This window comes from Rhincodon typus, chromosome 9 (genome assembly GCF_021869965.1).
Source record: "Rhincodon typus isolate 14 chromosome 9, sRhiTyp1.1, whole genome shotgun sequence".
In the NCBI taxonomy this organism is placed as follows: domain Eukaryota; kingdom Metazoa; phylum Chordata; class Chondrichthyes; order Orectolobiformes; family Rhincodontidae; genus Rhincodon; species Rhincodon typus.
This window is the reverse complement of record NC_063340.1, coordinates 1129578-1201666: the sequence shown is the minus strand read 5'-3', so window position 1 is coordinate 1201666 and position 72089 is coordinate 1129578. Positions and strand designations below refer to the sequence as shown.

Here is a 72089-nt window from a genome sequence, read left to right as displayed (position 1 = left end):
TGTGAAATGGCATCTTTCTTTTTTGAGATTAAATAAAACTTTTATTTGTAGATATAATTTGTCTGAAGTTTCAGTCCTTGTAAAAAAAAAAAACACTCCTCTGGAGTAGAGGTGAGTAGTCTTGAAGGGCCTAAAAGTGAATTGTCTCCTTGAATGGTTTCACCTTGTAATTATGATGCAAGCCTGTGCTGTGCTCAGTTTTCACTTTTTTTTTCCCTCCAAACAGAATTTCATGTTGCAGCCAGTCTGTGAAATACCTGCCCAGAGGAAGGGAGGGATTTTAAAACAACACAACCATCAGTGCAGCCTTTATACCACACCTAGTTCAGGAGTAGCAGCAAAGCAGGGGGTGAGGGGAGCAAGATGAAAATATGAATTTTTGCCTCCTTCCTGTGGAAGTGCCAATGCTGTGTACTTTTCCTAAACTGAATAGGCAGTAGTCAATCTGCTCCCAGGCTGAGTAGCAGAGCTGCTTTGACCTAGACTCTTTCAATTCAGTTTACCTAATCTCTAATTACATGGAAAACTAGTTTTGAGGAATTTCTGCCATAGAACCAGCACTCTTTGCTGTCTATAATACAAACAAAGAACAGTACAGTACAGGAGCAGGCCCTTCAGCCCACCAACATTATGCTGACACATGATGCCTTTCTAAAATAAGTCATTTGTCTTGACATGATTTGTATCCCTCTCTTCCCTGTCTATATGTATATGTCAAGATGACTCAAATGTTGTTGTTGTATCTGCCTGTAACACCTCTTCCGCTAGTGGATTCCAGGCACATATCACTTTTTTTAAAAGAAGATAAGCCTGCTTCTTGTCTTTAAACTTACCCCCTTTTACCTTAAACCTATGTCCCCTAACAATTGACAGTTCTACTGTGGAAGACTTTGACTATCCAATCTATCCATGTACCTCATAATTTTGAGTTTCTAGCAGATAGCCCTCCCAACCCTTCAATGTTCAAGTGAAACAATCCGAGTTTGTTCTATTTCTCCTCGTGGTTAACACCCTCCAAACTAGGTAACATCCTGGTAAACTTACTGTATCCTGTCCAAAGCCTCCATATCTGCCTTGTGTGGCAACCAGAACTATATGCAATATTCATATGATCTACTATAGTTCATACAGCTGCAACATGACTTGCCAATTTTTATACTCTATGCACCAACAAATTTGAAGGCAAATGTGCCATATGCTGCCTTGACCATCTTATCTACTTGTGTTGCTGCTTTCAGGGAGCTATGGAACTGTACACCTAGATCACTGATGTTACTAAGGGTTCTGCCATTTACTGGAAAGTTTCCTCCTGCATTAGGTCTTCCAAAATGCATCACCTTGCATTTGTCTGGATTAAACTCCACCTGCCATTTCTCTGCCTAAGTTGCCAGTCTATACCCTGCTGTATCTTCTGGCAATCCTCCTCACTGTCTGTAGATCTGCCAGACTTTGTTGTTCACAACCTTACGAATCAGGCAACCTACAGTCTCCTTTTAAATGTTTTAAATTTATTATAAGCAACAGTGGTCCCAGCACTCATCCCTGCAGAGTAACACTGGTCACCGATCTCCAGTCAGAAAATATACTTCCGTTGCTACCCTGTCTCCTATCAGTCAGTCGATCTGTATCCATTTTACCAGGTCACCATGGATTCCATGAGACTTCACCTTTTTTGTGTCAGCCTGCCATGAGGGACCTTGTCAAAGGCATTGCTAAAGTCCACAGACAACATTTACCACCCTACCGTCAATCATCTTGTCACTTCATCAAAAAAACTCTCTCTCAAATTTGAGACATTACCTTCCTTGCACAAAGCTATGCTGCCAATCGCTAATACGTACATCGTTTTCCAAATGTGTGCAAATTCTATCCCCAAGAATATTCTCCAATAACTTTCCCTGTCGCTGATGTAAGGCTCGCTGGCCTGTAACTTCCTGGATTATCCCTGTTGCCCTTAAGCAAAGGAACAACATTGGCAATTCTCCAGTCTTCTGGGACCTCTCCTGTGACTAAAAAGGATTCAAAGATATTGGACAAGGGCCCCAGCAATTTCCTCACTTGCCTCCCTCAGTATTCTGGGATAGAACCTGTCAGGTACTGGTGACATGTCTACCTTATTGCTCCTTTTTCTTTTTTTAAAAAAAAACTAACACTGCCTTTTTTTATATTGACTATATACACTTCCTGAGACTCACCACCCCCATGTCCTTCTCCTTTGTGAATACCCATGCAAAGTATTCATTAAGGATCTTACCCACATATATGCACACGCGTGCGTGTGCTCTCTCTCTCTCTCCTTTGTTAATGAGTTGGTCTGCGCTTTGCTTGACTCCCCTCTTGCTCCTAACACCTTGGGATTTTCCTTAATCCTGTTTGCCAAGGACTTTTCATGGCCCCTTTTGAGCCTTCCTGCTATCTTTGTATTCTTCAAGGCCTCTGTCTATCTTCGATTTCCTAAGCGTTAGACATAGGGCTCCTTTTTTTTTTACTTTTTCACTAAGTACAAGAATTTGCTGCTTCATTGTATTACCCAATTTTGTAATACAAGTGTTCTGTTTTTATCAGCTTGGAGAATAGGTCCACATTATGGGAGTGTAAACAGTTCCCATTGGTCTTCCTTTGCATGCTTCCACTAGGTGTTGTAGCTATAAACAAACACTGGGTAAGTTGATCTCATCGAGGAGCATTCCTTTTGTGTTGAGTGTAGAACTTTTTTCTCTCCAAATTGTCAATGCATATGTTTTTCCTTCACTGGCTGCAAGCCACAAAATGAGAAATGAATTTGCCATCAAAGTTGCGTCTTACCTCAGTTATACTTTGTATTTAGCACAATCTATGTATTTTGCAAAAAATGTATTTCACACTAGTGCAGAACTATATCATGTAAATAATTAATTTTAATTTTTCAAAATATAAATTAGCCTGGCAATGATTCAAAGTAATAAATACCTTATTCAGATGCTGAAATGTGACACCACCAAAAAACATTGCTGTAATTTGTCTGGATTCTAATTGTGTTTTCCCTTCTGCATGCTCAAAGCTTCAGCAAAAGTTATTTAAAGTTTATACACTTTTTTTGTATTAATTTGCCATCGTACCCCCAAAGGGGACAGAACACATTACTGTGAGTGGCTGCTAATAGTTTTTAATTGACTTAGTTTTAATGGTTTATAGAAAAGTTGTGAAAACATTAAGCTTGAAAAATGTCATTTAATATCTTGCATTTAAATTGTTTAATGTAGTTCACCTCCCAAATGAAATTAACACTGTTCAATAAAAAGACAAGTTTGTATTTGGCATATCCATTTGATATCTAATACAATAATCAGTTGGGAACTGCAACTAAAATGTTTGTGCTGCTTTTTGCGTTGAATACTTTGGAACATATTCCTGGTCTCATTCTCCTATCCTTCCTAATCTCAAACTGTCAATGTTCTCCCTCTGGCCATAATTTTCTCTCTCCCCATTTTTTTTTCTTGAAGTTTTGATTCACAGTGCAGAGACAATGGGCCAATTAGTGGCCTCCCACACTCTAACAGTTGATGTTTATTCTGCTTATTTTATCTCTCTCATTATGAGCACAGTGGACACTGTCTCCTCCCTTCACCGACTATCTATGAAACTGGTTTGTCTCGGCTCTGTGAGACAATTAGTCACCATAAGCATCTGCATTTGTCCTGTGCCCATTGGCAGGTTGTCATCCAAATCAACACCAATAGTTTGATTTGATCAGCTGAGCTCACATCAGGGGTGCTTCTGTGGTCCTGGGACTCCCTTGCTGGGTCCCTTTCCCCCTCGTTAGCTGCAGTATCTCTTTGCCCTGCTCTATCCTCATTGTCAGCTGGGAAAAACATTGCGTTTATCAAGGAAATACTGGTGACGACTCAGTAACACTGCCTGTGACTACTTGTTACTCAATCTCATAGGGAAGGTGACTTGGTTAGAGAGATAGTAGGAACTGCAGATGCTGGAGAATCTGAGATAACAAGGTGTACAGCTGGATGAACACAGCAGGATCAGAGGAGCAGGAAGGCTGATGTTTTGGGCCTAGACCCTTCTTGGTTAATGCCCTAGGATAAAGCCAGTCCCTGTGATTTTATCTCTCAATGAGTCATCAGAGGAAGTAGGAGAGTTATAAATCTTCTCATGAATACTTAAACAAATGGCTTTGTGGGTGGGAAATTGTGTCATTAATGAGTTTTTTTTGAAGTGACAAAGGAGGATTGATGAAGGTAGTGGTGGACGTTGTCTCTATGGACTTCAGCAAGGTGGTAGATTGGTTAGCAAGGTTAGATCACGAATCCAGGAAAAGCTAACCATTTGGATACAAAATAGGATTGAAGGTAGGAGACAGTGGTGGTGGAGGATTGGTCTTTGGACTGGAGGCTTGTGACCTGTGGTGTGCCACAAGGATTGGTGCTGGGTCCAATGCATTTTGTCATTTATATAAATGGTTTGGATGTGAATATAGGATGGATGGTTAATAAGTATGCAAATGACACCAAACTTGGTGGTGTAGTGGCTAGTGAAGAAAGTTGAGTACAATGGGATCTTGATCAGATGGAGTTTAATTTAGATAAATGTGAGGTGTTGCATTTTGGAGAGGCAACTCAAGCTAGGACTTATAAACTTAATGTAGGGTCCTGGGGAATGTTGCTGAACAAATGAACCTTGGGGTGCAGGTTCATAGTTCCTTGAAGGTGGAGTCCCAGGTAGACTGGATAGTGAAGGCAGCATTTGCTACACTTGCCTTTATTGGTCAGTGCACTGAGTACAGGAGTTGAGACGTCATGTTGCGGCTGTACAGGACATTAGTTAGGCCACTTCTGGAATACTGCATTCAATTCTGGTCTCCCTGCTAATAGGAAGGATGTTGTGAAACTTGAAAGGGGTCAGAAAAGATTTACTAGGAGGTTAGAGCCAAAGGGAGAGGCTGAATAGGCTGGGGTTATTATCCCTGGAGCATCAGAGGCTCAGGGTTGACCTCAACAGTTTATAAAATCATGAGGCATAGATAGGGTAAATAGCCAAAGTATTTTTCCGGGGTTATGGAATCTAAAACCAGAGGGCATTGGTTTAAGGTAAGAGGGAAAAATTTAAAGGGGATATCCAGGCAACTTTTTCATGTAGAAAGTGGTGTTTGTATGGAATGAGCTGCCAGAGGAAGTGGTGGAGGCTGGTACAATTACAATATTTAAAAGGCATCTGTAAAAGTACATGAATGGGAAGGGTTTGGAGGGAGTTGGCCCAAATGCTGGCAAATGTGATTAATTTGGGATATCTGGTTGGCATGGATGAGTTGAACCAAAGGGCCTGTTTCCATGCTGTACAGCGCTGAATCTAAATATTCAGCAAATACTTGGGGGGGGAAAAAATAGCCTGTGATAAGGCCGGGGGTAGCCAGTATACCCCGAATCCAATGGTGTTTATCTAAATATACTTAAACTTCTATTACAAATCTGCCATGTGGGAGTGCAAATGTCATCTAACATTTTTATACTTGTGGGGTCAGTTAGCTTAGTTGGCTGGTTTGTGATGCAAAGTGATGTCAATACCATGGGTTCCATTCCAACACCAGCTAAGGTTACCATCATCTCATGGGAGTCTAATATTGGACAGCATAATCTCAGAATAAGGTGACACATAGGAGGAATTTCTTCTCTGAGGGCAGTGAATCAGTGGAATTAGTTACTGCAGAGAGAACTGTGCAGGCTAGGTCATTAAGTATATTCAAAGCTGGTATAGGGGAAATCAAATGATATGGGGTTGAGTTGTGGTTTATCAGATTATCCATGGCCTCATTGAATGGTGGAACAGACCTATGGGCTGAATGGTCTACATATGCTCCTATGTCTTTGTGAAATAACCTTTTATGTGGCACCTTATCAAAAACTTTCTGGAAATCCAAATGCACTACGTTGACTGGGTTCCCCTTTATCAACTCTGCTTGTTATATCCTCAAAAACCTGAGCAATTTTGACAAACATGATTTTCACAAAACTGCATTGACTCTGATTGTATTCAGCTTTTTAAAATATCCTGCTATTGCTCCCTTATTAATGGATTCTATCATTTTTCAAAAAAAAAAAGAGGTTAGGCTAACAGGCCTGGAGTTGCCTACTTTCTGTCTCCCTCCTTTCTTGAACAAGGGCATCATATTAGTGGTTTTCTAATCCATTGGAACCCTCCCAGAATGCAATGAATTCTGGAATATTTTGACCAATGCCTTCAATATGTCAGCAGCAACATCCCTTAAAATCCCTGGATACAGGCCATCTGGTCCTGGCGACATGTCTGCCTTCAGTCCCATTAGTTTGTCAAAATCAACAAACCTTTTATTAACCGGGACCAGGAGTATGCTGGTTGATCAGATATTCTGGTTGATCAAGAGGTTCACATAATCAATGTAAAAACACACACACTAAGTAATAGAAATGTAATGCGGGGGTATACATAATCACTGGTATACTTTATTTACAGCATAAATCACTTTAATAATAATGCAATTTTGCCTTGACTAAAACTAACCGGCAGAGAGCCTTCTCGCTCACACCCTCACGTGAGTACTTGGACATTGCAGAGATTGCGGTAATACAATAAACTTCCAGTATTTCAGGCATATATTTTTGTCAGTTTAGCTGGTTAATAATGTGCCAGTTAAAATGGAGTTTGATGTACTTGTGACAGAGACTGTTGCAAGATCTTTCCTCCCATTAGCACTTTGCTTATCTGTTATCATTGCAATGTTTATAATATCCTCCACCATGAAAACAAGTGCAAAATATTGGTTTAAATTATCCACTATTTCCCCATTCCCTGTTTTTAATTCCTCAGTCACAAACTCCAAGGTTCCCATACTTACTTTAGGTACCCACTTTTTATATAGCCATAGAAGCTCCTGTTGTTTGTTTTTATAGTTCTTGCCAACTTACTTTCTGAATCAAATTTCTTCCTTTTTATTAACTCTTTTGTCATTTGTCATTGGCTCCAAAAGAAAATCCCAATTCTCTGGCCTAGCGTTTGTTTTAGCCAGAGTTTTGATTAGATACTCCAATGGTCACCTTTGTTTAAAAATTGATGGTTCATCCTGCTCATCAAGTTCTTCTTTTTGACTGGAATAAATTTTATGAAATATCTGCTGAAATGTTTGCCATTGCTCTTCCAGCATCCTTCTCTGTGTTCTGTTTTCCAAGTTTGCCTTAGACAATTCTTTCTTCAAACCTCTCCAATTGACCTTTATTTATGTTGAGGACAGTTATCTGAGACCCAAGTTCCTCTCTCTCAAACTCAGTTTGAAATTCTAATCTGTTGTGAGTGTTACCCCCTACAGGATCCATAACAATGAGATCCCTTATTAATGCTACTTCATCATACATTAGTAGATCTAAAATTGCCTCCCAGTTGGGGTCTGCAACATACTGCTCTAGTGACTGTACATCAGAAACCAACAGCTCAGTAGAATGTTTCACTCAAAACTCTATAAGATGTTTGAGTATCCCAACCAGCTTTCAAATATTATTGAGCAACATATGAGAGAAAATCCTCATAGATTTCAAAGAAAATTTACTGAAACCAACGGAAAGCAAATACACCACTTGAGATTATGTCAGTGCCCAACACCTCTTTGTGACTGAGAAATTAGATGAAACTGCTGATTTCACAGGTTTAGAGGAATTATTCAATTGGGAGGGTGGTCTCTGGGTGAGAGGGGGAATGGGAGGGTGGATACCTGCTAAAAAATTTGTCTTCCATGTTTACTTTGCCTAGATTTTTTGTTTTGATCAATGTGCAATTCTGGTTAAAATCACATATGACAATTGTAGTGCCTTTCTTATGCACCACCATTATTTCCTGATATATACTTTGTTCGATCGTGAGGCTTATAGGCAACTCTCACCCATGACATCACTCTCTTATTTCCACACAGGCTGATCCAAATCATGATCTACTGCACCTGTATCACTATTCATCACTGCATTGACACCTTTCTTAATTAACAGTGCTCCTCTAGCTACCTCTCCTTTTGTCTATTTTTCTGGACATCAAATGCCCTTGAATATTGAGTTTCCAGTCCTGGTCACCCTGTAACTATATCTCCATAGTAGCTATCAAGTCATCAATTTCATTTAGTTTTATTTGTGCAGCCAGCTCCTCTATCTGAATTCATGCAGCATTTGTAACAAAATAAAGAGCCTTAAGTTTTGACTTTTCACTAATTGACTATTGTTTTGACTTTGACTGTTATTTATTCTGGGTCTAATTTCTGTTGCCCTCTTCTGCTTGTATTTTTCTCCTGTGACTGTGACAGTTTGTCATTCGCCTGTTCATGACCTTGCACATCTGCTCACTTGTTTCTTTTTAAACTTCCCTTCAATCAAACTCTCCCTGTCCCACTCATTGGTTTAAAAAGAGTATTTCCTAACTGCACTCTCTTCAGTTGTAACATCTCCTGAATTAAACCATTTGGCCAAATGTGAGACATGGCAGAAATTCCCAAAATCCCCTCTGTCTTCCTGTGATGTCAGACAAGTAGAAACAGGTTAAAGGGTTTTAATTTACCACTGTTTGTCCGACCCAGAGACCGCCCTCCCATTCCCCGTCCCACCCAGAGACCACCCTCCCAATTGAATAATTCCTCTAAACCTGTGAAACCAGCAGTTTCGTCTAATTTCTCAGTCACAACGAGGTGTTGGGCACCAACATACTCTCAAGTGGTGTATTTGCTTTCTCTTGGGTCCAGTGAATGTTCTTATGAAGTTATGAACTTATGAAGTTTTCCTCTCATATGTTGCTCAATAATATTTGAAAGCTGGTTGGGATACTTCAACATCCTGTAGAATTTTCAGTGAAACATTCCACTGAACTGTTGGTTTCTGATGTACAGACAGCCTCTGTTCCTTTGGGGCAATGGTGAATTCTACTTTCTCAAGATGCCATATTGGAAGATGTTATAATGAATGAATTTGGGTTTTCTTCCAAAGATGATTGTTGTAAGGTGTTAATCTTGCAAATTAGCATTATTATTGTTTCAACAGTACTTTTTGACTTTTTGACTTTTTTTCCCTTGTTATTTAGTTGAAAGCCGTTTACAGGAATTTTATTTTTGTCAATGTAACTGCTTTCACAGTTCAGTGTTTTAAGTTCTTTGATCACATCAATTGTATTAAATGTTGAATCTCAAGTTTTCTAAGTATTGTAATTTTCATTACAGGATAATGAATTATGAATAAAGCTTTATTCTCAAGCATTTCGTTTTTGAAGTTATTTTTTAATTTGCTAATTTTGTCAGAAATTTTCCTTAACTTCTGTTGGTTCCAAACTTTTGAAATGTTTCTAAATTAACCTCCTATTTTATAAATTGTTCCTGTTTAAATATCAATTAAATTATTTAAAATGAAGAAATACTGATATTTTCTCCCATGATGAAGGAAAGACTGCTACTTTGCATCATTTTTGTTCTCTTGCCACGCTCAGCTCTTTCTCCCAACTGCTGCTCAACATAGTCATAGAGTCATACAGCATGGAAACAGACCCTTCAGTCCAACCTGTCTATGCCAATCAGGTTTCCCAAACTAAACAAGTCCCAATTTGTCTTCATTTAGCCCATATCCCTCTAAAACTTTCCCATTCATGTACCTGTTCAAATGTCTTTTAAATGTTATAACTGCACATGCATCAACCATTTCCTCTGGTTAACATGGAGGAGTATTGACTCAGCAGCAGCTGAGGGTGGAGGTTTAGTCGGTCGTAATAAACAGATTTTCTGTTCCTTGTTTGACCTGAGACCATCAGACTTCATAGGGGTTTAGACTTCATGTTAAGGGTTTTTCATCTTGCACTCTTCAGGACACATCCCAAGAGGTGCAATTCAAGGATGAAAATCAAAAATGTATACTGTATGAGGAGAGTGCTGATTGTTTGGTTGAAAGTAGGTTCTGATAGGTAGAGGCTTCACCATAGAGAATGCACCAATTAGATGATGATTGACTGTTGACTGTTAACTGCTAAGCTTTGTTTAAATTTTAAACCACAACCCTGAGAAATGAAACAAAAAAAATGGCTGCCACCTATTTTGTTACATTGAAACAGGTGCAGTGCATGTACAGCAGGCCAAGCCGCTTCAGAGGAGCAGGAAAGCTGACGTGTCGGGTCTAGATTTTCTGAAGAAGGGTCTAGATCCGAAACGTCAGCTTTCCTGCACCTCTGAAGCTGCTTGGCCTTTTGTGTTCATCCAGCTCTACACCTTGTTATCTCAGATTCTCCAGCATCGGCAGTTCCTACTATCCCAGTGAATGTACATGTTCTTCCTGTCTACAAAATTCAAGGCCCTGTGCACTGGTACATCTCAATACACCCCTGTATGCCACACAGTGACCCCAACTGTCAATCCCAATTTGGTTGCCAGTTTAATCACAGAGCAAACATGACAACATTTGTTGGATCATCCTGAGGTGTGTAAAGAATTATGCTGACAATAATTTAGCATTGTCAGACAAGCTCACAGTGTGGTATATTTGGACATATAGTAATACAAAAGGTTCTTTGCATACAGAACAAACAGATACATAGAACATGAACACACTAAATCCGTTTCACCTCAATAAAACGGGTGATAGCTGTTTATCAGGTCAATGCCTTGACCAATTTGAGCCAACTTGCCTGGTGTAAAATTTAAACAAAGCTTGGCGGTTAACTGTCAATCATCATCTAACTGGTGCATTGATCAAGGCAATACCTTTACCAATCACGGTCCTCTCGCCAACCAATCAGCACTAGGCTCTCATACAATTGTTGTTTTCCTTTGACATTGATCTTTCATGCATCAGGAGAAATGCACAAGAAAGACACAAATTGTGTAATCGTTTTGGCAACGCTCATGTTCTGTAGGACCAAATGATTACATGAATCTTTAAATTCTTACTGGGTGATCACTGTTATTTCTTTTAAATATATATGTGTGTAGCATTGTTTGGGTCTCTCCACGCATATATATGGGGTTTACATGGAAACCTCAATGTGGAGGTTGGCTGCACAAGGCCCTGGTTTCTCCTGAACCTGGTTAGTAAGGACCACTCTTGTTGCAGTAACTGAAAAGTTTACCATTCAAAGACTGGGGGGGGGGGCTGAAGAAATTTGTTTGTAGATTACCAGGTTTCCCATTCCATGACTCAAAGGATGTTTGTTGCATCGTTAACAGTGCTATCAAGCAACACTTGAAAAGGAATAGCCCTTGTTCACTAATGCCCAGTTCAAGTTCTGCCAGAGACATTCAACCCCTGAACTCATTACAATTTTGGTTCAAACATTGAAAAATGAGCTAAATTCCTGAGGTGAGGTGAGGTGGGAGTGTCTGCCCTTGATATCATGGCAGCATTTGATTGGGTGTGGCATCAAGTAAATTGTAGCAAAACTGCTTTCAATGGGAATCGGGGGAATCTGCTGGTTGGAATCACATCTTGTGCAAAGGAAGACGATTGTGGATTATTGGAGATCAGTCACCTGAGTTCCAGGACATCTCTGCAGGAGTTCCTCAGGATAGGCTCCTAGGCAGTCTTTGGCTGCTTCATCAATGACAATTCATCCATCATAAAGTCAGAAGTGGGATGTTTGCTGATGATTGTACAACGTTCAGCACAATTTGTGATTCCTCAGACACTGAACCAGTCACTTACATATCCAACAAGATTTGGACAACATCCAGGCTTGGGCTGGAAAATAGCAAGCAATAAGTGCCATTACAAATAACCATCTTCAACAAGAATAAGGAGGTGGAGGTATAGTAGTAATGTATAGTAGTAACAGCTTAATAAGCCAGAAACCAGGCTAATGTTCTAAGCACAGGGGTTCAAATCCCAACATGGCTAATGGTGAAATTTGAATTCAATAATTTAAAAAAAACTTCTAACAGTGACCATAAAGCTATTGTTGATTTTTGTAAAAACGCATCTGATTCATTAACATCCTTTAGGGAAGGAAATCTATCTTCCTTACCCGGCCTGGTTCCATACTGACTCCTAACCTACAGTACTGTGGTTGACTCTGATTAGTCTCTGGGCATCTAGGGATAGGCAATAAATTCTGGCCAAGCAGCAAAACCTATATCCCATGAACAAATAAAAAGAGGAGAATCTCCACTTAATGTTCAATGGCACTCATATCACTAAATTCCTTATTATCAACAACCTGGGGGTCTTACCATTGACCAGAAAATGAACTAGGCTAGCCATACAAATACTGTGACCACAAATACAGTTCAGAGGCTAGGAATACTGCAGCGAGTAACTCACCTCCTGACTCCCCAAACCTTGCCCATCATCTACAAAGCACAAGTCAGGATTATGATGGAATATCTTCCATTTGCATGAATGGGTACAGCTTCAACAAACATTCAAGAAGCTTGACGTCTACCCAGAAAAATCAGCCCATGCTTGCCTGAAACCCCATCCATCACCTTCAACCTTGACTCCCTTCACCACTGATGTACAGATGCACTGCAGTAACTGACCAAGGTTCCCCCAATACTACAAGGACAAGGGCAATAAATTCATGGAGTACCACTACCTAAAAGATCCCCTCCATGCCACTTCCCATCCTGACTTGGAAATATATTGCTGTTCCTTCAGTGTCATTGGGCTATAATCCTGGAACTCCCTTCCTCAACAGCACTATGGATGTCCCTTCACCCCAGAAAGCACACCTCCCATTAATGATCAAACAAAAAGTTCAACACAAACTCTCATAGCTTGGAGACTTGTAAAACTATGGCACCAAAGTGAAACTATTCTCCTGAAATGAAACCTGATTCTGAGTTGAAGATCAACTAGTAGCCCCTGATCTGTTTTCTGTGTCATAAATGTTCATCTTCACAAACAGTTCAGCAGTTAACAGGTATTCTACCAGATACTCAACTCAACTACCTTCTTGGAAGCAATTTATTTCATTCACTATTCCAGATAATTTTCTGACCTTTTCTACTTTAAAACAAATTATGTTCACAGTTACATTCCCTGTAAGTTTACCTGCCAGTGCACAGATCTCTGAGGACCCAGTCTATGTGTTGCCATACCGATCGAGTAATTAGAGGGAATATTGCTTCACAGAATTGAAACAACACATCGATTTTACCTCTGCTTTAAATTCCACCTTCCCAAATGATGAGATAATATATCATTCACCTTTATCACTCAATAAATGAATCAATTATGGGCTTTGCGTTTACCTTTGCTTTCCCCTTGTTGCTTCTGAATGCCAAATTTCTGACACTCAGAGTGCCTCTAGAAAAAGATGTAAAAGCAAAATACTGCGGGTACTGTATATCTGAAATACAAACAGGAAGTGCTGGAGAAGCTCAGCAGGTCTGGCAGATGCTGTGGAGTGAGAAACAGAGTTAACATTTCAAGTCCACTTCTAAAAAACAGACCAATTCTGAAAGAAGAGCCATATCAGATTTGAAATGTTAACTTCGTTTCTCTCTCTCTCTTCCACAGATGCTGCCAGACCTACTGATGAAAGGTCGTCCAATAAAGCCTAACTACATTCCTTTCTCATTGCAGGAAATGCTTGACCTGTTGAATACTTCCAACATTTCCTTTTTTTTGTTTTAGGATTGCAGTGCATGAATCATTTTTGTTTTGTGTTGCTGTCTTTGCTACTGCTTTATTCAGATTACTTGGATCAAGAAGCATGAGTATTCATCAGAATTGGGGGAGGGGAAGGGGTTTCTGAAATAAATAGGGAGAGAGTGGGAGGCGGATAGAAGAGGGATAGAGGAGAGGATAGGTGGAGAGGAAACAGACAGGTCGAAGAGGCGGGGATGGAGCCAGTAAAGGTGAGTGTAGGTAGGGAGTTAGGAAGGGGATAGGTCAGTCCAGGGAGGACGGACAGGTCAAGGGGGCGGGATGAGGTTAGTAGGTAGGAAATGGGGGTGCGGCTTGAGGTGGGAGGAGGGGATAGGTGGGAGGAAGAACAGGTTAGGGAGGCAGGGACGAGCTGGGCTGGTTTTGGGATGCACTAGGGGGAGGGGAGATTTTGAAGCTTGTGAAATCCACATTGATACCATTGGGCTGCAGGGTTCCCAAGCAGAATATGAGGTGCTGTTCCTGCAACCTTCAGGTAGCATCGTCGTGGCACTGCAGGAAGGCCAGGATGGACATGTCGTCTGAGGAATGGGAGGGGGAGTTGAAATGGTCCGAAACATCAGCCTTCCTGCTCGGCCTGCTGTGTTCATCCAGCTCTACACCTTGTTATCTCAGATTTTCCAGCATCTGCAGTTCCTACTATCCATGAGTATTCATCAGCTTGGTTTGAAAAGTCAACCTACTTAAAGGGCTCATTAATTCTTGTATCCATGCTGAATGATTCTTTAAATTTAATTCTGCTTGAAGTTTACTTTTCAGGACAAGATTTGACTACAAGTGGCCAACCATCTGACACCATATTCCTCAGGCAAATGACCAAGAGTTTGTGACAAATCACTATATTCAGTGAGTTCTGTAGTTCAGGTTTCTATTTCCCTGACTGTGGCCAACAATCACTTGACAACCACATTCCTTGAACTGAATGAAGACAACAATGAAACAACACATTATTTTCCTCAGTTCTCTACTTCACTGTCATCAAGGGTTTGTAAGTACTACATGGTAAGCTTTCACTTTAATATAAGTGCTGAGTTACTTTCTCCTCAGCGCAAGGTTTTGACATTATTTGACCACTACATGCATAAAAAACTGTATTCATAATTGATTCCATTGGCATCTGGGGAATTTGCTTCTGACACTGATTATAACTTGCACTGAGAACTGGCTGTGTCCCCAACTATTTACCCAGGTGGAGAAAAGCTGCAGAATCTAGAAATCCAAATCAATTCTTATGATTTCATAGGTGTAACTGTCACCTTTTTGTCTGATTTCTCAATTTTGGTACCTCTGTTTTGACAGGACCATATTCTCTTCCTCGAAGATTTTTGAACTATAGCTACAAAGCACATCTGCTGGTTTTCTGTGACTGATCTTATCTTTGATGATTTTGTCAATGGCCAAAGTATCCCACCTTGATTGACATTAATTTCCTCAAGCGAAGCTTTGGTAGGTTTGAACCATCAAACTATTGCTGCCCTTGGTCACTGTTCTGGGCCAAATAAGACTGTTCACAACCTGTTGCACCTTGTGTAGAGTTTTGAATCCACATCATCTTCATTACACAGACTACCTATTTCACACTGACTCCTACTTCCCTCCCGTTTCATCTGCATTAAACCCTCATCATTTTTGTTTAGCACCTTCAGACTCTGTGGTCCCCCACCCACCACTATCCATCAGAATTAGAATTAGGTTTTATTGTCATGTGTACTCAAGTACAGGGATACAGGAGTACAGTGAAAAGTTTACAATGTCGCCATTCCCAGTACCAACTAAGTACAAAGATACCTAGGTACAACATCTTAGGAACAAAGTACAAAAATGAAGAGATAAGTTAAAAGTTAGACATTACAGTTCTTCTTAGTATAAAAAGTCGACAAAATAAAGAATTACAGTCCTTCTTTAGCCGTGGGCCTGCAGACCTTCCACGCTGGGCTTCCCCACAAAGGCTCGATCTTATCCGTACTGTGCTCGTTCTCCCTCCTCTGTGATGCTGTTTCACCACTAGAGTCCAGTCCTGCTCTCCAGACATCATGCTGCTAACCACCATCTGGGCTCACCAGCTGCCTTGCCACAGATTGCCAGAATCAAAGTAAACTTATTCCAAATCCTGCTGTGCAAAATCTATCCAACTTTGTCACAGTTCAGTGGGAAGTTGGGTATCATGGATGAGATGAGTTTTGATACAACAAGAGATAATATTTTTATCCAGGTGTATTTTGATATTCTGGGCACACAGAGCTTCAGTGAAATTAAGACAGATTTTATTTTCTCGCGTCACAGTTTTCATCAAGGCTGTGCGTAAAGACTTTTTGTACTAATTCTCCCTTTAAAGTCCCAGAAAATTCTTTGTAACTGACATTAGAAATCAAAACTGGAAACAATGCTAACCAAATAGTCCAAAATAGAATGCTCTTTTATGCCTCAATACCATACTCATCACATTAAAGTGCAAAATGCATTTCGTCTCAAACTAACAGCTACACATGTGATTTCTGAAGAAGGGTCCAGACCCGAAATGTCAGCTTTCCTGCTCCTCTGATGCTGCTTGGCCTGCTGTGTTCATCCAGCTCTACACCTTGTCATCTCAGCTACACATGTGAACTGTCTTTAAGGCGCGGGTGGCTCTGAGGTGGCAAACTTGGCAATGGACGCCCACAATGCTGTCAGGCCAGTGCATCAACCTCCTCTCAGAGTAAGGTCAGTGTCAATATGTGATCAGCCATCCTAGTACAACCTGAAGGGGTAAACTGTTAAAAGTAGCGATGGTTCCAGATTCCTCTGTATAACATCATACTGATAGTTAAGGTGGTTCTAGTTTGAGGCTTGTCTGCACTCTGATGTCATGCTGTGTAATTTTAACAGGTTAAACATCAGCAGTATGCCTGTGCAGTAAACAGTGGCCGATCGATAACATTCCCAACTTCTGAGCAGAATATTATAGGTTTGAGCATACTTCAGGTAATCATATGAGCTGACACATTTATGTCAATACTGGCTCAGTTGGTACACAGCACTAAGCAGTACAGGTCAGAAAAGTTAATGGTTTGATCCTTGCTCAGCGTGGATTTAGGACATCTTAAGCAGGATGGCAGTAGGTCAGCACAATTATCCCAGAATCCCTGAACGAGGGAAGGGGGAAATTAGTTTTGGGTTCTGTTCCTTATTGCTCTCTGCATCGGTCAGCATCCCCACACCTGAGCAATGTCCAGAGGTGACTTCTGCAAATTGTGCATACCTGTGTTCACCTTTCAGCCATCACAACCCATGATGAATTACATATGCAAAACATTACATCTCAGCTCTTCTCAGTACAGATGCTCACTAACATATTGTGAAAGTCTTATGTTTCTAATTTCCAACATTTACACAGTTTTCTTATGACACAGTATTTATTATGGGTGTTATACTTTAATATTTTGCAAGTTATATAGTAGAGTACATTCAAATCCATCATTGGTTCGTACAAGACATTTCTACCATACCTTTATATGAAGACTTGACATGTCACACAATAACATTAAACAAGTTTGATAATATCACAGGCACTGGGATATTAACTGAGAGTTTCAAAAATAGCAGTCACATTGAAAGGATACTCATTGAAGTCCTTCATCTATGTTATGACTATATCTGAAATATATATATAAATACGCCGGTGTTTAAAAATTTGGAATAGATGGAACTAAATGAACAGAAAAACTTTGAGAAATGAACTAATTTTGATCTTATGCAGATTTTTTGCATCAATTTATGCATTTTAAACTCAAATCCTCTTAACATACAAAGCAAAGAAAAATGCTATGCATGAAGGATTATACACCACTGATTGATGCTAGATTAATCCCTCATACAGGCCATCATCAGTTTTGACAGAAGCCATGAGTGAAGTGGACAAAAACAGTTCTTGTAGATAAAGCGTGTATTTTGTGTTTAAAGTCAAGGCATTGCTACAAACAGCTTATTCTCAAAATGCAATGAGAATTTTGCTGTATTAAAGAAAAGGCATCTTTTTCAAAATAACCTGAATTTAAATTCAACAGAAAAGAATAGTGGTATTTCTAATGACAACCTTGTTTGGAATCACTGCATAAAGAAAATAGTTAAAACAAAGATAGACAGGTTGGGAAGGGGACAGAAGGGCTATGCAAAAACATATAGGCGGATTAAACGAGTAGGTAAAATCTTGACAGATGACGTTGTATAATTTGGGAAAATATGAACTTGTTCATTCAGGCAGGAAGAATAGAAAAGCAGCATATTATTTAAATGGAGAAGGATTGCTGAACTCTTATGCACAGAGGGATCTGGGTGCCCGGTACAGGAATCAGAAAAAGTTGGTGTGCAAGGGCAGCATGTGATCAGGAAGGCAAATGGAATGTTGTCATCATTACAAGAAGAATGGAACATACAAGTAGGGACATTTTGTTACAGTTGTATAGGACATTGGTGAAACCACAGCTGGAGCACCTTGTATAAATAAGAACCTGAGAGGACTTAACAGGATAGATGCTGTAAGGATGTTTCCCTTTATGGGAGAGATTAGAACTAGTAGACACAGTTTTCTCTTTGATGGTAGTTTGGCTATGGAATTTTCTTCCCCAGACAGTGGTGGAGACTGGATCACATTGAATATTTTTAAGACTGAGTTAGACAGATTCTAGATTAACAAGGGAGTCAAAGCAGGAAAGTTGAGTTGAGGTCACGATCAGATCTGCCATGGTCTTATTGAATGGTGCAGCAGGCATGAGGGGCTGAATGGCCAACTCCTGCTCCTAATTTGTATGTACAAAATGTTATTATTATGGACAAATAAGATAAATGGATAATGAAAGGGTATAAATTCCTTGACATTTGAAGTCACAACGTAATAAATTCTGTCCATTATGAACTTTGCTCCTATTATAAACAATGAGCTACAAGAACATTTACAATTTTCTGGTTATGTGAATCCAAATCTTATGGTTCTTTTTTGTGGCTATAGAGAGAATTTACTGAATGAAGTGTAAGTAATTCAACTGTAGCAGCATAATGAAATAACTTTTACCTTATACAAGAATATATTAAAAAATTCATCATCTAAAGAAGTGTATCAAATAGGCCTACCTGTTATCAATATGACTGTAGAACAGAAGCAATGGAAGGTTAAGAGTAAAAGATTTATTCACTTTTTTTGAACTGTTGCAACATTTTCTGCATTACCTGGGTTTTATGATAATATTTAGACAAACATAATGGTAATTAAGTGGTATTACACTTTGTCTACCATGCAATTTAGAAACCAAAATTGCATTTCACACTAGACCAAAGTGTATCACTTTCAGAGTGCTGTTGTTTTCAAGTTCCTGCAAAGGAAGAACACATTTTAAATAATTGTAAAAATGGCAAAATAACTGATTAATATTAATGTGCAACTAAATTACATAAATTGCTACCTTAATAAATGTTAATATGAGAAGTTTCCAAATAATCCACACTGTTCATTTGCACCAAATCTAATAAAAATGGTCATGTTGCTTCAAATATTTGAAGGGATCAGTCTTATCCAGTGTCTGTGTGATTGCTGTGTACACTTAGAAGAACAGAGTAACAGAATTATATTTAGCACTGAGATGGTGCATATGAAGCTGAATACATTTGAAGAACTCCATTCGCAGCATGGTCAATTGCCAATATTAGGAGTGGCTCCTACTTGCATTAGAATAATTTCTAAAACATGGTTTCACATGAGCCTGAAATTTCACTGCAGTCAGTGGGATCTCAGACTAGTGTAAAATGACATGGGTGGGGGTTTCCAATATTGGATTTGTTATGCTTGGGATTCGGATCAGTAATGAATCAAGAGACACTGCCACTATTGTTCCAACGCGCACCCAAAAGAGCTTCACATTGAAGTGAAAGTGACATAATTATTGCATTCTATAAATGTACCATGCTCATTTTGGGTCTGAAAGAGATTTTAAACACTATTTTTTGATACAATCCATCAGTTCAACTATGTCAATGCAGGTTCTTCTGCATCTTGCCATTCTTCCAAAATAGATTTCAAATGTAAATGGAACAGAGACAGATGGAAATTAACTTCAGACATAATTTTTCCAAACAAATATGTTTTAGGAATCATATATCTGACAATAATCTGCAAAAAAAGCAAACACATTTAACTCAGGAAACAAAACATTCAATTAACTCTATTAGTTCTGATCTAAACAAATGAAACAAATGATTACTTTCCGGTTTTATGGGAGAAAGAGTAGACTATTGAGCCTATTCAGTGTGTAGATGTGTGCACAAATTAGGGAAAGTAAGATTAGGGTGGCATGGTGGTTCAGTGGTTAGTATTGCTGCTTTACAGTGGCAGGGACCCGGGTTTGATTCCACCCTCAGGTGACTGTCTGCATGGAGTTTGCACATTCTCCCCATGTGCATGGGTTTACTCCAGGAACTCTGGTTTCCTCCCACAGTCCAAAGATTTGCAGGTTAGGTCGATTGGCCATGCTAACTTGCCCTGCAGTGTCCAGGGATGTGCAGGCTAGGTGGATTAACCATGTGGAATGCAGGGTTATGGGGAAGGGGAGGGCATTGAGTCTGGGTGGAATGCTATTCGGAGGGTCGGTGTTGGCATGACGGCCAAATGGCCGGTTTCCACTGTAGGGAATCTATAATTTAGTGTGATCTCATATTTAAGCAAAAAGTGGATAGACTGCATAATGCAAATTTTTAAGCTATTTAAATATGTTTTATACTGGGACTTGTATATAATTACTATCTATTCCAGAGAAACCTGAAAGCATTGCTGAAATGTAGGGGATACAGATAAATGTTTGCCCTAAATATAACTGTTGCCCATGACCAACATTGAAACAATATAATTACAGCCAGTTACAAAACTCAAAAGATTTCTACCTGGAACTCGAGCTAGTTTTCTCTTACTTGAGTGCTGATGGTCCTGAAATTTACTTTCAGCTGCCAGGTTTTTATTTTAAATATTTTCTTGTATATACACAAAACTTAAAAAAAATCTTACCTGTGGCTCTCCTTCTCCATCAAAATAATTCCCTTAAAAATACACAAGGTATTATAATTGTCTTAAAATGGCATTATATTAGCATTGTATTCCATTCATAAATTAACGGTTATTATATTTAAAAACAAATGCAGTAGTTTTAATTAAATGAAAATACCAATATTTAAAAGAAATGCTTTAATTGCAAAGATTGAAAGCTTAGGGGTTATTCTAAAATATCACAATTCACTGGATTGTAAAATGCTTGTTACTTGGCATTAAAATGAAACTATACAAGAATTAAAGGCCTATAGTACATTTAAAATGTTTTAAATTCTAACTTGATAAATATATTACCATCACCCTCTGAACATTTCTACACATTTTTTCTAAATTCTCACTTTTTATTCATTCAAAAACCTAATCGCAAAGCTTTCAGGTGTGAGGGCATGTTTGTTTATAAATTTTTTGTTGTACATTTTTATATCAGTCAAAGTCTCTTACCTGCCTGGGTCCAAGCCAAAGGGTCAGCGGTCAGGGCTGCAGCATAGGCATTGAACCCAAGTTCACTTCCCATGTCACTGGTCATGTTATGGCATGAAGACCTGAATAGGGCAGAATCAGAAAACAGCACTGAAGTCAGTCTTGTTTATTTACATCAACTAAAGTATAAAGCTGTCTGAATAATTCACCATTTCAAAACTGCACTCCTTTTCATCTGAAGGCTTTCTGTTTACATCTTAAGCACTGGTTTGAAAAGTCCGTTACCCTTTTGATTATTGAATAGGTGCCAGTTACTCTACACTTTAGCCTTGGGTTTCATCTTTCAAGTAGCTAAGAGCTTTGTCAAACGGAATGGTTTGAGGTTTTATCTATTACAATCTAACAAATGAATGGAATGTGTATTAAAAAAGTTTAATAAAGCATCAGACAGACACTGGAATGCAAATAGTGAAGGACAATATCTTCACTCCATCTGAGATAATTTATGCTTCTGTATCATGGACTTCACAGTGTTGGATAGTGTGCCTTTCTAAACCAACACTGTACAGATGAAGAAAACTCAAAAGGTAGTATGGTATCACAAAATTGCACAGCTTTGTGTCCACATGATTGAATGATTTATAAATTGAAAATACCAAAATATAAACTGTGAACATTTTAAGTTGACATGGAGGTCTGTAAATTCATGAAATATTTACATTGATTATAAAAATAGATTGTGAAATTAGAAAACACAAGAAAGCATTAATTATCCTGTTGTTAATATTCAATTTTCTTTTGATCAAAACATTGTCAAAGGTTTAAAATCCCTGGCATGGGTTGATTATTTGCTGAAATCAATGTGTTAAAGCTCAAACAGGAAAAGTGCTGATTATTAAATGCTCCTGTTTATTTAGCATGCGCACTTTTACAACTCTAATTGGATGATATAATACAGCTTAGAAATGGAAAATAAACATGATCATGAATATGGTCCAGAAATTGGAGCATTCCAGGAGTTAATCTCCATACCTAAATGAATGGATCTTATGTGACTCCCTGAAGAGGGCTGGAAACATGAACAGCGTTTGGAATTTGGGAGGGTGGAGGTTGTTCCTTCAAGGACTGCCTCAGGCCATACGTAGACCTGATTTTCCTGAAAAAGGCAACCCTATACTGCAGAGATAGTAGGAACTGCAGATGCTGGAGAATCCGAGACAACAAGGTGCAGGGCTGGATGAACACAGCAGGCCAAGCAGCATCATAGGAGCAGAGAGGCAGAAGGCCTCAAACAGGCGCTGGACTCATTAACTGTGCATATTCAGTTGAAGGTGTGGACCCTGGTTGCCTTTTCTTGTGCTTACTCCAATATAAAGGGGCAGTGAGCTTCCCACCTGCAATCTAAGGCTTTTTAAGGCCATGAAACACATGCTGCCTAGTGGAACTTTTAGGCATAACTGCCTGATAATCATGCCCAGACGAATTTCAGAAATTTTCCCAACTTTTTCTTGCGTTGGATCATTAATGGAATGAAGCATATCTAGCATTGTATTTAGCAATATAAGTAGTCTTGTAATGGATATGTAGAGAAACTTCATATTTTTAAAACAACAGTATAAACAGAAATCCCACACACAGCTCAGCAGCTTCTAAATCTAGGTCTTCCTGACTGAAAAATTCTACATTTTCCTGCCTATAATCTTAACCTTGCTGTCACTTTTTACTCTGAGTAGTACATGTTAATGCCTTTTCACATTTATGACTGTAACAAACGACTGGGTTTGACTGATACCAAACTTTGTTTTAACAGCTGACTGCTGACAAATGACTAAGATCTAGTAGCAATAAAGCTGTGTTTTGTTGTTATCTTCAAGTCTTTCTGTAAATTGAAACTTAGGAACTGCTGCTGTGATTTCTCTCTTGATTGTGAAATGATTGTGCTCTTCATCAGCTTTCCCTCAGCCAAATAAATTTTCAAAAAAGTTGCTGCTCCATCACCATAAGCTTTATTGGCTGGGCATGAGAGACAATGAAACTTCATCTGAAACCAGATTAGGCTGGGACAAAAAAAGGAGGGATTGTTTTCTTCATAGCCCCATTATCTTTCCTGTAGCATCTTGATCAGCTTTCTAAGGCACTATTACTAATACTGCCCAGGGTTGTAAACTGCTTTTTTTTGGCAGTCAAATTGCTCTAACCCTCTTACTTTATGTTTTAAACCAGTTTAAGCTTATCCATCCTCTCTGTCAATGGGTCCTTTCAAATCGACTGAATTTGGTAGGAAGGGGATAGACATGTCTGCATTTGCCAGAGTTTTGATACTTATACAGCCATCCTTCTGAAAGCTTCACTTTTTGTAAAACAATTTAAATCAATGAATAAACTGCAATTTTGGAAGATATGATACTTTCAGGACATTATACATCAGAAAAAGCTGTCATTACACAAAAGTTCTAAATGCATCAGATTCATTTTGTTGATAAGTGATTTTGTTCAGTCACAGTAAATAAATCAGCAGCTTTAAGACCGTGGATTGGAACGTGTTCAGTTCCCAGCTAGCTACAAAGTGCCTCCAAAGGGAAGCATCTTCATCTCATGCCCTGGGATGTGGCTGGTTTGATCTGAAAAGAGATGTGTTTTGTTTGAACTGTGCTTTTCCTGTTGACTGAAAACTATCATATGGACAAATTGCCATTGTGGATTGCAGAATCACTGGATTGTTACAGTCCAGAAAGAGGCTATTTGGCCCATTGTGTCTGCACCAGCAAAATTAGCAATTCACCAAGTCCATTCCCCCATCTTCTGCCCATAATTCAGCACATTTTTCCTTATTAGGTAACAGTCTAATTTCTTTTTGAATGCTTCAACTGAATTTGCCTCCACCCTCTCAAGCAGCGATTTCAAAGCTTAACCACCTGTTGCATGAAAAGATTTATTATGTCAGTTTAAAGAAGAAACTTTTCTTGGTATGTGGGCATTTTTGGTTAGGGCAGCGATTATTGATCATATCTAATTGCCTCTGAGAAGTTGGTGATGCAGAAAAAAAACATTGTACATTTGGATTTTCAAAAAGTCTTTGATACTGTAGGCTTATGATCAAGATGAGAAAATGTAGCATCGGGGAACCGGTAACCGAAAGGATCGTAAGGTAGAAAATGGAATAGGGATTACAGGTAATTACTCAGACTGGAAATGATGGGAAGTGGTACTCCACAGGGATTGGTGCTGAGACCATTGTTCATGATTTACATCAATGATTTTGATTCTGGAATCAGAAGTGTAACTTCAAAATTTGTGAATGACACAATTGAATTGTGTAGTTAATACAAAGGAGGTATGTGACAAAATAAAGGAACACAATCTTGATAAATGTGAGGTTCACACTTTTGCAGAAAGAATAAGGAAGGCTTATATGCCTTTATATGAGTAAATGGAGTAGAGAAAAAGAGAGAGATTTAATAATGTAGATACACAAATCAATAAGCAATGTAACATAGATTAATAAAGCCATAAAAAGAACACACAAAGCATTTACAGAGGGACAGAGAAGCAATACTATATTAAATTTGCAGTCTAGATGTGGGTTACTGGACCAGCCTGTCTTTGTATATAAACTGGACATGAAAGCACTGGAAAAATGCAAAAAAATTAATAGAATGATACTAGAACTGAATGGTCATAACTGTCAGGATAAAATTGACATGATAGGGCTCTTTTCTCTAGCAAAGAGAAGACTTAGGGAATAAATACAGATAAAGTACTGTGGATGTTAGAGATCTGAAACAAAAACAAAGTGTTGGAGAAGCTCAGTAGGGCAGTATCTATGGAGAGTGAAACAGAGTTGATATTTACAGTCCAATATGATTCTCTGGTTCCGAAGAAGAGTGGACAAGACTAGAACGAGGGGCCCTAAATATAAGATTGTCACTAATAAATCTGATGGGGTATTCAGAAAAAAACATCTTTATGCAGACAGTACATACAGTATCGAACTCACTAAACGGAGTGCGTAATTCAGTTGAACAGCTAAGAAACAATCAAGGGCAAGCTAGATAAATACACAAGGGGGAAAGGAATAGAAGGAACTGCTTAAAGGATTCAGTCAGGAGGACTAAACACCACTATTGGCCTGTTTAGCTGAAGGGCTTATTTCAGTAGTCTAAATACTTTATTATACTTTGTAAATGAACAGATTAACTGTATAGATGATGTTAATCTTCAGCATTCATCCAATAGTAAATCTTACAGGTGCAGTACTCTCTCACTACTGCGGTGAAATGTCAGCCGAGGGTTTTCTGCTCAGGTTTCTAGAGTAGGACTTGAACCTACACCTGTCTGGCTCAGGCGTAGTGAACCAAGGCTAACACAGAACTATTAAATAGATTTTTAACTCTGCCTGGGTGTAAACCCATTATTGCAAAGTTACCAGCCATTGTGGCAACAGCTTAATTCTAATTGATGGCATTTTGGGTCAACCCACAGCAGGTAGACTGCAGCGGTTCAAGAAGGCAGCTCACCACCACCTTTTCAAGGGCAAGCAGGGACGGGCAATAAATACTGGCCCAGCCAGCAACACCCACATCCACAAATGAGTAAAAAAATAAATTTCAATTAAAATTGGGCTACTTTGACAACATGACCAATATGCAGTGCTGGTTTCAGACCCAGGTGAATTTGCTTTCCTTTAGATGCTGTCAGACAAAGCATGTAGCTAGCATTTTGCACTTTCAATCTGGATTTGTGGCATTGTTCTTATGGAAATGCCTAAAATAAGCCATTACCTGTCTGGAATTGATACTATGATGTCCAAGCCAGGCTTTAATTAACCTCTATTTCTGAACAAGTGAGTGATCCTTGTAAAAAAATGCAATCATTTACATTTTAGGCAGTGGCAAAAAAAACTCAGATGTTTTTGAATACTAGCCTCAGGAAGATCTTGATTGACAGGTATAGAAAGGAAACACCATCATTGGCACAGCAGTTAAACTACATACTCTTCATTCTGAATTGAAATGTGTCCAGTTCATCGGAGACTTATCATTCACAGCATTAATATTAAACCATCCTGCAAAGCAGCTTTTGATTCTGAATGTATTTTAACTGTTCATTGGCTATCAGTCACTTTAAGAATATGTAGAATCCTGAATTGTTTGACTGAGCATTTTTGTGTCATAAAGGATTCTTTACGAACTGATTATATTGGGTTTAAACAGGTCAACTCTACATGCTGAGAAGACTTTTGAACTTTTTCTATTCAAATTGTAACTTAATTGTACAGGTCTTAGGTATTGCTGAAATAGGGACAATTGTCGAAGATTTTCATCCTGCACTCATCAGGATAGCAACACAAGTATACCTTCCCTCAAAAGGAACAAAGTTTGTATTCAGAATGGGAAGAGGGCACTTATTGGTGGGCAAGTGAATCCTTAACACAATTAGAATTGGTTAGCAAGTGTTTGCCAAGCAAGGAATCACCTCTAATGTTGGTCACTATGTTCTGAATTTTACCAGCATGGGCTGATTGATCGCAGAATTACGTCACTTGTGTTGCGACTGCAAAGTAGCAAAGCGAAATGACTAGCTTTGCCTGTTGTTCACATTTTTGAGACACTTTACCCTTCAAAAATGATTGGAGGTAAACCGAACACATTTCAGAACCCTGAAATTGCTGGCAGCCTTGGCCCATTCATGGGTTTGCATGATATACAGTGGGCAGTGATCTGATCAGGGTAGCCATTATCCTGCAGGACGTCTATGATACATCCTATTTCAGCATCAAGCTTGTATGGTGAGCAAATAGCTCCAACCCTATTTACAAGATAGACGATAAGGCCAATATTATAGCCCATGGAACTATAGGAAGCCAGTGCATCAACTGACAGTGATACACAGGGATGGAAGGCCCAACAAGTGGAGCAGTGTGTGTCAGGAGATTACTTCGGGCTAAAATAGCCAATAACTTTCACTTTAAATTGAGACAAAGAGCATGGATGCATTCACATGGAAACTAGATAAATGCTAGAGGAGACACTAGACTGAAGAAGGGTCCAGACCTGAAACGTCAGCTTTCCTGCTCCTCTGATGCTACCTGGGCTGCTGTGTTCATCCAGCTGTACAGCTTGTTATCTCAAACACTACAGAGAGAATAGCTTAGAAGAATACATTGGCAGACCAATGTCAGGAAAAATACAGACTACTGAACATTTCTTCGTACATAGTTTTGTTTTCTTTTCACAAAAGTTTCTGATTAAATGAATCAAACAATCCTTTGGAAGATGCCACAGCAATATGGACGCCTAAGTTTACAAATATCATCTGTTCCTACAAGATAATACGTAAATAACAATACTGTACAATGGCTCCATCACAGATCGCTTCCCAGTTAAAACTGGCATCATAGGAACAGGACTAGGCCATTCAGCCCCTTGAGCCTGTTCTATGTGTCATTTGTGTATCAAATAGCTTGTGTCAATACACCAACATTGTTCTCTATCTTCTTTATAGCAATGATGCAACTCCCTACTGACAGGTTCTCCTCAGGTGTGGTAATAACTTATTGCAATGAAAGAAATTTTTTCCACCTCAACTGGTTGAAGGACCAGGTCACCAACCACTTCTGCAATAGGTTGAGGATGATGCATCTGTTGGTGCTCACTTTAAGAAAGAACTATAACAAAATTCCTATATTTGCTGAAATCTATGAGAGCACGAGACTTAGCCTGAACGCTGGAAAATGAAAGCCCTGAACCAACTCACACCACAATGCCTTCAATTGGGATTCATGAAGTAGTGTTGGAAAATGTTCCTCACTTCCCATATCTTCGAAACTGCCAATCACTAAAAACTGATATGAATGTAGAGATACACCACTAAATCCAAGGTACTAACTGAGCCTAAGGTGAATCATGTACTTGAAGAAGTTTGAGAATCAGACCAGACACTAACCCCAAAGGTTTCAGGCAGTGGTCCTCCCAGACTCCTCCATGGTGCTGAAGCTTAGATATTTTATAGATTCCATTTCCAAGTCCTAGAACAACATCATCAGTGTTGCTTCAGAAGGACCTTTCAAATCAAGTGGGAGGACAAAAGAGCAAAGATGAGCATTCTACAAGACACAGACATGCTAAGTAAAGAGGATATGATAATCACTCTTTAGCGGAGATGGAGCAGAATACCAGTTACAAGAATGCCCTCCTCTCAGAGCTGGGTCAGGGAGCCAGTTCACATGGGGACCAAAGGGTCATTTCAAAACTGATCACAAAATTTCCATGAAGGTCCACTCTCTTAATTTACGTGGGAGGCAGATGCCCAATCACAACCAAAATGGCAAATTATCATCAAAAGGACTGTCAAGACTTTCCAACCAACAAGAGCAGACTAACATAGAAACATAGAAGATAGGAGCAGGAGGTGGCCATTGGGCCCTTCAAGCCTGCTCCGCCATTCTTCACGATCATAGCTGATTGAGTTGGACAATAGCCTAATCCTGCTTTCTCCCCATAACCTTTGATCCAATTGGCCCCAAATGCTCTATCTAGTCGCCTCTTGAATACATTCAATGTTTTGGCATCAACTACTTCCTGTTGTAATGAATTCCACAGGCTCACCACTCTTCTGGTGAAGAAATGTCTCCTCATCTCCATCCTAAATCGTCTACCCCGAATCCTCATACTGTGACCCCTGGTTCTGGACACACCCATCATCGGGAACATCCTCCCTGTATCTACCCTGTCCAATCCTGTTTCAATTTTATAAGTCTCGATGAGATCCCCCTTCATTCATCTGAATTCTGGCGAAAACAATCCAAACCTAGTCAGTCAATCTCTCCTCATATGTCAGACCTGCCATCCCTGGAATCAGCCTGGTAAACCTTCACTGCACTCCCTTGAGAGCAAGAGCATCCTTCCTCAGAAAAGGAGACCAAAACTCTACACAATATTCTAGGTGTGGTCTCACCAAGGCCCTGTACAACTGCAACAACACATCCCTGCTCCTGTACTCGAAACCTCTCGCAATGAAGGCCAACGTACCATTTGCCTTCTTTACCGCTTGCTGCACCTGCATGCTTACCTTCAGCGACTGGTGCGCAAGGACACCCCTCTCCCAGCCAATTTACAGCCAGAGAGAACGGTGAGAGATGGGGAAAGAAGGAAACTACTCGAGTCAACAGATTCCCCACCATCTCTAACAGCTGGTAACGTCTAATGTCCTCACTGTGGGGTAGCCTGTAAGACTCTCAGAGGGATTATAGGCAATCTACAAACCTACAGTCAAAACTGATATCTCATTTCTACCCAGCCATCTGCAAGAACGAATCATCCATGACATGGATAGCTAACAGAGATAGAAATATTCTGTGCACTCCACAAATAAATCACCAACATACCCTGGACAAGCTGCAGCTTTAGTTTCTTTTATTTTTCTAAAAATTGGAAAAGTGGATGGGTGGACTGGCATTACTTGCTATACTGTAGTCATGTTTCTTACCTGTCAGTAGGATTGTTCTGTGCACCAAACTGCAATGAATTGTTGCTACTGCAGCTGCCTGATCCTGAAGAAAGATTCCTGTTCTTAACTGAGGCAGAAGGCAGTTCTGCCCTCTCTCCTATCAAAGGGTCTCCTCCATGTAAGCAGTCCAGAGTTTCTGTAAATAACAGAAAAAAATAAAGTTTAGGGTTAAAGTTTAGCACAAATAGAAACTGAAAATATTCAGAAGATCAGATAGCATCTGTTGAGAATGAAACCAAAGTAATGTTTCAGATTTATAGAACAAAGAACAAAGAAAATTACAGCACAGGAACAGGCCCTTCGGCCCTCCAAGCCTGCGCCGATCCAGATCCTCTATCTAAACCTGTCGCCTATTTTCCAAGGATCTGTATCCCTCTGCTCCCTGCCCATTCATGTATCTGTCTGGATACATCTTAAATGATGCTATCGTGCCTGCCTCTACCACCTCCGCTGGCAACTCGTTCCAGGCACCCACCACCCTCTGCGTAAAGAACTTCCCACGCATATCTCCCCTAAACTTTTCCCCTCTCACCTTGAAATCGTGACCCCTAGTAATTGAGTCCCCCACTCTGGGAAAAAGCTTCTTGCTATCCACCATGTCTATACCTCTCATGATTTTGTAGACCTCAATCAGGTCCCCCCTCAACCTCTGTCTTTCTAATGTAAATAATCCTAATCTACTCAACCTCTCTTCATAGCTAGTGCCCTCCATACCAGGCAACATCCTGGTGAACCTCCTCTGCACCCTCTTCAAAGCATCCACATCTTTTTGGTAATGTGGCGACCAGAACTGTACGCAGTATTCCAAATGTGGTCAAACCAAAGTCCTATACAACTGTAACATGACCTGCTGACTCTTGTACTCAATACCTTGTCCGATGAATGAAAGTATGCCATATGCCTTCTTGACCACTCTATCGACCTGCATTGCCACCTTCAGGGTACAATGGACCTGAACATCCAGATCTCTCTGTGCATCAATTTTCCCCAGGGTTTTTCCATTTATCGTATGGTTTGATCTTGAATTGGATCTTCCAAAATGCATTACCTCGCATTTGCCTGGATTAAACTCTATCTGCCATTTCCCCGCCCAACTCTCCAATCTATCTATATTCTGCTGCATTCTCCGACAGTCCCCTTCACTATCTGCTATTCCACCAATCTTAGTGTCATCTACAAACTTGCTAATCAGACCATCTATACCTTCCTCCAGATCATTTATGTATATCACAAACAACAGTGGTCCCAACATGGATCCCTGTGGAACAACACTGGTCACAGTTCTCCATTTTGAGAAACTCCCTTCCACTACATCTCTCTGTATCCTGTTGCTCAGCCAGTTCTCTATCCATCTAGCTAGTACACCCTGGACCCCATGCGACTTCACTTTCTCCAACAGCCTACCATGGGGAACCTTATCAAATGCCTTACTGAAGTCCATGTATATGACATCTACAGCCCTTCCCTCATCTATCAACTTTGTCACTTCCTCAAAGAATTCTATCAATTTGGTAAGACATGACCTTCCCTGCACAAAACCATGTTGCCTATCACTAATAACCCATTTTCTTCCAAATGTAAATAGATCCTATCCCTCAGTATCTTCTCCAGCAGCTTCCCCACCAGTGACGTCAGGCTCACCGGTCTATAATTACCTGGATTATCCTTGCTACCCTTCTTAACCCTTATAGAAAACATTAGAAACATACCTGGCTTTAGTCAAGTAGAAAGTACAGAGAAAGGCAATGAAAAGGGGAGAAGAGGTAAGTGTGAGAAAAGGTTGAGGATAGGGTGGAAGGCAGGAGAAATTAAATTACAAAAGGGATGAGTGTATTTTAGTTTGAGAATAGTAATGAATAATGCTACAATCACTTGAACATTACTAAAGGGAAAATCATATTGTACTTAGTACAAATGCAAGGATGCAAAATTTCAAATGATCACAACAATTTATACTACAGGAGAAAAGTGTGTTGATTGGTTGGCAATCAGATATTGATCAGCCATGGCAACATCTTGGTCAATGTGAGTCGATTTAACAACAAATCAGCACCCTTTTCTCCTGTAGTATAAATTATTGTGGTCATTTGAAATTTGGCATTCTTGCATTTGTCCTGATGAGTACAAGATGAGAAGCTTTGGTAACACATTTTTCTTTCTAGCAATAAGACAATAGATTCACTCTTCACTTTGACATACCTGACAGTTTTAAGCATAAGTAAACAGATCAAACATTCCCTCACTGTATCTCTAATAAAAATAACATTTTTGTTACCTTGTGGTTTTTAAGAAGTATTTGAAAACAAAGAACAAATAGTACAGATTTAATTCAATATCAATAAATGAATAAGTCTTCGGTTTTGAAATTGAAACATTAAAGATATTTTCAGTCCTGTATACACTAAATGTTCCCCTTAACAAAATGGCTGTAAATATCTGTTCAGTAAATTCTTTTCATATTTAATCTGGTCTGCAGCACTGTATTAAATCATAGAATTCCTACAGCATGGAAGCAGGCCATTCAGCCCATCAAGTCCACACTGACTCTCCAAAGAGTATCCCACCCAGACCCACGCCTCTACCCAATCCCCATAACCTTGATTTTCTCATGGCTAATCCACCCATGCCTGGATATTGAGCAATTTAGCATGGCCAATCCACCTACCCTGCACATCTTTGGACTGTGGGAGGAAACTACAGCACCCAGAGGAAACCCACGCAGACACGGGAAGACGTGCAAACTCCACATAGACAGTTGCCCGACGGTGGAATCGAACCCAGATCCCTGGCCCTGTGATGCAGCAGAAGTAACCACTGAGCCATCGTGTACAATTTATATTATATTTAGAAATGGTTTAATTTTAGATTATTTGAGGTATATATATTTTGTGTTCACCACCCTTATTGTGTAGGAATAGCTGAGCCATACAAACTAGGAAATTCCCAGGTTCAAACTGATATAAACCAGTGGCCTCAAGTCAGGCTGTGGGAGAAGCTGCCATGGAAGTTAGCTTCAGGACCAGGGAAGAAAGGGAAAATTTGGCAAAGTTCCTCCCTTTGAATGACCCAATTGCCTTGCTGAATGTATTTATTTTCTAATCGATCTGGCAGAGGTTTTTCACACTTCTGTAGCAGGTAGGTCTTGAACTTGGGCTTCATGGCTAAGAGGTAGGGACACTACCACTGCACCACAAGAGTCCCTCCTTGCTAGGTGATTGAATTGTACACATCTGTGATGTCCGCATGTAGGAATATGCCGTTGACATTCAATGTCTAGGATCAACATATTAGGAACTGACATTTATGTGTGATACAATTGGGTAACTAATTCCCACAAAAACCAAACCCCTGCAACAAGTAAGTACTTTCAGGAAAAGTGAAGTGGGGAATACTCATAGGGGAAAGAATAAAACACCTTGTATGGTGCACACATATGACATATGGGCCACTCTGCAGTCCAGGTGTGAAGTAAATCAAGATTAACTAGATAAAAGTTACACGGACTCCATCTCCTTTATTCATTCAGGGGATGAGGGCATCACTGGCCAGGCAGCATTTATTGCCCATCTCTAATTGCCCAGAGGGCCGTTAAGAGTCAACCACATTGCTGTGAGCCTGGAGTCACATGTAGGCAAGACCGGGTAAAGATGGTAATTTCCTTCCCTAAAGGACATTAGTGAACCAGGTGGGTTTTTCTGACAATCGACCATGGATTCATGGTTATCATCAGATTCTTAATTCCAGATATTTTATTGAATTCAAATTTCACCATCTGCCATGGCAGGATTTGAATCCGGGTCTCCAGAACATTATCTGGGTCTCTGGATTAACAGTCCAGCGAAAATACCACTAGGCCATCACCTCCCCCATCTGAAATGTAGTCTCTATTTTGTAACAGGCTGTTTCAAATCAGGGTTGAGGAGAAGTGGGTGGATAATACAAAATTGTCCATGATCTAGGAATATGACTCAAAGTTATTGAAACATGGTAAAGTACTGGGAGCTTCAGTTTGTACCTGGTGTTGCTATACCTGACTCTCCTACAGTTTTGACAAGCATTTATAATAAACACGCTGCAAATTGAGTACTGTTAAAATGTTAATAATGTCATATCTGGCTACACATATAACATGCAAATTTATAAACACCACTATATCTAGATATAGGTTACTGTCAATATTAACACTCGCCCACTTGTTTGGAATGTGCTACATTATACAAAAATCCAGTTGCAGTACAAGAAATGAAGACAGCATACATTGCTAGAGGCTCACATTTTATCTGAAGCAAATGAGAGTGATTTGACTTCGATGATTGTTTCTCGGCAGTCTATGGCACTGTTAAACTACAATTATGAATTACTGTACTGATGGCATTTAATCTACAAAAGGTGCTTGGAATCTCACAGGACTCAGTTATCTGCCAAGATTTGAGAAAATTCATGAAATCCCATCCTTTGGATACAGTGTTATGTCCATTTTAATCATTTGTTTCAATTCCAGAAGTGCAACTGGGCAAAAACAATAAACACGGTGAGAGAGTCAAAGCTGCTTCAAACTGTACTGCAGGAAATGCACTTTTACAGCTTCCTATTTTCATCACCACAAACAGCTCCATCCTGTGACCAATCTGAGAACCACTAAACTCTCACAGAGAAGGAGAATGTTTTAGTAATTGGGGTCCCAGAAGATGCTCTTCTTAAATTGAGAGATAAATTACAACATTACTACAGATAATTCAAGCATAATTATTTTGACATGTATATGGTTCATAATACATACTTTTGAAAGGAATTCAGAAGACAATTAGACAACAAAACACTAATTAGGATTAGTAAAAATAAAAATTACCTACAGATGATGCTGAAGAATTTTTTTTGAGTTGTTTCAATAGTTGGTGTAAAGGTTGTAGGCAGTGAGGAGAATCAATTTTTAAGAACTGAATGAGCATAGAAAGTTTGTATTAAGCATATGCAATATAGGAAACAACCAAATATCAGACAATGCTGGTGCAATCAAGTTAATTTGTAAATACAATTGCATATTTTCCAAAAAAGGGAGTGAAAAGGATTACCCTATATCCTGATGCATAAACGTACCTCCCAATGTAATATCACATTATACAGAACATGAAGGTCTCAGGTTGGAATGTGCTGATTTAACTGATCTCAGAATATGACCAGGAAAATATTTGGCAACATTCCAATACAAGAAAAATTAAAACCAATTAATTTGACTGTCCGTGATTGGTATGTAGTGATTCTCCCTGAAAACAGAACGTGTGGATTTTAAAATTTTATTATTCACACATGGGACATAGACATTGTTGGCTAGACAAGCCTTCTTGAGTCGCTGCAGTCCATGTGCTGTAGGTAAACCGATAATGCTCTTAGCAAAGGAATTCCAGGATTTTGATCCAGCAACACTGAAGGAACAGTGATATATTTCAGTGTCAAGATGGTGAGTGGTTTGGAAGGGAACTGGCAGGACCTGAGTATGGTGGCTATCACCAAGGAGAAGGTGCTAGTAAAACTAAAAGGTCTGAAGGTGGATAAACCACCAGGACCAGATGGGCTACACCCCAGACTCTGAAGGAGATAGCTGAACAGATAGCGGAGGCGTTAATGGTGATCTTTCAGGAATCACTGGAGTCAGGGAGGCTCCCAGAGGACTGGAAAATTGTTAATGTCACCCCCTTGCTTAAGAAGGGAGTAAGGTAAAAGATGGGAAATTACAGGCCAATTAGCTTGACCTTGGTTGTTGGTAAGACTTCAGTCCATTGTGAAAGATGAGATTTTTGAATACTTGGAAGTACATGGTAAAACAGGATGAAGTCAACATGGCTTCATCAAGGGGAGGTCATGTCTGACAAATCTGTTAGAATTCTTTGGAGGACATAACAAGAATATTGGACCAGGGAGAGCCAATAGATATTATCTATCTGGACTTCCAGAAGGCCTTTGACAAGGTGCCGCACAGGAGGTTGCTGAGTAAGAATCGGGCCCATGGTGTTAGAGGCAAGGTACTAGTATGGATAGAAGATTGGCTGTCTGGCAGAAAGCAGAGGGTGGGGATAAAGGGGTCCTTCTCTGGATGGCAGCTGGAGACTAGTAGTGTTCCGCAAGGGTTAGTGTTGGGACCATAACTTTTTACTTTATAAATCAATGATCTAGATGAAGGAAGTGAGAGCATTCTGGCTAAGTTTGCAGATGATACAAAGATAAGTGAAGGAACAGGTGGTATTGAAGAGGCAGGGAGACTGCAGAAGGATTTGGACAGATTAAAAGAGTGGGGCAAAGAAATGGCAGATGGAATACAATGTGGGAAAGGGTGGGTCATGCACTTTGGTCGGAAGCATAGAGGCATGGACTATTTTCTAAATGGGGAGAAAATTCAGAAATATGAAGTGCAAAAGGACTTGGGAGTCCTAGTCCAGGATTCTCTTAAGGTTAACTTGCAGGTTGAGTCGGTAGTTAGGAAGGCAAATACAATGTTAGCATTTATTTTGAGAAGACTAGAATATAAAAGCAGGGATGTATTTCTGAGGCTTTACAAGACTCTGGTCAGACGACATTTCGAATATTGTGAGCAATTTTGGGCCCCATATCTCAGGAAAGATGTACTGGCCTTGGAATGGATCCAGAGGAGGTTGACGAGAATGATCCCAGGAATGAAAGGATTAACATATGAGCAACGTTTGAGGACTCTGGGTCAGTACTCATTGGAGTTTAGAAGGATGAAGGGAGATCTAAGTGAAAAACTTACAGAATACTGTTTGGACTTGAGACAGTGGATGTTGGGAAGAAGTTTCCATTAGCAAGAGAGACTAGAACCCGTGGGCACAGCCTTAGAGTGAAGGGGAGACTCTTTAGAATGGAGACGAGGAGAAACTTCTTCAGCCAAAGAGAGGTGAATCTATGGAACTCATTGCCTTAGAAGGCTGTGAAGGTCAGGTCATTGAGTATATTTAAGAGATATATAGGTTCTTGATTGTTAATGGGATCAAAAGATTACATGGAGAAGGCAGGAGAATGAGGTTAAGAAACTTATCAGCCATGACTGAATGGCAGAGCAGATTTGATGAGTCAAATGGCCTAATTTCTGCTCCTATGTCTTCTTGTCTCATAGTGATGCTCCCACGTATCTGCTGCCCTTGTCCTTTAGATGAAAGTGGTCATGGATTTAGAAGACGCTGCCACAAGAGCCCTTGGGTTAATTTCTGTAGTGCATCCTATAGACAGCACACACTGCTGCACCAAACATTGGTGGTGGAGGGAGTGGGTGCTTGTGGAGGTGGTGCCAATCAAGTGGACTGCTTTGTTCTGGATGGTATCAAGCTTCTTGAACATTGTTGGAGCTGCACTCATCCAGGCAAGTGGGGAGTATTCCATCACACTACTGACTTGTGCCTTGTAGGTGGTGGTCAGGCTTTAGGGAGTCAGGAGGTGAGTTACTTGCCATGATGTTCCAACATCTGACCTGCTCTTTTAGTCACAGTATTTATATGGCAAGTCCAGTTGAGTTTCTGGTCAGTGGTAACCCCCAGGATGTTGATAGTGGGGGAATTCAGTGATAGTAATGCCACTGAATGTCAAGGGGTGATGGTTAGAATCTCCCTGGTTGGAGATGGCTATTTGCTGGCATTTATTTGGCACAAATGTTACTTGCCACTTTTCAGCCCAAGCTTGGATATTATCCACATCTTGCTACATTTGGACATGGACTGCTTCAGTATCTGAGCAGTGGTAAATGGTGCTGAGCATTGGTGCAATCATCAGCGAACATCCCCACTTCTGACCTTATAATGTAGGGAAGGTCATTGATGAAGCAGTTGAAGATGGTTGGGCCTAGGACACCACCCTGAGGAACTCATGGAGCTGAGATGACTGACCTCCAACAACCACAACCATCTTCCTTTATGCCAGATATGACAGCAGCCAGCAGAGACCATTCCCAATTCTCATTTACTCCAGTTTAGGACTCCTTGATGCCATATTTGGTCAAATACAGCCTTGATGTTAGGGTCAGTCACTTTCACCTCACCTCTGGAATTCAGTTCTTTTGCTCATTTTTGAACCAAGGCTGTAATGTGGCCCTGACGGAATGTTATTGCAGAGCAGGTGCTGCTTGATAGCACTGTTGATGACACCTTCCATAACTTTACTGATGATTGAGGATAGATTGATGGGGCGGTAATTGACCATTTGGATTTGTCCTGCTTTTTGTGTACAAGACATACCTGTGCCACTGTCTGTGTGGAGTGTGCACGTTCTCCCTGTGTCTGTGTGGGTTTTGTCTGGGTGCTCCACTTTCCTCTGACAGTCTAAAGATGTTCAGGTTAGGTGGATTAGCCATAGGAAATGCAGGGTTACAGAGATAGGGTTAGGGGTGGGTCTGGGTAGTATGCTCTTCGGTGGGTCAGTGGAATTGAAAGGCTGAATGGCCTGCTTACATACTGTAGGGATTCTATGATTCAACCATTTCTTGTTATCATGGAGAGTGAATCAAGTTGGCTAAACACTGTGTCTGTGATGCTGGGGACCTCTGGAAGAGGTTAAAGATAGATCATCAACTTGGCACTTCTGGCTGAAGATTGTTGTGTGTTTCAGCCTTATATTTTGCACTGATACGTTGTGCTCCCCCATTATTGAGGATGGGTCAATTTTGGATCCTCCTCTTCCAGTGAACTGTTTAATTGTCCACACCATTCATGACTGGATATGGCAGGACTGCAGGGCTTACTTGGATCTGATTGTTGGTTGTGGCATCACTTAGTTTTGTCTATCTTTTGCTGCTTATGCTGTTTGGTGTGCAAATAGCCCTCCTTCCCTTTTCATTGAACCAGTGTTGATCCACGGGCCATGAGGTTGCTGATTTTGTTGGACTACAATTCTGCTGCTGGTCCACAGCATCTATTGATGACTAGTCTTAAGTTGCAATTCAAAATCTATTCCATTTAGTCTGGTGAAAGTACCACATATATGATGGACGGTATTCTCAATGTGAAGGTGGGACTTTGTCTCCACAAGAACTGTGCGATGGTCACTCTTACTAATACTGTCATGGACAAATGCACTTGTGGCAGGCATTGGAGCAAGAATAAGCCATTTGTCCCTTCAAGTCTACTTGTCCATTCATTATGATCATGTCTGATCATCCAACTCAATAGCCTATTCCTGCTTTATCAATGTCCTTCGATCCCTTTAGTTCAGAGTGCTATATCCAACTCCTTCTAGAAATCATATAATATTTTGGCTTCAACTGCTTTCTGCAGTTGCAAATTCCACAAGCTTACCACTCTCTGGGTGAAAAAATTCCTCCTCATCTCAGAACATCTTCCTTTAATAAATAAGCATGTTAATTTCTATCCTTAGGAAATCTGATAGATATCAGGTCAAAATTGGTTAATTGGAAACTACTGCTCATCAACAGTTCAGGAATAACTTGCACTGTCTGTCTACTTTTGCAATTAAGGATAATAAATTAAACAATTATGCGAATTGGACCTATTGTGAATGTGCAGTCGGCTGAACACAAAATAGATATTTTCTAATAACTTGCATGCAGTGGACGCCACTTGGACAATAATAGTACCACGGATACCGAATATGTCTATATAACACTGAAGTACAAAGTAGGCACAAAGCAGAAATCAAGTCTATTCTTTATGGAGTTTCAACCAGTAGTTATCTTTTTTATTATATCTCATTTATCTCATAGGATTTCTATATCACCTCAGGAGAACTGAAATTCCCTTCTCCCAACACATATATTTTTGGAGCCTGGTGTGTGAGAAAGTTTACTGGTTTTATTATAAAACCAAAGCTGCACAATCACAGATATTGATACGATGAATCTGTAGAAATTTCAAAAAAATTTTTTAATGAAGTCCCCCCAGAATGAATCCTGGGGCTGGAATTCAAACAATGACCTTCAACTGAAAGTCAGCCTTCCATTAATCTTATACCATTCTTACCTTTCTTATCAATTCTTAAAATCCTATTCCTAGCTAAAAAGATTCTAACTTTTTGTAGACATTTGCATCAAGATCTATTTTTAATATCAGAAGATGGAAAATGCACATTTTCTTAAATACAATTCTGATATGGCAAAAGTGTATAAACTTATAACATTTACTTATTAAGACAGTGATAGGTGAATGTAGTTGTTACGGACCAGACCAAACCCACTCAAGATATATTAAGATAGCCTAGACCCTAACCTTTTCTTATTTTAAAGGTAAGCGTAAGGCATTGCATTCCAGGTGCAATTCGATTGGTCAAACTACTTGACTTTAAGCAAAACACACTTTATTTTTACATTACAGTGAAAACACAGACAAAATAAAAATAAAAGAATTAGCTTACCTATAACTGTATCGAAATGCTTAACAAAATAAAGTACATATTAACTATTACTAATTAACTGTCCCAATATGGTAACATCCCATAAACACACACTTGGCAAAGGCAAGTTCAGTAAAATAGATTGTCTCACATATAATTTTAGCAGCAAGAAGAGAATCCCAGCTTTTAGCTGTAGCAGAGAAAGGAATATGAACTTCCACATCTAGCTTCAAGACCCCAGCAACTGCTGAAAGCTAAAACTAAAAATCCTGGTTCTGTGGGAGCTTGACCCCACCCATTCAGGCTGCTTCTATTGTGCCAACTTTAAAAATAAGGCCTCACAGGTGGTTTACTTTATTGTCTTTCAGCATATCACATTAGTACCTCTGTCTCAACCTTTCTTCATATAAAAACCAGGACACAAAGCACCTTCGTAAGCCATAGAATCATCACATAGCGAACACTCAAGAAACTATTGTCAATTAACTGATAGGATGGACAATATATTTAAGGACTACTGCAGGATTGTCTTCCTGCTGATCATGGATCAATTTTACTGTTCTGCTTGGAGCAGTCATTTACATATTCAGCTGGGCAGCTGAATGATCCAATCATGGCATTGAAACCAAACGTAGCCAACGATGAGATAGAAACATAGGAGGAATAGGGCATCCAGCCCCTGAACTTGTTCACCCATACTAGATCATGGCTAATCATCCACTCAATGTCATTGTCCCACACTATCCCTATATCCCTTAATGGCATTAATATCTAGGAATCTTGAGTATGCCTAAAAATTGTCACCTTTTGACAAAGTTTTTTTGTCTTTCGCTCCTCAGCACATTTCACAACAATACAAATTCATGGAGAAGAAAAACAGCATCTATATTGCATGACAGGAGAGTTGGTTGGCAAATAGACTTTGGTAGAGGCATGGTCATAAAGAATGCACCCGTTAACGCTGACTAACAGTTAACAGCCAGGCTTTATTTATATTTTAAACCAGGCAGGTTGGCTCAGATTAGTCTGGGCATTTTCCTGAGAAATGAACCAGTGAATAGTTGTCTCCTAGATAACAAGGTATAGAGCTGGATGAACACAGCAGGCCTGCTGTCTTCATCCAGCTCTACACCTTGTTATCTTAGATTCTCCAGCATCTGCAGTTCCTACTATCTCTGAAATAGTTGTCTCCTATTTTGTTAGGTTGAAACAGTTGCAGCGATGAACAGGTTCTTTCTGTCTGCAAAGAACAGGGTCCTATGTAATAATATGTGCAGCTTCTGGTACACGCCATTATGTGATACTGCAAGCCTGACTAACAAATTTGAATTGATTATCAGTGTAATTCCTTGCACGCTCATGATTATCCAACAAATAGTGTCCAATTACAGAATCATGTCTAATGGTACACATCATGTTGTGAGGTTTACAAGTGCAGACTGGTTGAGTATGATCAGTACCTTGGTTGTTGCGAAGAGCTGAACAGATGTGCTGTTTGGCACTAATGGTCAACAGCCTAGACATCTGGCATTATGCTGCCGATGAAATTCATAGAGCACATTACTCATTTGGATCCTTTTAGAACTGTCTAGAAATTCAATCATTTTCTTAATCTTCAGAAAGTAAAACTTTAATCTCTGAAAGGATATGGACCAGCAATATAAAAAAAATTCCACAAATGTGAAGACAGAATTGTGGAACACTTCCAAATATATATTACAAGAATGAACAACTGAAAATAAAAACAAGCAAATATCAGATCATATTCAATTCATGATCATGAACTCTCTCCAGTTTGTTTAATCAGAGGGAAGCAAATAACTACATGTAAAACTTTTTAAAAGTCTTACTTGAGGCTTATTAGCTCTGTAATCTTCCTTGTGTTCTACTCTCACCACAGAAATTAAATAATGTATTTATGCGCATATTATCGTTGCCTTTCAGCATTTTTACATGTAAATGTGACATCCCCAATCTTCTGTATTGACAAAAAGTTTTAATAAATTCTGTGTGCCTTTTCTCAGAAATTAAAAGTTTTACCATTCCTTGTCGTCACTTTTTCAACGCTTTCAAAAATTCAAACAGGGGAGCAAATACTTCTCTTTCTAACTCTAGTAGCACTTAAATAATTTTCAGTTTGATTTAAAATAACTGCCTCAAATCAAATGGGCTAGTCAGAAATACATTGATTAGGAGTAATTTTAACTTTAGGTGGACAATGGAAGGGTGATGAGCAAGTGTGTCCACTCCTTACCATTATTGATAGAATGAAGCTCCAGCATTCATTTATATGTAAGCTGCACCCTTGTGATCTGCAAATCCGTTATACAAACAAACAAATTAGGAGCAGGAGTAGGCCACGCAGCCCTTCAAGCCTCATCTGCATTCAATATGGTCATGGCTGTTCTGCTTACTTTAAATACCGACCTACTCTTGATAGCCATTCACTCACTTATTTATCAAGAATCTCCCAACCATCAATGATACAGTGGAACGGAACTAGAATCAGTCCGAATTCAAAATCAAAACTGACATTGTTGATTTTAAGGAAACGATACATTCTGATACATCACCAAACTACTGGAGAAGTGAATATCGCACAGATGCTTTGAAAGCAGGGCATTGTAGTCTTTATCAGGTATTTTACTACAGAGTGGCTGGAGCAGGGTGCATTTCAGGCATGCTGATGGCTTAAGGGTGCAAAAGTTACAGAATTTTGGCACTGGACAAACTGCAAATGTGTTAGCTATGAGGTAATATCAAAACGAGCAGCTTGCAGGTCCACAGTGGGGCTATAACTTTGGTATGCCTTCTGCTCCAAAAAGTCTTGAGAGGGCAATTTGTTATATTCACTGCACCTCACACCAACAAATCATTTACCTTATTCCTGGGTATGTCATAATCCTCGAACTCCAGGGGCGCTCTTCCAGCAGCATGAATGCAAGAAGTGTCAGCATCTAATTTTATTTTCTTTACTCATTCACAGAATGAGGGGGTTGCTGACCAGGCAGCATTTATTGTCCATCCCTAATTGCCCAGGGGGCAGTTTAGAGTCAACCACATTGCAGTGGGTCTGGAGTCACACATAGGCCAGACCAGGTAAGGATGGCCGTTTCCTTCCCTAAGGGACATTAATGAGCCAGATGGGTTTTTCAGACAATCAACAATGGATTCATGGTCATCATTAGATTCTTAATTCCAGATATTTTATTGAATTCAAATTCTACCATCTGCCGGGATTCGAATCTACGTCTCCAGAACGTTATCTGGGTCTCTGGATTAACAGTCCAGTGATAATACTACTAGGCCACTGCCTCCCCAGATACTCGCCATATGGGACTACCCTCCCCTGAGATCTTAATTCCAGTTGAAGGCCTGATCGTGGCCTTACCAGTGTCTGATTGGTGTGTGCTTTGGCCGAACATTCACAAGTAACAGTATGTCTCTATCACAGCCTCTCCAGTCAGCTGCGACATCTCTGCTGCCTTAACAGGATCCTGCTCATTGACTGGCAGAAGTGGGGTTTAGCACTATTTTGGAACTAAATTCATCACAAGACAAAATAAAGGCCTTTTCATTGTGCAGTTTAAGCACTCAAAACAACTAATCTGATATGCCGAAGCTGTATGATTTTCTACACAACACGCAAAATTATAAATATTTACACATTTCTTGTATACATCATTGTTTATTGTCCTGAGGTTGGAAAATCTAGGTTGGAAGACTTAAGCAAATGCAAAGTGGTTGGAAATGCACTGATGAAATATCATCACTATAATTTGAAAGTTACGTCCCAGGTACAGTGAAGACAGCTTGTCCCATGTTGATTGAGTTTTGCAGTATATACAATTAGCTCCAACCATAAGCATAGAGCCATGCTCAAAAGGTGTCAGGCTATAAACCATTGACCCTCTCAGGAACTCCTTAAATTTTGTATGAAATCTCATTGACATGAACAGAAAGCAAACTCCATCATACCATTATAAATTATCCATCTGGGAATGGGACTGTATCCAGGAGTACAGGCATATCCGTACAGAATACCTTTGTTATAGAGTATTCCTGTTGATGATGTAATTCAAGCCCACTGGCTGCAGGTCAAACTATACAGATATCAATCCCAGAGAACATCAGCAACATAACCAAGGCAACCATCATCTCAGTTGGAATTGGTACCTGATCTCCACTGTGATAGTAAATTGCTATTTAAAATCTGGTCCTTAAACACAGAAAAGGCTATTGCTTCTTGCTGAATTGTAGAAGGGAAAACAGTCAAGAGTTTTATCTCAGATCACATTTGAATATCTCCTAATTGAGAAAATATAAACTAGCATAGAATGTCCTGAGCAGGACATCTGCTTGCACAAGGAAAGCTTGTATGCAATTTTAAAGATAAACGTTCATGGGTTTTGGATGTCATTAGCTCGGCCAGCATTTGTTGCTCATCCATAATTGCCCAGAGGGCACTTAAGAGTTAACCATATTTCTGAGAGTTTGGAGTCACAGATGGGCCTGACCAGGTAAGGTTACTTCTCCTGTAGTGGGGTTCCAACTCATGTCCCCAGAACATTAGCATGAGATTCTGGATTATGAGTCCAGTGACATGATCACTATACCACCACCTCTACTCAAATACTGTGAAATAAACATTAAAGAGAAGCTGCCTAAAAATCCCAGCTTCAAAGGATAGCAAAACATCAGTAAAAGCTCAGCCATCACTATTTCTTGGCAGCTAGGTAACGTTTTGCTGATCAGAAACACTTTCTTGTTGCAATTGTAAAACATTCATACTATCAGTCAGACTGGTAACTAGATTATAATGCTTGTCAAAAACACCTTATTATGACAACTATTATGGAGGTAGGGGAGCCTCTGAGGCAGTGGCCAGAAACAAAAACTATCCTGTCATCTTCAACGTAAAAGGCAGCATAGATACATGCAGAGCCACCTGTATCCCTCAAGGCTTTCTTGTAGATAGGCTCTTCAAAGATTTGAAAACTAGAACACTTCAAACAGATTTCAGTCAACATAGCAATAAAATACATATGCAAGGTACAAGTCTGCACGATGCTGCAAAATGGCCTATATTACAGACATTGTGATATGGCATTGGCCAAGTTTTGATGATTCCATATTTTACATGACAACATAGCATTGATATTGCACAATTTCCAATCTGAATCAACAGGAAAGTTATTTTTGTTCAAGACAAAGTTCTAAGTAGTATGTACTTAAAACACTTTAAATTTTTGCCTTTCAAAAATGTTTCCCATTAACACCTCCTCCTTAGGTTCTAGCATCTACACAAGACCCAGACTGAGGCAGCCTTAAACCAACCTCCGCATACCAAGAGAAAACCGTCAGTAACCAACTCCCACACTGTAGGAACAAGCGGCCTGTAAACAACCCCTGCTCAATGATCAATGGAGAGGCAGAAAGGCAAGGAAGATCAACTCATCCTCTTGGGGGTTTCCCCTTCCGACATGCATCCAGAAGGTCAACAATATTTAGAACATGTGAAACTAGACTGTATCCTACTGCTCCCAAGGTACTTTTGTATGACTTATTAAAGGAATTCCATTAATTCTGAGGTTCTGAGTTCTGAGGAAGAGTAACTTAACCCGAAACATTAACTCTGCTTTCCCTCCACAGATGCTGTCAGACCTGCTGAGCTTTTCCAGCAATTTCATTTTTGCGACTAATTAAAGGGTTGCCACATTAATTTTCAAAGAAAGCTTGAACACAATTTGGTTTCTTCAAATTTGTCTTGAAATTTTAAATGCCAAATGTTGCCAGGAATTTCTAACTTGCAAGCAAGATATTGTTGCCATCACTCAAAATTTTAACAAATCGCTGTCATCACAGCACAATAAATCTGAAATAAGGTGAAGAAAATGTATAGAGTTTCTTTAATTGCATGAGATCTGACAAGCAAAGTAAGGAAGAGAATGTTTGGAAACTATAACCCTGATAAAGAAGCTATATTTTTGTGCTAATTGTAGCATAGAAACTTTAGTGACACTGACAATAATAGCTTGAGGCAGGGAAGCTTAATGTTTACTTGCCTCATATACCTGTCTTACTGGGTATTAAGCAATATAGAAAAGTATGAACTTGAGTTCAAGTCCTGAAAATTAATAGGAAATACCTGGAGGCAATAAAGATAAAAGGGAAGGTTCATTACAAATATGACTTAAATGTATAGCTTGAAAACATGATTGATAGATCAGAACTCCTATTTCAGGGTGTTACTAACGGGACAGTAGACAGTGCACTCTCTAACACAGAACTTAGCAACTGCCCTTCAGTTCCTGAAGTTCCATTGTTGCAAAAACTGACACTTCAACAGAATGGAAGCTTTTTTGCTTGTAGGCATTTAGCTGGATAGCGTGCCACCAGTGTAGCAATCTAAGGATGCCAATTTAATTAAAACAGTTTTAAGTGCATTGCCTTTATCAGTTAATGAGAGCTTTCTGTAGTAAATGGGTACGTTTAGCTACACAAATCTAAAAGATGTAAAGTACCTTTTGACATACTGTATGATCAGATATGGGCCAAAGGGAATTTAATAGTAAAACTAGAAAGACAATCAGCATGCTGAACACTTTGACTGAGATCATAAAGGCTGCACAAGAAATGCTAAGTAGGTTGAGAACTCCATCACAAGAAGGAGAGAAAATAAAATCAGTGACATGAATGACAGAGCTCTCTGTTGTGACTAGTCTCAGCGTGGCATTTTCGAAGTGTCTACAAAAAGCGTCAAGCCTTCCTAGCCAACGTTGAAGCATGATAATAGTACTTTAGAAAGGTCGGGGCAGGGGGAAATTGAATGTCCCGTTCAGTTCAAGTTGATAATATAAAACGATAGATAGGTTATATAATGTAAAATAACCCTCATTCTTTAATAGAGGCTTCTATAAAGATACCAAGATTTAGCCAAAAGTCCAGTCTGTTCGATATCAGGCCTATTAAAAAGTTGCACTGAACTGTTCTTAGACATGACTTTCATCATGCACTGAAGTTACTTGCTTATTTTATCGAGCTTTACTTAAATTGCAACTGTGTTTTGGTCTTATGTTGCTGATAATGTTAAAACAATAAATTCAGCTTGCATTCTTAATTATTTGGGCTGCATTTTCTAATATGCCAGTGAGGAAATTTGCATGTTGATATAATTTGATTTCATGATGATCAACTTGCATTGCTTAGAACATATTCAGCACCAGGCTGAACATGGAATGATTGTTTACATTGCATGGAAATAATGCCACACATTCACACAAGCTGATTTTTAAAAAGCTCAAATTAAAATAACCATGGCCTCACCAACAGGATAGACCCACCAGACTTGGTGCCACTTCTAGGAGAGTTCTCAACATAGACACTGGACCCCACAAAGTCTCATGGATGAGGTCAAATATGGACAAGGAACACCCCCCAGCAACCCTGCCCTCAGCTGATGAACCAATCTGGAAGCATCACTACTGACCAAGTTGGCCAAGTCCAAGAGGACATAGCTGCTAGCCTGAGTCAGCAGCAGGAGATCAAGGAATCAGCAAGAGTGAAAAATCTACTCAATTTTGCCCCCACCAATCTACTTGTTGCAGGTGTGTTTGTTCCAGATAGAACTGATAGGAGTAACTCCACAGTCCTCATGGAGGTGAAGTCCCACCTTCACATCGACGATATCGTCCATTGGATTTTGTGGCACTATCAACATGGTGAATGGGTAGATTTTAAACAGATCCAGCAATTCAAGACTGGGTATCTGTGAGACACTATGGGCTATCATCAGCAGCAAGATTGTACTCAACCACAATTTGTAATCTCATGGCCTTTGATATCCTTCCCTCTTCCATTATCAGCAAGCCAAGGGATCAAATATGGTTCGATGAACAGAGCAGGAGGGCATGCCAGGAGCAACACCAGCATGTCTAAAAACAAAGTGTCAAACTGCTGAAGCTACAACACTGGACTACTTGCATGTCAAGCAGCAGAGGCAACATACAATAGACAAAGCGAAGTGATCCCACAGCCAACAGATCAAATCTAAATACTCAAGTAAAAAAGTACTTGGTTGAACATTTGAAGTGTGATGACATTCAAGGCAATGGGCCTAGTGCAGAAAAGTGGGACTAGTGTAAGTAGTAGTGTATTTTTGGCAGTATAGACTTGATGGGTCGAAGAGCCTCTTCTGTACTACATTATTCTATCATTCTATGCCCTGCCACATCCAGTCATGAACTGTGGTAGACAATAACTCACTGGAGGAGGAGACTTCATAAATATGCACATGCTCAATGATGGGGGAGTCTGGCATATCAATGCAAAAGAAGAGGCTTTAGCATTTGCAAGCATTTTCAGCCGGAAGTGCTGAGTGAATAATCCATCTCTGCCTCCTCCTCAGCTCCCTAGCCAAACTGCCTCCTTCTGCTCCTATTTCATATGGTCATAAGTCAGAATTGTGGTGAAATACTCTCCATGTCTCTGGAGTGTAGCTCTAACAGCACTGAAGAAGTTCAACACCAGAGTAAAATGGCATCTTACTTGGGCCCTGTCTAACAACATCATCACACCATTCCTCCCCTACCAATGCACATTGCAGCAGTGTGTATCATCAACATGGTCTACTGCAATAATTCGCCATGGTTCTTCAGACAGCAACTTCCAAACCCTTATCATCTAGAAGGACAAGAGCACCAGTTATATACGTTGTTGTTCCATCAGTATTGCTGAGCCCTACCAAATCCAGAAACTCCCTCCCTAAGAGCACTCTGGGTGTGCTTAGACCACATAGACTGCAACGGTTTAAGGAGGAAACTCATCACCACTTTCTCAGCAACTAGGAATGTGCAATAGATGGTGGCTGAGCCAGTATACATTCAGTAAATGAACTTAAAAAAAGTAACAATAACAAAATGATCAGCATTTGGCATCATTTTTCCTTTGAACTGACAACAACTTCTGGAGTCCAGTCATGTACAGTTAAATTCAGAAATTCATAAACATCTCCAGGGGATACACAGAGATTCTCCACACTGCAATCAATTGGGAATCTATAAACTGATGAGAACCTACACTCTTCATCTATCTGTAAAAGCCCTTGAAAAAGTTGAACATTGTTGAATGAGGTTTAAAAATTTATGATCACTCCTGAACACTCTAGCTCTGAATACGTACTTTTATCTTTGCTGAATGTCAAATTTCTCCATAATGTAAGAAATTCCACACATTTTTAAAAAAAGGCGATATTTTATTTTCTAACCCAATTCCATATGCACATCCCATTTATTATCAAACATTTAATTCACAACTAGTTCTGAAGAAGAGTCGTACCATACTTGAAATGTCAGCTTTGTCTCTCCCTCCACAGATGTTCCCAAACCTACCCAGTTTCTCCGGTAATTTCCATTTTTATTAATAACAGGACTCCTGCTTTAGACCTGGAGAACATCTTTCTTTGGTCTTGTAAATCTGAGGTCATCTAAACTTGAGCTCCTGGTGCCTTAACCTGTAGCAAGTCCTGTTCTCCCCATCAACCCTGTACTCATGATCTACACTAGCTCCCAGTTAGACAGCACCTTAATTTTAAAATTCTTGCCTTGATTTCAAATCCTTCCATGTTCTTGCTTTTTGCTATATTCATATTCTGCCCTAATCCCACAAGTTTCCGAGATATTTGCATGCTTTAAATCTATTGTGCTTTTCCAATCATAATTGGGGGCCGTGCTTTTAGTTGCTTAGGCCTTAAACAGGAGTTTCTTCCCAATACCTCTCGGGCCTCATGAATTCACTTTTCTCCTTTCAGAAACTCCTTAAAATCTTCCATTTTGACCAAGTTTTTGGTCATCTAACTTGATACATCCATACATAGCTCATTGTCACACTGTTGTATGGTGCTCTTGTGAGGTACAGTGGGACAATTCATTACATTAACCGTGTTATATAAATGTAAATTGTTGATGTTGTTGCCATGACAAAAGAACCTGATATTGTGAAATTAGAACATCATGTCTCAGAGATTGCCAGATCTTTGTTGTCAGCCTTCTTTGTAGATTGGTGAAGATGAAATGGAGTAGATTTTTCACTCCTGCTGATTCCCTAATCTCCTGCTGCTGACTCAGGCTAGCAGCTATGTCCTCTCAGACTTGGTCAACTGAGTCAGTAGTGATGCTTCCAAATAATTGGTTCATCAGCTGAGGGCAAGGTTGCTGGGGGTGCTCCTGGTTTCAGAATTTGGATTTCAGTACACTTCTGCATGTGGAGCACACCGGAACATTTCATTGGAATGCTGCTGCAAGGACACTTTGAATGCAGGGGTAGGCACACATCTTACAGGCTGGACCAGGTGTATCTCAGGGCTAGTTGGTTGCACAAACTCAAAGTCAATCTCAGACTATAGTATCTGCCTGCAGACAGCACAGCAAATGCACTGCATGTGCATCAGCCAAATGGCTATATTTCAAAATAGAAAGGTAGTAGCCTCCAAACGAGTCAAGGGGAAGCTACCGTTAGTCAGGGACTGCCAGTAGTTAGTCAAGAACAGTGTCCATGATCAATCCAGGGCCTGGGCATGGTCAGTTGCCATGGGACAGTCAGGCTCAGGGGATCCATCTCACTGCAGTCTGCGGTTTGGCCCAGTCAATCCTGCTGATCTGGTACAAGCAGTTGGGGGATTTGAGAGTCATCAGTCAGAGAGGTTGACAGAGAGTGATCAGAGATCTGGTCAGTCCTCAGTTGGGGCTGTCCACTCAAGACAGTCAGGGAGCTGGGTCAAAGTCAGTCCTGTGGGTTAGCAAAATTAATGTCATGGGTGGGTCCTGGAGGACAACATTGCGGTAGGGAGGGGGGGGCGATTAAACGCTGGGGATTTAGACAGCAGCCTGGGAAGCAGAATGAACAAGAATGGTAAAGGGGGCTTTGATGTACAAGTGGGAGAGCAGATAGTGAATGAGAGGGGGCTGGCAATAGGTGTAGATTACCGTAATTGTCTCAACATGTACAGCATGATGGAGGGCATGAATAAAACTGCAGTGACACGGTGTAGAGGGCAGAGGAAAAATTGGACTTGCAATTTGAGGAGTGGATGGGAACATGTGGGCATTCAGTACCGATGGGTTATCCAGGGAATACTACCTATTAAGGGACATGGAGTTTTGGGCCACGGGAGGACCTGATGACCAGGTCCACCCAGGAGTCAACATATCCAGTACTCCTCCAGGATCTGCCAACTGCTAAATGCAACCTACAAACTGAAAAAGGCTGTGACCCCACCCATCAGTGACACAGTCACTGTCTGCCTGATGACTAGAAATGTGGGCATCACTTCTGCAGTATATGAAAGCAATGCATTATAGAAGTATGTGGAAGGAGGGCTTGTGGTTCAGTGGTAATGTCCTTATCTCTGAGCCAGGAGACCCTTGCCCTGAAAGTGTGTCAGAACATGTCTGAACAGGTTATTTAAAGTAACAACAAATATACAAGTAACAAATAATAAGGTGCGAATGTTGGTCACAAGCAAAACTGACTGTGCCACTGGTCCTTGTAAGTTGCATAGACATCTCTGTGAAGCTGAAATAATCACATGCAACATTAAAACAGGCACCTCTGGGCCACAGCGCATACATATAATGCAAAACATTCGAGGGTGCAAAGGGGCATGGAACTGATTCCCTGTCCACCTGAACTGTAAGTATAACATTATCATTCCTTTCATGGTGATGTGGAGCTCGCAGGGGAAGGAGTCAGTGCTCGAGCAGCACTTATACTCTACTGCTATCTCTTTGCCACATGACTGGTGATGCATTCATTGGATTAAGGTTCAATGTCAAAGTGCCAAGGTGGGTCAACCCATGGCCCTTCTTGTTAGAATGCTCTATGTCCCACTGAATGAAGGAGCATATTAAGCCTTATTTTTAAGGGATACAAATGGTGACTGATCTCATTGCTAAGGACCAAGATCTGTTTCTTCTGTTCCCCACACAGGGTCTGCACTGACAACTGTGAATGATGGATCCAGCCACAGCAGGTGTGACCGTCCCTGTTGCTGTGATGCAATAACAGCAAATGACAGCAAACATAGGAACAGCAGCAGCCTCCAGCAGAACCTGAACAGCCTCCCCATGAAGAGGTCACAGGTGAAGGGCTCCTCAGGATGCGTTAGAGACATAGGAGGGCCAGAGTCTTTTGTTCTTGATGCCATTTCCTCCAGATGAGCAAAGTGTATTGTCGCTGTACACCGAGGATGTTATGGAATACTGTAAATGAACTATGCCAGCTATTGTTGTGGAAACTGCCACAATTCCTACATCTTAGAGAATTCTTATGTTTGTGCTGTATGTTGAACAATTTTGTCTAATAAAGAAGCATTATTGTTGATGCTCTGGTACATTAAGAGGAGAAGGTGGAACATAACGAAGCCATGGAACAGAAACAAATGCAGGCTGCAAAATCATTGTAAATTATTAAATAGAAAACAGCAAAGCTGGTAAATATAATTACAATACCTAAGTTTCTTTTTATAACTTCCCATGACATCTATAAATATGCCTTCATTTACAGCACCTTAAATCCTCCAGGCAAACCACAAATATCATAATACCGCTCGATTAAGCCTGCAAGCAAAAATGGGTGGGAGCGCTCTCTGTAAACACAACAGTATAGCATATCTTTAATCTCAAACTATGTCATGTGTAACTACTTACTGTCTGCTTTACTACTTCCCCTTGACAACAGCATGTTTTGCTTGCACTTTTAAACCATAGTCTTCTACTGTGCATAGGCACTACTTCAGTGGGAGGCTTACACCCATGTGAAAAGTACAGGATTGAGGGAGACCTGGTCTCCTCAAAAACAAAATGGTCCTACATGCTTACTGACATGCATAACCTTGTCTCGAAATAACACATTGAATCTCCACTTCACAATGAATGACTTTCCAATCTTTGATGTTTGTCATACCAGAAAATATGTTAACACATGGACATTAGATATATGTACAGGAGTGCTCTCCCATGGCATTGCTTCTGGCCAAGATGAAACCTCATCAGAAAATCTACGTAACACAGTTGTAGAATATCAACCTTGAAAAATAAGGCATTCTGTTCATACTGAAAAATTACTTGAATTTAAAAGGAGATTATTTCCTAACCTCAGTGAAGCATAGGAGGTTGACAGGTGACCTGATAAAAGTTTATAAAATAATGAGTTGTATACATAGAGTTAATGGTAGTTCTCTTCTCCCCAGGATGGGGGATTTCAAGATGAGGCGACACATTTTTAAGGTGAGAGGAGGGAGATTTAAAAAAGACCTGAGGGACAAATTTTTTTACAGAGAGGGCGGTTTGCATGTGGAATGAACTTCCTGAAGGAGTGGTGGTTGTGGGCACAACTACAACATTTAAAAGACATTAGGATAAGTACATGGGCAGGAGCAGGCAGATGGGACTAGTTTAGTTAGACCGAGGGGTCTATGTGACCCTATAACTCTATGTAGTACCTGAAAAAAATAGTTCTCCAGATTTTCTTTATCCCTTGGTAACTATTTTTTAAATTTTGCATTTAATTTCAATTTTATGTTTCAAAGTTGATTGCCCCTGCTATTCCGTAACAATGATAATGTGCAGCAAAGCAGCAAGTTTAGGAAGGATTTTCTGAAGTTTTAGGCTCAGGTAGCTGAAGAAACAGTGATGTAAATTGGGGAGGTCAGAATTGAAGGAGTGCACAGATCTCAGGGAATTGTAGGACTGGAAAAGATAACAGGTCAGGGTAAGGTCAGGTAGGGAGAATGTTAAAATAAGGGCATTGCTTAACTAAGAGTCAAAGCAGCTCAGTGAGTACTGGGAGGGACGATGGATCTTAAACATGTCAGTGACATTAAAAAGAAGATGGGCCAACTGGAAGCTCCCGAGAGGACAAGCGTAGGAATACAGAATGATAACACGGTGTATGTACCCCAGGCTGCTGTGGGAGATGAAGGTGAAGTTACAGCAGCTCTGAGCCAAATTTTTAGTTCCTCTCTGGCCATGGGGAGGTGTCAGAAGACTGGTGTACAGCTCATGTGGTTCCACTTTTCAAGAAGGATGATAGAGATAGAATCATATAGTTCAGAAGAAGCCCTCCAGCCCATTGAGTTTGCACTGACAAAAATTACTCTAAATCTACATTAGTCCCACTTTCCAGCACTTGGCCCATAGCCTTGAATGTTGTGACATTTCAAGAGCTCATCAAACTACTTTTCAAAAGTTTGTAACAAACTCAGCAGGTTCAGCGCATCTGTCAAGAAAAAAAATCAGAGTTAGAGTTTCGGGTCTGGTGACCCCTCCTCAGTTTGAGAGATTTTCCTCCTCAACTATGCTCCCAGGCAGTGCATTCCAGATTCCCACCACCCTCTAGGTAAAAAAATTTTTCCTCAACTCCCATCTAAACCTCTACCTTTCACCATAGAAGTATGCCCCTTTGTTAGTGACCCTTCAACTAGGGGGAGCTGCTGCTTCCTATCCACCCTCACTATGCCCCTCGTAATTTTATACACCTCAAGTCCCCTCTCCTCGCTCTCTAGCTCTAAAGAAAATAACCTGAGCTTGTCCAGCCTCTCTTTATAGCTAAAGAGCCCCATCCCAGGAAACAACATGCACCCCCTTCAGTACAATCACATCCTTCCTTTAATACAGTGACAGAACTGCACACAGTACGTCAACTGCAGCCTAACCATAGTTCTTTTTTCCATGGTTGGGAGGGTGCTGCTGGTTTGACTGTAATGTGAGGCTTGGATTTTAACCTCTTGTACAGAAACACATTTTATTGTCAGATCATCCATGTGAAAGGAGAGAATCGTAACTAAAGGAAGTGGGGATAGCGATACATTTAGCAATTTTAACAGATGTCAGGAACCAGGGGACTACAGTTGAAGAATGAACCTAGTAATGAGTCATAGAGTCAAAGAGTTGTACAGCATGAAAACAGACCATTCAGTTCAAACATCCATGCTGAACAGATGGTATAAACAGATCTAGACCCATTTGCCAGCATTTGGCCCATATCCCTCTAAACCATATTCATGTACCCACCCAGATGCCTTTTAAATGTCAGAATTGTACCAGCCTCCACCACTTCCTCTGGCAGCTCCTTCCATACACCCACCACCCTTTGTGTGAAAATGTTGCCCCTTAAGTCTTTCCTCTCTCACCTTAAACTTATGCCTCCTAGTTTTTGACTTCCCTACCCTGGGAAAAAGACTTTTGCTATTCACCCTATATATATGAGTCGATTCTCTCTATAATGAGAAAGCAGCCCTCTGGTCCAGTAGAATGCTGGCAACTCTATCTTTTAGCTTAAGTTACTGATATCACGAGGGGAGGATGCCCACATAAAATCTTCTTCAGAACAGAAACTTGGTCTTGTTGAACAGAATGGGTTTATTACATACTACTTAATTGCTAGTTACACTACATCTGTGTTGTACGATATGCTTAAGAGTGAGTACAAATTACTGTTTAACTGCATGGATTAAACATTAGAACAATTCAACAGGTGATTTCCTCCTAGGAACAGTCCTTTCTATCCTCATGATGCAAGTTAAGCCTTTCAACTAACTTATACAACAGAGGGAAGCAACCTGTGTGGCCCAGGGTTTACAGTATTAGGGGATCGAGAAGGAACTAGTGTTCTACTAAAACCAACAATAGTCAACTGGCATTTTATGTGTGACTCAAAATACCATCATGTAATGAACTGTCTAAAATGGAATGATATGGTTTTTGAAATTATGCATGACAAGGAAGGGGTGGAACGAGAAGATGGTGATAATGATTAGGCAAAGGTAACAGTGTAGATGAGGGTAAAGCATTTGATGTAGTTTACATGGACTTCAGCAAGTCCTACATGGGAAACTGAAAAGGAGGTAAAAGCGCATGGGATCCAGGGCAACTTGGCAAGATAGAGAGAAGGTTTAGGGGACACCTGTTAGACCTGTATAAGATTATAAGGGGCATGGACAGGGGGAATGGAAGCAGCTGTTCCCCTTAGCTGCAAATTCAGCAATAAGGAGGCACACCCTTAGAGTGGAAGACAGGAGGTTTAAGAGGAGATTTGAGGAAAAATATTTTCTCCCAGAAGGTGGTGGGGCTTTGGGATGCACTGCCTGGTAGAATAGTTGAGCTGGGTAGCCTCACAACCTTTAAAAAGTAGTTGGATGAGCACTTTAAATGTCATAACATTCAAGGCTTGGGCCAAATGTTGGAAAGTGGGACTAGTGTAGATTTAGTGTAGTTTTGGTGGTACAGACTCAATGGCTGATGGGCCTCTTTTGTACTGTATGATTCTATGAACTGTACTCACAACAACATTTTAGTCATGGACTCATTCAATTGTGCAGCTTTGGACAATGGAGGCAATCCACAGTTTGGGGAGTGGCTTGGTTAAAAAAGTTACCCAGATTACTTAAATAATAAGAACTAAAATAAGGTTACAGAATTACAGAATTTCAGAATTCTACCTGCTTCAGTTTTCGGATGAAAAAATGCTGAAGTTACTGAAAAGAGTGGTGGCTCCCTGTAAAATAGCTGGGGTAAACCAATTTCTCAGCGCAGATCTACTGTCAAGAGAAGAATCCTTATTGGTATGAAAAAAGCTCAAATTAAACTTCACATGGCACAGGAAAAGGCAATTGTTTTGGAAAGTCAGTGGATTTATGATTTATGCAATTGTACTTATCATACTCTTTTAACAAGATGTTTTTTCTCTAATAAAAATATTAAGTCGGTGTTATTGGCATCAGGTGATATTGCAGTGGTAAGGTGAGACTTCAAGATAGGGCAAGAATTTTAAATATACAGCAATGAATTTTCTTGAGCACTGAAGAAGCAGGCAGTCCCTTGAATTGGGTTTAGCATTAAGGAGACAGATTCCATCGTAAGAAAACCCTTTTGGTTCCGCTGAGACTGTAAAATTTGTTTGCGTTATGGCTTCATGGGATCCCTGTTATTATTGTGTAGCATTTGATTCCTTGAAGATAACTTTCAGCTTCCAACTAATATACATTTCCCTTCACAATTATCCTATCAATATCTCATAATGCAATAATATTAAATACTGAGATTAGGGTGGTATTGCAGTGAATAGAACACAAATTTACTTACTTGACTGATGGCTACATAAATGTTTATAGCGTTCACAACGTAATACAGTGCACAACTGCAAATACAATTCAGATAAATCTTTTTCAAGAATGTTCAAGTCAATTAACTGCCAACTCCAATCAATACTGCTGGACCTATATTTGAGGCATTTTTAAATGGGATTGATCTAAATAAAAATGCCTCATCATTTACAAAGAATTATTTCTTACCAACTTCAGCTGTTATTGATTCTGCATCAATCTCATTAGCTTTCTTCTTAGCCACTTCAGCCAGGGCCAACTCACCCTTATCCAAAGCCACATAATAAATGTCCTGTTGAATTCAAAACAAAACAGTGAACAAATCAGTAAATTCCAAATGTGTTATTTTGTTTATTACACTTTGCTTCAATCCACACAGAGAAGTCAAATTTTAAAACTGAAGTTTCTAAAATAGTGCAAATTTAGGAAGGAAGGTTCAATAAAGTTCTATGCGACAGTGTTAACCCAAATCCCTAGGTTAAGAACTGAATTACAATTATCTTCCACTTGCTTAATTGGTTTTGTGACAGAAAACATGGTGCAAATTCAGAATGTTAACAGTAGAAACTTTATCATGCAGTGATTGGGATTTGGAATGCGCTGCCTGTGTGTGGGGAGGTAGGTTCAAATGGGAATTGGACTATTATCTGGAAAGGAAGAATGTACAGGCTTACAGGGATAAGGTGGGGTAAGTGACATTATATGTCTTGCTCATTTGGAGAGCAGCATGGACACAATAGGCCAAATGATCAGCTTCTGAGATTCACCTTGCTGAGTATGTGGACTGGACAGATTTATTTAATGTCCGTGGCTTGTCAGGAAATGTTAAAGGCCTAAACCTGAAAGTTTGAGTTTGCTGACTGCTATACTGGTAGTTTCATAGGCAACGCATCAAGATTGCTGTTATTCAGCACCCAACTTGAGGAACTTCTTAGATGACTCTCTTCAGTGTTACAGGTCACTACCCACTTAGGAGAGCATCAAAGTATTTGGCAGAAGATTGGCAAACCAGATCAATGCAGGCAGCAAACACAGCATAGAAATTACAAAATGCAGAAGCTGATTATAAACCTCACTAGGTATCCACGATCAGAATATATGTACTAACTAGCTAGGCAAAATATGCACGACACAATATGATTCTTCCCTATAAACTATCTTACAATATACGCAGGTTTTGCACCATCAGGTTCAACTTATAATTCTTTTTTTCTTGTTAAATCCATATATTAAACTTCCAATATTCAGTAAAGAGGCAGCTACATTTTTAGATATTAAAGGCATCATAGATATGGGGAGAAAACTCGCAACTGGCATTGAGAGATAAAGGATTAATCATGATCATATTGAATGTTGACTAGGTTTGAAGGGCTGAATGGCCTTCTCCTGCTCTGTGTTTCTTTGTTTCCATAGAGGGATACTTTTCTATCTGTACGCTCAGTGATTCAGGTACTTATGCAAAATTAAATAACTGAGAGCTGTATGATTATCTCAAAAGCACCCCAACTATTAAATAACAAATCACAATCTTAAGTTTCATTGTTCTCCATCTTTGTGACTGAAGTAGATTGCAGGCAAATCCTTCTTGACTCTCACTACCTGGGAAAAAAAAACAGAACTTTCCTACGCTGCTGCCGCCAAGTCCATGACGAGAGAATGAGCTGATTTTGTCTTCTCAATAATGGGTCAATTGCTTGCTTTATATCTGTGCTCTATTGACTAATGGTCTTGTGGCACCTTGGGCCAGGGGGCAGTTTCTGAGGTATAACATTCAAGGCTATAGTGACCTTGACAACTATTGGCTGTGTTATGCCTGTAGTTGTAGGGATAGTGGTCAGGTTGTACCAATGTAATACACTGGTCACAGCCACTCTGACAAAGTACAATTTTGTGACCCAGAGTAATCCTGGAAGAGAAGTGAAATTAAATGTTCTTTCATTCTGCATTTTGATGCATTAGGAAGCTCCTATGTTGCTGGCTGAAGCATCCTTATTGAAAGTAATTGGGCTTCATATTACGAATGAGATTCCGATCTCTGCCCTGACCTGGAAGTCTTTCACTCCCACCACTCAAGTAGAGTTCTAAAACTAGAGTTCCCAACCCACAGACAGGCTATTTAGGCAAACAAATTCATATTAATATTTATCTTTCATATTTGTTCAAATTCCATTAAAGTGCCCAGTTCCATGTGCTCTTTATCCCTTTTTTTTCAATTGTCTATCTAATTTCATGTTTGCTGTCTTAAATTTGAAGATGCTGAAATAAAATCAATGTTTATTATAACATATTTCTCCCTACATCAGGTGGGAAGACAGTAATTTATTGTCCTGCAGCTTGAGACCAATCTTCATCTACACAGCAAGCTCTTAATTTCTATCAAGTCACTTAGAATAAAATTTACAACTTTGTCATAGCTAAAGGGGACAAATTAAAACACATCACACTGGTTGAATCTTTCAGTTCTAGTGTTTAGGTTTAAAACGATATGGCAGATGCTGAGCAACACATATTCAACCTAACCTTTTAGTGTAAATGCAGGTAATACAAGAGAACTCCTAGAGAGAAAGTTGTAATAAGAGTGAATAAATCAGCAAAAGCAAATAGCAATTAGGCTACAAATAACCCTTTCAAATTATGGTGTTTCAATACCAACAGCAAGCTGGCTTACTTTCCAAGTGGGAAGCCACGAGAGCAGCTTTGACTGCAGGTAGTTAGATAACAGAGCATTTTACATTAAATTGAATGATAGTTTTAAAAATAACCAAAGGTCAATTAACAAAGATTGGTTCCTATTCTCTTTGAATCTTTTATTTCCCCAAGATACACAGCAGAATTTGAAGAATTAACAGTAACATTTTTTCTAAAATTGCAGAAAAGCCTCTACAATGTCTTCATTAGCAGCGGACACTTAAAGATTGCCCTCCCCCTGCCAAACAAGGCCTTTTCTTTTCATGCTTTTATATACAATCAAAGCTCCTGCACAGAAGATACATGCTGAGAGACTTAGCAAAGTGCTTTGTCCCTCCAGCCTCACTGTGGCATTGTGGCGCAAGATCTCTGGAAACAAGGATCACATGCTGGGTTTCACACAAGATTTTCTGGGCAGGTTAATTTTACCTCTGTAGCTAATTAAATGGGAGGTCCAAAAAAAGGGTTAAGTGTCAACTCCTTTGATTTTGTACTTTAACTTTCTTGTTTGAAAAGTACCTGCAGAAGCTTTTATAATTTGTCAGAGTGGCATAAGCTTTCAGATTCCTAAGCATGTTCCACTCATGGCATTTTGGTTCTTAAAGCTGTACTTCTTTTTGGGAGTAGATTAGAAAGGTGTCACCGACAGACACTACCCATTTAAAATAAGATAAAAGTTCTGAATGTCTGAACTGCTAACTGCAAAATACAAAACAGGCCCAAGGCTATGGTGAGAAATTGTCAAGAAAAGGACACAGTAGAACCATTGACCAGTTCTACAATGGCTGACTGTATGTGTGTGTATGCGTCTGTCTGTCCTTCAGCCTAGTTGACACCAATTTGCTTTAAAAAGCACAAATGCTGACAACAGCACCAAATCTGGTACTAGCATACAGCACGGAAATGTACAGGATATGACTCACCAAGAAGAGGTCTCGAGCACCTATATCTATCGCCAGTAGAAAAGCCTTTTCAAACCTCTGGTACCTGTCAAAACAGAGACAATTATTAGGAATGTTAACTCCTATATGCATAAGTTCATCAACATTCAAGACAGTGAGGTAATACAAACTGAAGTTTTGTAACAGTCATGTTCAGAATAACCTAGCAGTTTAAATGAATGCAATTCATGTACTGTCACATTCCATATAGCATACTCTCAAATGAACACACATACAAATTATGTAGAAAAAAAACGCTTCATCCACAGATGCCTGGCCAACAGACAACACAACCAGGACACATCAAAACCTGAAACAATAACCATCATACCACATATAAAAAACACCTCAGAACTGACAGCCAGACTACTCAGACCGCTAGGAATCATGACAGCACACGAACCAGCAGCTACACTAACACAGCAACTGACCAGGGTTAAAGACCCAACAGATACCATGGACACGATGAATGTAGTTTACAAGATACCATGTGGAGACTGCATAAAACACTATGGGGGACAAACAGGCAGACAACTAGCAACCCACATCCACGAACACCAGCTAGCAACTAAACGACATGACCAGATGTCCTTGCTTTCATTACACACAGATGAAAAAAACCACACTTTCAACTGGGACAACACCACTATCATAGGACAAGCCAAACAGAGGACAGCCAGGAGTTCTTGGAGGCTTGGCATTCATCCGCGGACTCCATCAACAAACACATTGAATTAGACCCGATATATCGACCATTACAATGCACAGCCAGAACCAGTACCTACTGGAAGCAGCAAAAACTGGACCATATAAATTCAAACTGGCACAAGGCAACAGCGCTTCACAGGAGGCTCTGCAGCATTGAGGATGTCACATAGTAAGGGGACGAAATGCCTGCTATCAAACCTCCCAGCTCGGTAAATAGACCAACATCTACAACTCAGCCTCTTAATCCTGCTCTGCATTTCAGTAAAATCGTGGCTGATCTGATTACTCCAAATTCCCACCCATCCTTAATTACCTTTCATTCTCCTGTTAATCAAGAGTCTATCTACCTTCGACTTAAAAATATCCAAGGAGTAAGCTTGCACCAATTTTTGGGAAAAAGAGTTCCAAAGACCATCAGCCACCTGCAGATAAAGATTCTCCTTATCTCTGCCTTAAGTGGGTGACCTTTTTTTAAATCAGAGACCCCGTGTTGTCTATTCTCATTATTTCCACACTCACCAATCAAGACCCCTCACGATTTTATGTTTCAATCAGGTCGCCTCTTACTCTTCTAAACTCCAGCGGATACAAGCTGAGCCTATCTAATGTTTCCTCACAAGACACTGCCAATTCCAGGTATTAGTCTGGTAAATCTTCTCTGAACTGCTTCCAAGTAATGATCAAAGGATATAGGGAAAGCACAAGAATATGGTGTTGAGATGGATGAAAAGTGCTTGAAAACAAAAGCAATGATTCAGAATGGCAGAGCCAATTCAAGGCAATTTAAGTTGAACCAACTCAACCACACTCGGGGCTAAATGGCCTACTGCTGCTCCTATTTTCTAACATATTTATATCCTTCCTTAAATAAGGTGAGAACACTGTATGCATTACTCCAGATGGGATCTCACCAGTGGCCTGTACTTAAGTATGGGGTTTAGTTAGCTCAGTTGGCTGGATGGGATACAGAGTGATGCCAACTGTGTAGATTCAATTCCTGCACTGGCTGAGGCTACTATGATGGAATCTCCTCAACCTCTCTCACCTGAGGTATGGTGACCCTCAGGTTAAACCACCACCAGTCATTTCCCTCTAATGGGGGTAACCCTATAGTCTGGTAAGACTAGGACACCCATATCACCCTGAAAATCAGAGTTCTGCAATCTCTCACTCTTTAAAAATAATGCTTCATTTTTGTTCTTTCTGCTGAAATGGACAATTTCACGTTTTTCCACATTATACTCCATTTACCAGATCTTTGTCCACTTGCTTAACCTATTTAAGTACCCTTTTAGTCTCATGCCCCTTCACAACTCGCCCTCCTACTTTATGTTTTGTCATCTGCATGTTTAACAAACACATTTTTGATTCCTTCATCCCTTCATTTGTACAAGTTGCAAATGGCTGAGGTCCAAACACTGCTCCCTGTGACACAACACTCATTATACCTTACCAAATAGAAAATAAACGTTAATGTCTCTTGTTTCCTGCTAGCCAGATAATCTTCTATCCATGCCAAAATCCTATCACCTACACAATGTCCTTTATTTTTCATAATAACTTTAGATATGGTACCTTATCAAATGCCTTCTGGAAATTCAAGTATAGTACATCCACTGGTTCCCCTTTGCTCATGTTAGTTCCTCAAATGATGCCATTACATTGGTTAAACATGAGTTCCCTTTCACAAAACCATGTTGACTGTCTGGTTATCTTGAACTTTAAGTGTTCTGTTACAATTTTTTAATAACAACTTCTAACATTTTCCTTTTAACACATGTTAAGATAAATAGACAAAAGAATCCTGTTTTCTGGCTCCCTCCTTTTTGAATAAAGGAATTATAATTGCTATTTTATAACCCAATGGAATATTTCCTAAATCCAGATAACTTTGGAAAATTAAAACCAATGCATTAACTATCTTGCTCGTCACTTCTTTTAAGATTCCAGAATGAAGCCCATCAGGACCGGGGCACTTGTCAGCAAACAGCTCCAACAATTTGCTTAGTACCACTTCTCTGGTGATTATAATTTTACTGAGTTCCTCCCCCCATTCCACTTCCTTACAGTGCACTGTTGTTATGGAAACAGGAAGCTATCCTGGAAGCTGATACTGAAAAATTTTACAGCTATGTTGTTTGACAAAGACTTGTGATACCATGGCCTTGACAAGCGTAAGCATGGCAAGATTTTGAATTACACGTTGTATCTTAACGATACCCAAATGAGATATGAATGTGCATTGCAAGTGTTGTAATATGGGGCCGAATTTCTGCCCGTGGGTAAGAAACAGGAACTAGGTCTGGCTTTGGGTCAGAAAACTGCTTCTAATAAAAGTCAGAAGTTCAGAGTTTCATGGGGGTGAGACCTTAATTGGTACGGTGACAAGTTTCCTAAGCGATGAACTGTGGAATTCAGGTACACACCTGCTGGCATATTCACGCAGATTGCTGTTGTCCACAGGAAAAGCTCTGCCAAAGTCTTCCATTACACCAGAGGAAAACAAGATGGAATGGTGGAGATGGGGAAGTGACACTGAGGGCAGGATGGACATAAGAACATAAGAAATAGGAGCAGAAGTAGGCTATCTGGCCTGTCAAGCTTGCTCCACCATTCAATAAGATCACGGCTGATCTTTTCGTGGACTCAGCTCCACTTACCCCCCGCTCACCATAACCCTTAATTCCTTCACTGTTCAAAAATCTACCTTTGCCTCAAAAACATTCAACAAGGTAGCCTCAACTGCTTCACTGGGCAGGTAATTCCATAGATTCACAACCATCCTCAAATCAGTCCTAAATCTGCTCTGCCTTATTTTGAGGTAATGCCCCCTAGTTCTAGTTTCACCTGTCAGTGGAAACAACCTCCCTGCTTGTACCTTATCTATTCCCTTCATAATTTTATATGTTTCTATAAGATTCCCCTCATTCTTCTAAATTCAAATGTCTACAGTCCCAGTCTACTCAATCTCTCCTATAAGGCAACTTCTCAATTCTGAAATCAACCTAGTGTATCTCCTCTGTGCCCCCTCCAGTGCCAGTACATCCTTTATCAAGTAAGGAGACCAAAACTGTATATAGTACTCCAGGTGTGGCCTCTCCAGCACCACATACAGCTGCAGAACAATCTCCCAATTTTTAAACTCCATCCCTCTAGCAACGAAGGACAATATTTCATTTGCCTTCTTAATTACCTGCTGTACCTACAAGCCAACTTTCTGTGATGACATTTGTGGACCCTAGCTTCATTGATGCCAACCTGGTTCTAATAATGTTGGAGGCCATCAGGGAGGGGAAGATGATCTGCTTCTTACAATGTGGCAGGGGCACTTTGCTGTTAGGCATCACATCCCTCTGTCTCCCTCTCTCTTTTACCTCTTGCTCCTCCTATAATTAGCTATTTCCTTCCAGGGCCTCCAGGAGTGCTGAGTTATGGAGAGGACAGCAGACAGCACAATGACTGAGATTATATAAAAGAGGGATTCAAGGGTGCTAACCAACTAATTCACATACTAGAATCAGATTTTCAGAAGATGGCTGACCTGCTGAGCAGGTGAAATTGGTTGCATCTCCTTTATACCTCTATCTTGAATTTCCTATTTCCAACACAGCACCTCCCAGAGGATCCATCCACACATTTTGGAAGTTGCAGGCAGCCTGGACTAGAGAGGTTGAAGGAGTAGCAGCATACACATGGAGGAAGCTCTTGTTGTGGTCACAGATCAGCTCAGCATTGAAGGATTGGAAACTCTTCCTCTTACAGAGTCATAGATTCATACAGTATGGAAACTGACCTCTCGGTACAACCAGTCCATGCTAAACATAATCCCAAACTAAACTAGTCCCATCTGCCTGCTCCTGGCCCATATACCTCCAAACCTTTCCTATTCATGTACTTATCCAAATGTCTTTTAAATGTTGTAATTGTGCCACATCCACCATTTCCTTAGGAAGTTCATTCTGCATGCGAACCAACCTCTGTGTAAAAAATTTTCCCCTCATGTATTTTTAAAATCTCCTCTCACCTTAAAAATGTGCTTCTCAATCTTGAAATCCTCCATCCTAGGGAAAAGACAACCACCTTTAACTCTATCTATACCTCTGCTTATTTTACAAACTTCTATCAGGTCGCCTCTCAACCTCCTACACTCCAGTGAAAAAAATCCCAGCCTATCCAGCCTTTCTTTTATAACTCAAACCTTTCATACCTGGCAACATCCTGGTAAATCTTTTCTGAATCCTCTCCAGCTTAATAATTTCCTTCCTATAACTAGGCAATCAGAACTGCACACAGTATTCTAGAAGAGGTCTCACCAATATCCTGTACAACCTCAAATGACTTCCCAACTCCTATACTCTTGAAGAAAGTCACTGCCAGGTCTGTTGCGCAACAGATTTTCAGACATGACTAAACTCTTAGTAGCACTGAGCTTCTTTGCTTCTGGTTCTTTGATGGCCACTGGCAATACCTGGCACCTAGCACTGTGAGATGCAAGGTCTTCAGTGACATGGTCTGTGTTAATCTGCAAGGATGAAGAGTTGCAGACCCCTGTGGCTTGGGCCTGGTCACTGTCGGTAGCTCCATCTTTGTTGATTGGTCCTATGTTGATAGTTTTATCTCCATGGTCTTCTCATCCTTCTCTTCTCTCCTGTGCCCTCCTGATGCTCAGGGTACCACCTGCCATTTGAAGGGAGTTTCTTCTAATTGCCACTGGCCCCAAAATCCGACAGTCATGCCCCCATTGCTAACTGAATCTTCCTTCTTTTCCAGTTCTGAGGAAGGGTCACCAGACCCTAAACCTTAACTCTGTTTTATCTTCATTGATGCTGCCAGAGCTCCTGAGCTTTTCCAGCAACTTTGTTTTTCTTCCTTCTGGGCAGGTGGCCACCCAGTTGTCCTTGGCTGTTTTGTTCAAAGCTCTTTTGCCCATAATGCGGAGAATGTGCCAACCCTATTCAAGATTTGAGAGCAATTGCGCACTTTCCTTAAAATTGTGCAGCGTCAAGGACACTCCCTCACCAATGCATATTCCTGTCCTGCTCTCCTCTGCACTACTCATACTTAGGAGGATTGGTACTTTGAAATTGACATGCTATCCAGTAGTGTTAATTTCAGCTCCCCTATCCCATTTCTCTCCTTTTCTTGGCAGTGATGCAGGGAGTAGAGAGAGCCAGAATTCAGCTCACGACACTTTCTCATTATGACAACTTCACCCAAGATCCTCAGACAGCACCTTCCAAACCAAGACCACGTCCATCTAGAAGAACAAGGGCAGCAGATACATGGGAACACCACCCCCTGCAAGATGCCCTCCAAGCCAATCACCATCCTGACTTGGAAATATATCGCCGTTCCTTCACTGTCACTGGGTCAAAATCCCTCCCCCCAATGGCATTATGGGTCAACCCACTAGTGGTAGATGACAGTAGTTCAAGAAGGCAACTCACCACCACCTTCTCAATGGCAACTAGGGACAGGCAATAAATGCTGGCCAGCCAGCGATGCCCACATCCCACAAATGAACGTTTCTGAAATCTGTTCTAATACTATACAGTCTTTCCTTGTCAAGTCTCTTTAAGTGTATTGCCTTCTGTTGTATCTACTTCCAAAACATAGAACATAGAACAGTACAGCACAGTACAGGCCCTTCGGCCCACGATGTTGGGCCAACCTATTATTCTACTAAGATCAAACTCTCCTGCATACCCTACATTATATTATCATCCATATGCCTATCCAAGAGTCGCTTAAATGTCCCTAATGTATCTGACTCCACTACCACTGCTGGCAGCGCATTCCACACGCCCACCACTCTCTGTGTAAAGAACCTACCTCTGACATCTCCCCTATACCTTCCTCCAATCACCTTAAAATTACGCCCCCTTGTAATAGTCATTTCCATCCTGGGAAAAAGTCTCTGGCTATCCACTCTATCTATGCCTCTCATCATCTTGTACACCTCTACCAAGTCACCTCTCATCCTCCTTTGCTCCAATGAAAAAAGCCCTAGCTCCCTCAACCTTTCCTCATAAGACCTGTCTTCCAGTCCAGGCAGCATCCTGGTAAATCTCCTCTGCACCTCTCTAAAGCTTCCACACCTTTCCTGTAATGAGGCAACCAGAAATGAACACAATATTTCAAGTGTGGTCTAACCAGGGTTTTATAGAGCTGCAGCATAACCTCGTGGCTCTTAAACTCAATCCCCCTGCCAATGAAAGCCAACACACCATACGCCTTCTTTACAACCCTATCAACTTGGGTGGCAACTTTGAGGGATCTATGGACGTGGACCCCAAGATCCCTCTGTTCCTCCACACTGCCAAGAATCCTGCCATTAACCCTGTATTCTGCATTCAAATTCAACCTTCCAAAATGAATCATAGATCAGAGAATCCCTACGGTGTGGAAACAGGCCCTTCGGCCCAATAAGTCCACACCGACCCTCAGAGCATCCCACCCAGACCCATCCTCCTATACCCCACCTAATCTACACATCCCTGAACATCACGGGCAATTTAGCATGGCCAATCCACCTAGCCTGCACATCTTTGGACTGACACTTCACACTTTTCTGGGTTGAATTCCATCTGTCACTTCGTTGCCCAGCTCTGCACCCTGTCAATGTCCTGTTGCAACCTACAACAGCCCTCCACACTATCCACAACTCCACCAACCTTCATGTCATCGGCAAACTTACTGACCCACCTTTCCACTTCCTCATCCAAGTCTTTTATAAAGATCACAAAGAACAGAGGTTCCAGAACAGATCCCTGCAGAACACCACTGGTCACCGAGGTCCAGGCTGAGTATTTTCCATCTACTACCACCCTCTGTCTTCTATTGTACAGCCAGTTTTGTATCCAGACAGCTAAATTTCCCTGAATCCCATGCTCCTTACTTTCTGAATGAGCCTACTATGGGGAACCTTATCAAATGCCTTGCTTAAATCCATATACACCACATCCACTGCTCCGCCTTCATCAATGTATTTTCTCACATCCTCAAAGAACTCAATAAGGCTTGTGAGGCATGACCTGCCCCTCACAAAGCCATGCTAACTATTTCTAATCAAACTGTTCTTATCCAAATAATCATAAACACAATCTCTCAGAATCCTCTCCAATAATTTGCCCACCACAGAAGTAAGACTGACCGGTCTGTAATTCCCAGGATTATCCCTATTCCCTTTCTTGAACAAGGGAATGACATTTGCCACCCTCCAATCATTGTCCATTGGAGTAGTACCAGTGAGGACACAAAGATCATCGCCAAAGGGGCAGCAATCTCTTCCCTCGCTTCCTGTAGCAATCTTGGGTATATCCGGTCTGGCCCAGGGGGCTTATCTATCCTCATGTTTTTCAAAATTTCTAGCACATCCTCCTTTCTAACAACAACCTGTTGGAGCATATCTGCCTGTTTCATGCTGTCCTCACAAACGTAAAGGTCCCTCTCACTGGTGAATACTGAAGCAAAGTATTCATTAAGGACCTCCCTTACCTCCTCTGACTCCACGCACAAGTTCCCTTCACTATCCCTGATTGGCCCTACCCTCACTCTGGCCATCCTCTTATTCCTCACATAAGCATAGAACGCCTTGGGGTTTTCCTTGATCCTACACGCCAAGGTTTTTTCATACCCCCTTCTAGCTCTCCTAAGTCCATTCTTCAGTTCCTTCCTGGCTACCTTGTAGACCTCTAGAGCCCTGTCCGATCCTTGCTTCCTTAACCTTAAGTAAGCTTCCTTCTTCCTCTTGACTAGATGTTCCATGTGTCTTGTCATCCAAGGTTCCTTCACCTTACCATCCCTTCCTTGCTTCAGAGGGACAAACCTATCCAGTACTCATAGCAACTGCTCTCTTAATAACCTCCACATTTCTGTCGTGCATTTCAATGAGAACATCTGCTCCCAATTTATGCTCCGCAGTTCTTGCCTAATAGCATTGTAATTCCCCCTCCCCCAATTAAATACTTTCCCATACGTCTGCTCCTATCCCTCTCCATGACAATGGGTCAGGGAGTTGTGATCACTATCACTGAAATGCTCTCCCACGGAAAGATCTGACACCTGGCCTGGTTCGTTGCCAAGCACCAAATCCAATATGGCCTCCCCTCTAGTCGGCCTATCTACATATTGAGTCAGAAATCCTTCCTGGGCACACCACACAAAATCTGCTCCATCCAAACTATTTGCACTTAGGAGGTTCCAGTCTATATTAGGGAAGTTGAAGTCACCCATGCCAATAACCCTATCACTTCTGCACCTTTCCACAATTTGTCTCCCAATCTGTTCCTCAGTGTCTCTGTTGCTATTGGGGGGTCTATAGAAAACTCCCAATAAAACCTGCAGACATTATTCCTAACACCAGGTGTGATGCCCATCATCAATTTCGATCATGCAGTGATATCCTCTTCAGAAGATGCCCTAACATTTTAAAGAGGGTTCACATACCTCATATGATGGTACATCCAGTTGTTTCATACCAAACAGATGCTGCATTACTCCATCACTACCCCAAAAGAATGTCATGAGTCTTCACATTACTCTTCCTTTGACTTTCTTAATGCATGATGTGGCAGTTCTGCTGTTGGACTGGGGTAGGCAAGGTCAAAAATCACAGAACACCAAGTCATAGTTCAACAGGTTTATGTGGAAACAAGAGCTTTCAGAGTCTCGCTCCTTCCTCAGGTGTTAGTGAGAGAGGTGGCTTTAGACACAAAATTTATAAACAAAAGATCAAAGGGTCATAGAACCGACACGAATGTATTGAACAAAACTAAGATGGTTGTTAAATCTTTAATCAGTTAGAAAGGAGATGCAGTTTTCAATTGATTAATATGCAAATCCCAGAATTTCTCTGGAGTCATTGCCCTTGAGATATCTAAAGGTTTTATCAATACACCAGAGGTGACATTTCAGGTTTGACAACGCATTTTAGGTGTGAGGCCTTGTTTAGAATCTGTCTGTGTTTTAACTTGATGACAGACTCGTTTTATTTCCAAAGTAGGAATTTAAAAAATGCCACATTGACTGTCTACAAATTGTGTGCTTTTTGAACAAAGTAGAATGTATCTGCAATTACAAATCTGCAAATGGAAATTCACCACGTAGATTTATATGGACGACAAAATGTACCCTATGGGTCGTATCTTGCGCGCGCGCATGTGTGTGTGTATTAGTGTGTGTGCGTGTGTTTGTATGAGAGATTGTGTGTGTATGTGTGCACGTATGTACGCATGTGAGAGAGTGTATAGTGTGGTGGGGTCACCTGTAGTGCGACATGAACCCAAGGTCCCGGATGAGGCCGTCCTCATGGAGACCAAAGTTGGCTATCAGCCTCTGCTCGGCAAATCTGCGTTGTTGTGTATCCCACAGTCCGCCTTGGAGGGCGTTTACCCAGAGATCCGAGGCCGAATGTCCTTGACCATTTAAGCATTCGCCCACTGGGAGGGAACATCTCTTTTTGTGGACGGTCGTGTGGTGTCCATTCATCAGTTGTCATAGCATCTACATGGTTTTGCCAATATACTACAACAGCTTCACCGACAACCAGTTCTTCATCCAGACACGTAGAACAGCCACGGGGACCAGACTTGCTCCCCATTATGCCAACATTTTCATGTACAAGTTCGAAAAAGACTTTTTTGCTGCACGGAACCTCCAACCAATGCTACACACCAGATACATTGACGACATCTTCTTCCTGCAAAGATCACTGAAACAACTACATCGTGATATCAATAAGTTTCATCTCACCATCAGACTTACCATGGACTACTCTTCAGAATCAGTCTTGTTCTTGGACACACGCACCTCCATCAAGGGTGGATATCTCAGTACTTCACTCTACTGCAAGCCTAAAGATAATCTCACAATGCTGCACTTCTCCAGCTTCCACCCTAAACATATTTAAAAACGCCATCCCCTACAGCCCTACGCATACGCAGGATCTATTCAGATGAGGAGGAACACAATGGACACCTGAAGGTGTTGAAGGACGCCCTCATAAGAACAGGAAATGATGCTCAACTCATTGATCACCAGTTCCGACGTTGCTGCAGCCAAAAACCATAATGACTTCCTCAGAAGACAGCCACGGGATATGACCCGTAAAGGTATATTTTGTCGTCCAGTACTTCCCCAGAGCAGAGAAACTATGCCATATTCTTCACAGCTTTCAACACATTATTGATGACAATGAGCATCTCACTAAGATCTTCCCTACATTTCCACTACTTGCCTTCAAACAACCGCCAGACCTTAAACAGACTGTTGTTCGCAGCAAACTACCCAGCTTTCAGGACAACATCGACCACAACATCATACAACCCTGCCATGGTACCCGCTGCAAGACATGCTAGATCATCGACATGGACAAAACCATCACTTGTGGGAACACCACCCACCACATGCACGGCAGATACACATGTGACTTAGTCATCGTTGTCTATCTCATACGCTGCAGGTAAGGATGCCCTGAGGCATGGTACATTGGTGAGACCATGCAGATGCTACAACAACGGATCAACAGACACCATGCAATGATTGCCAAACAGGAATGTTCCCTCCCACTGGGGGAACACTGCAATGGTCAAGGACATTTGGCCTCGGATCTTTGG

At 40.5% G+C, this 72089-nt stretch overlaps 1 protein-coding gene across 3 annotated transcripts; it reads right to left on the bottom strand.

The window, feature by feature from the left end:
• Nucleotides 1-15335: 15335 nt before the first annotated feature.
• On the bottom strand, nucleotides 15336-70030 carry LOC109915232 (WD repeat-containing and planar cell polarity effector protein fritz homolog). Of its 3 annotated transcripts, XM_048601505.1 has the most exons (8): nucleotides 69922-70030; nucleotides 60748-60811; nucleotides 57326-57428; nucleotides 29614-29770; nucleotides 21148-21248; nucleotides 20665-20696; nucleotides 19073-19209; nucleotides 18963-18982 (listed from the first exon to the last, which is right to left on the bottom strand). In XM_048601505.1, exons 1-7 carry the CDS (start codon nucleotides 69936-69938, stop codon nucleotides 19156-19158), a joined length of 528 nt encoding a protein of 175 aa, XP_048457462.1. In that variant the 5' UTR covers nucleotides 69939-70030; the 3' UTR covers nucleotides 18963-18982; nucleotides 19073-19155. The 3 variants fall into 3 exon arrangements, with proteins under 3 accessions (XP_048457461.1, XP_048457462.1, XP_048457460.1); XM_048601503.1 differs by lacking the exon at nucleotides 69922-70030 and having other exon boundaries at nucleotides 60748-60865; XM_048601504.1 differs by lacking the exons at nucleotides 19073-19209; nucleotides 69922-70030 and having other exon boundaries at nucleotides 15336-18982; nucleotides 60748-60865.
• Between the last annotated feature and the right edge of the window lie 2059 nt (nucleotides 70031-72089).

Coding starts and splice junctions, on each gene's coding strand:
- LOC109915232 (XM_048601503.1), bottom strand. CDS start 60,858: ATGCATATAGGAGTTAACATTCCTAATAATTGTCTCTGTTTTGACAGG. Junction 21,249..29,613: donor CAGAACAATCCTACTGACAG/GTAAGAAACATG, acceptor TGCCCTATTCAG/GTCTTCATGCCATAACATGA. Junction 19,210..20,664: donor ATGGAGAAGGAGAGCCACAG/GTAAGATTTTTT, acceptor TGTTCTTCTAAG/TGTACACAGCAATCACACAG.